This window comes from Ornithodoros turicata, chromosome 4 (genome assembly GCF_037126465.1).
Source record: "Ornithodoros turicata isolate Travis chromosome 4, ASM3712646v1, whole genome shotgun sequence".
In the NCBI taxonomy this organism is placed as follows: Eukaryota; Metazoa; Arthropoda; class Arachnida; order Ixodida; family Argasidae; genus Ornithodoros; species Ornithodoros turicata.
Genome location: NC_088204.1, coordinates 4,412,671 through 4,471,482, shown reverse-complemented (window position 1 = coordinate 4,471,482; position 58,812 = coordinate 4,412,671). Strand labels below are relative to the sequence as shown.

Genomic DNA, 58,812 nt, shown 5'->3' with positions numbered 1-58,812 from the left:
AAAGCAGTAAACGATTTAGGCCAACAATTTAACGGGTCCTGTTCTAAGAGAAACAAAATCCTGGTAAGCGTCCTATCACTGTAATGCGAGCAGAAGCAGGGCAGAACCGAGCCTTTCGATGGCAGATAGGATGCTTTGCGGTCGTTATCTCGACTTTCGTCAGCTTAAAAAAGTCACGTTGATGCAGAATCCGTGACGGCATTGCGGGAATGCTGGGAAAAGATACACACGCTACGCTGTGTGGTCCAGTGACACTGTTGGGGGCCAGGCGTAAAAGAGTGCTTATGAAACTGCCGGGGATCTGCTTTGTTCAGCTGCTGTATAGTAGGGCGCACTATAGAGAGAAAGTGGCGCTTTGTTTGATTGAACGATAAGGCGGGTTCACTTGTTTCTGCTTGTGAATACAGGGAAGCTACGTTTTTTTGACTTTCGGGAATTTATAAATAGCAGAAGAACGAAAGAACAAAGCAGACGACAGCGCACACGACATGCTAACGTTTGCAGACGACACGAGCACGAGCTGGTATCTCAGAAACGACGTTAGCTTGGATAATTCCGGTGGACATCACATTGCGAAGTTTGTTTACACGATTAAACATTGACACAGTGTGACACAAAAAGGCAGGCGAGGATTCGCGTGCCGATTAAGTGGAAAGACGGGCAACGACGTCACGGTGTGTATTCCATTTCCGTTTCCGCTCCGTCCTTGCAGACGACGGACGACGACCGAGTGAACTTTGTGTTCTTTTTTTTTTTTTTTTAATGTCGGCCTGTTCTTCTGACCCACAAACGAATGATAACAGCCCCACACAACAATTTGCAGCACAAAAACATCCGTGTGTGCAACCGAAATTTGCAAAGCGAGTAGCATTAAATGTAACGAAAACGAAATCAATTTTTCTTTAGTCTTGCCTGTCATTTTTTCGACGCTGGACAGTCGCTGGGAATAGCTGTGACGACATGACATGGCTTTTAATAGAGAGTAGTGGGTTTTAGTATATCGTACGCTATCGCTCCTGCATACGTTGGTTGTTCTACGCATGCGCAAAACATAAAAAGAGCTTCGCGCATTGAGCGTTATTCGAAAACTTGCTACTAATTGCAAGGTTTCAGCGTCATGTGTCACGTACTAAATTCTACGCACAACCGAACCTCGCAGGAATATATGCACATTTGATGCCTATCCTCAACGCTCGGCCGTTATCGCTGATTTTGCCTGTCTTCTGCTACTGTGAGTGACAAGCAGACGACAGTGAAGAAAGCAGAAAACCCGTACCGAGCACGTCCACGTCATCCAGCTTTGCATTCAGGACGAATGCGTGACGTGTAAGCAATTGTTTTTCACCAAGAGGAGTTTGGCAGACGACAAAAACATTGCGGGACAACGTCGTCTGCTATTCAGAGAAGCGCGTGCTTCATTCAAGTGGGTGGTGATGACCCGATTTAGAAACAGGTTCCCCGCATGGAAACATCCGCCGGGGTTTCCCACACGACTCACGGGAGGTATTCAATTTATCTCGCCGGTGATTGGTATCGATTTTGTCTGCTGTTTCAAGGGTAGTTGAAGTCCGAAGAAGATAAGTGGAGTATTCTCGGACAACAAGGAAAAGCCACGGAGCACGTACATGAAGGGGGAGGGGGGAGGTATTGGCTTATCAGTGACCTAGTTTTATTTTGGATTAGCACAGCTTCAGTTGGTGCTTATCAGCTGAGATATCTTATGAAGCCATTATTATGTATTTGACACATATTAAACTTAATTTTTCAGTTAATTCGCGGCAGTCAATTCGGCAACGCACATTCTCACACAAGGCAACGCAGTCAGTCCGCGAATTAATTCTTGTCTAATATCACCTAGTAAGTTGCTAGCGTCCTCGATGGGGTTTCAACCCGCAACCTGTGTGCCAGCAAGAAGATAAATCTAATAAAACTTGTCATTTTCATACTGCAATGAGAAACTGACTATACCTTTTTTTTACTCTTCTGTCTTACGTTGTCACGTACACAGTGATTCATAATAATGACGTCAACAATCAACCCGAAAGGCGAGCAGAGCAAAATATGAACATGGACACGCATGTAAAGGCTATACCTGGGCCCGTTACCAGTTCGAGGCAATGAGCACGAAAGCTGCATTCCTGTCCCCTCACGACAAGTCACTGCCTTCGGAGATAAAATGTTGAAATACATGGAGCGATGCTGATTTACAACCAGCGTCTCCACGGAACGAGAATGGCTTCCTGTCCGAGCAGCTATTCCGGTTTTTGGACGCAAGAGACGGGGAAGTATAGAAGACCCGTGGGCTCCATGGCTGCCTCAGGAATGTATTCCTATTGACGTCTTGTTCGAGAAATCTACAGAGGACAAGGTCACGTATGCGGACCATGTTGATGCACGAACTTTCGTTATGGTTTCTATTTTTTTTATGCGTGTTGCAGCTTCGAAGCTAGAGTCAGCTGCTTTGGTGCCAGCAACTTACAGCAATACTTGGGAACCTTTATTTTAAAACCTCGCAGGTTTTTTTTAATTTGTATTCACGTTGTAACACATTCGTCGTAAACTTACCTAAGGAGCTGACACTCTCGTTAACGCTCAGCCATAAGCCAATGAGGATTAGAATTGTCGGTCTTGTGGGGGTTCCCCTCACGTTTCGACGGCTGTTTCAGCTGTAGGATCGCACTGAGAAAAGACAAATCCACCAGCTGTACACTTTTACTCTCGAGATTCTCAAAGCGCAAAATCCTACACGTCTATTTGCCGTTAAAGCTATACGCGAGCGCAATTCACTACAACCATGCAGCACGTCCCCCATCAACGTCCCTTCTTCAGTCTCTATGTACAGAACACCCCTGGTGTGCGTCAGATCTTATCGAGTTCGTCGTACTCGTCGTCCTTTGTCATGGCAGCCGCTGAATTATTCCTTGCAGCCTTTGGCACCTTGACGCCCAACGCAGAGTTCGCTCGTGCACCAGCTGTGATGTTGCCAGAAACAGGATCGGTGAAGTTGCCGGTGAACGTTATGTTGGCCATGGCGAGCCTCGCCATCGCTGGATGAAGGTCGAGCTCGACCTGTTTAGAAGACCTGGGTCTGAAAGCGACCGCCAGCGCGACTGCGATGATGACCCCTACTAAGACGGCAGCCGCCAGCATCATGGTGATCTTCGACTTGCGGAGGTTGTGAACTGGAGACGATGTCTGTTGGCTCCTCAGCAGGAGCTCCGTGCCTGACGACGCACTGCGAAGCATGGTGAACATTGTGGGCGTCGAGCGGCCTTCTGCGGACGTCCAGGTGACGTTCGGAGGACTTAGGCGGGCGCCTAGCCGCAGCGGGCAGACACAGGACGGGGCTAGAACGACAGACTCGTCTGCGCGAGCAGTGAATCTCGTCGCGTGCAGCGATCATGGGCCTCACCCATCTCTTCGTCTTTGGATGTGATGGTTTGCGTTGGAAATGATAATCATAATAAATGACGATGATGATATTCATAATAAATGATAATGACAATCGTTCATAATTGCTCCTCCCTCCAACGTTCCACACGAGAAATCCCACGACTTCCTTCACCAAATCACCTCACTAATGTGACTTCCGTCAGCGAACGGACACGACTAGTAGATTTTTCTCTTATTAGGAAAATTTCATGCGCGAAAAAAACAAAAAAAAAACAGAAAAACAAAACAAAAACGTGCAATCGCTGTCGGAGGAGGGCATGATGCATGCTCCAGATTGGAGACTGATGGCGGTGCTTTTTCGGGGGAATGCTTCTCCAATAAATAATAAAAAGTACGTCGCCTCCTGGGCACTCGTTGACCTTGCCGCAGTCATGCACCGTTGCCCCCTAGTGGTGTTCGGCGAAATGAAAAGCAACAATAACGCGCCGTAAATATAGGTTTCCTGCTGCGGGCGCCGCCGATCTCAGAGACCTCCGCGGCAACAAGTTGGTAAAACTGTAAAACGCGGATGAGTTCTTGACGACTCCTTTTTTTTTTCTTTTTTCTTTTTGGCTAATGCTCACCTGAGCATGTGGGTCATCGTGGAGCGGTTTGCAACGTAAGGTGTTCCGTAAATGATTGCGCCTATTATGGTAGGTGTAGATGTAGGAAATAGCACAGTTTCCCTCCTGAACGCGTGCTTGGCTTGGAATTCCGTGGGCTTCTTGTTAAGTGTGGGGACTTGTCACCGACGTAAATTGTTGTGCACGGAGCATTTTTTTGTTTTGTTTAGCATTTGGGTATGTTGTACGTTTTGTCTTTCTCGTTCAGCACCGCTACACATGTGAGAAAGCCTATATATAGCATATACCAAGTGTAAAACTAAAACCAAGAGAAAGAAGTATGTCTACTCAATGTACGACTTGTACTTTCGTACTTGGGCTTACTTACCTAGACTTAATTACTTCAACTTACTTCGGCTCAGTTACTTGGAAATAACTTGCTCACCTTCTTAGGCCTATAATTGGGCTTACTTACGCCCATTTACTTGAACTTAGTTTGACTTAATTACGCGAATTTTCTAATTTACTTCAGCTACTTCAAGCTCACTTATTTGAACTTACTTACGTTAACTCGGACTTAAAGCTCACCCTGTTACTGCTTACCTCGACTTTTGATGACTGCTTTCTTTTCATAGCACATACCTATATCACACCTCTAAACACATCCTCTCTCCTCCCCGCACGAAAAAAAACAAAAACAAAACAAGTGTATTAAAAACAGAAAATAAGCCGCTGGGTAAAAAGAAAATGTTTGTATATTTATTTATTCAATCCCTCAGGGCCAGAGGCTGTATACAGTGTGCAATGCCTAAACTTTCTACCCTCGACCGGCAAACTGTTTTCGGCGATGTCGATGCGGCTGCCCCAGTGACTGCGTGGTGACTTCCTTGCACTGGACGGAAAACAGCCTGTGTCTTCCTGTACCAAGAGCAACGAGATGCGGTCTAAAGGGAAGTCATGTTGACGGAAACACCCCTGCAGGAGATGACCCGCGTTGCTCCGATCACCCAACTATTTCCATAACGACCCCTCGGGCGCTTCCAAGGAGGCATTAGCAGAACAGAAACACGCATCCTCGGCTGCGCTTCACCGGTTGGTTCCAGTTGATCTCTGCTCACGGGGTACGTGCGGAAATTATGTAATCGCGGAAGGGGTAAGCTTAAAGGGAGGAAAATAGGGCACCTATAGGGTTATAGCGACGTTATTAATTAGATGAGTTGCATTTAAAAATAAATACTGAAACTAACCAGTCGCTATACCAAACTATGCGAGAAGGGGCGCAGACTAAAGCTCAGCGGACATAAGCTCACCGGACAAAAGCTCACCGCTTTACTTGCCTCTTCTTTGTAACTGCTTTATTTATTACATTCTTGGGAACAAGTCAATCAAAGTCTCATTCTTTGAGTTGGCTGAGGAGGAAAATTTACTTTTCGCACCTGTCGAGACTGACCAAGGAGAGGCTTTAGGTATTTCACACGTTGGGAAGTAGATTCAGTTCATGTAGAATATGCACCCGCTGAGACTGACGAAGGTTAGGTCAGGAGAGCCTCTTACGTATTTCACACGATTTTGAGGATTTTTATGATCATGAAAATAAATGTTCCACTTTAAAAAGAGGCGGGCTATTGCGGGTGAGCCTTTTGTCCGGGAGCCATGCGAGAACACTGTGGAATGATGGAAGTCAGTCCAGGATCTCGGGAAGAATTGCTCACAACCAGAGATACAATGCGGACATTTTTATTTCTCCAGCGTTCCATACCTATACTACGCTAACTTTCATAATAACTAGAGTAAAGGTACATGAGTGTCGAACTAGATATGTCCGGATCTCAATTTTTTTTTGTCCTTTCTATTGTCTACTTCGTTACGGGTCAGCAGCTCGAGCTGCGTGGTGAGATTACTGAAAAAAAAAAAAAAAAAAAAAAAAAAAAAGCTGCTGCTGCTTCATAAAACTTTCAAATATAGCTTGAATATTGTTGCTAAATAAGGCTGGAGTTATGTACGACTCTGGATATCAGCGTGGATTACAACATCTTCACTCGCCCGTAAAACACGAAAAAAGAAAAAAAAAGAGAGAAGGGGAAATGCCTTCCATTCTTGCAATGACGTCATAAATATTGCACATGTCAATATGTGCACACCAAAGCCCTGGTCACGATCCCGGAAAAGCAGCCACAGAGCGGTAGCAGACGACAGGCAGGCGCGCAGGCGCCATCTACCATCCACGGTTTCGTTGCAGACGACACTTGGCAGAGCGAGTTTTGACGTACTACTGCAAATTATACAACATCAGTTAAGTTCTATGTTATGACAACATCCCGTGACCGCTGAACATAAGACCGGCAGCGTGGATCCCGTTACTTTGACATTGCATTCCAGGGTGTGTTGGGAGGGGAGTGACCCAGTTTCCAAAGAGGGATGCTTTGACGCGATCGTAATTGCCTTCTGTTGCCGGTGCAGCTCCGCGACTGGCACTAGAAAAATATCCCAGCAGGATGAAAGAGGGAGGGAGAAAGAAATTTCTCTTACTCGTACCCTCTCTCCGCATGCCAGCTACTGACCAGAATCCAAATTGCTTCAGAAAATACCGAAAACACTGAATAAGATCACCCACCCGACAGGTGTCTAAAGAAGGTAATAAAAAAGAAAAGAAGGTGTAGCATTCTTGATACCTTTCGTAAACGTAAACTGAAGACTTGAGACGTCCAGCGTTGGCAGATGAACATCTTCAGTTTTCCCTTGAATGTACACGTTGTCGAATGTGTTTTTAACCCCCACCTCCACCCACATTTTTTTCTCCTTTTTTTTTATCTCTGTGCTTGTAGTACTGGATAAATCAGTCAACAGACAACAGCAGATTGTCTTATACACTCAGCCGGTCGCAAACATGATTTGAAGTACGCGCGCTGTCAGTGGCTTTCGAAAACTGCCTCGCCATCTGTTAGCAGGTTGTGGAACTGACGTCACGAGCGAATAATGCGGTATCCTCCCGTTCCTCCGAATTTCTGCAATAGTAAACTGAAATTCTTAATTGAGTTGAGTAAGAAACCTGGATTCGGAGATACAATAAATCAATTCGAGGCATTTAAGTTTCGCAGATGTGTTTGGTTAGTTAGAATCCGCGTGAAAATGGTATAAAACACCGTACTTTCTTGCAGTCGTCATCTGAAAGGGAGGGCGGTTCACTAGCGTGTCTTGTTAGTCATCTTGTGGGGTTATAATTGACCTACAATGACAAGTGATGATGTACGGATAATGATTCGTCATGAATTATAATCCATGCGGTTGTGTTCTTTCGCAAGGCACTCCTCGCAACGTCTGAAAATCTCTGTAGGTCAAACCCAACTGGATGCCTTTTTAATTTGGTGTAATAAAAAGCGCATACGAAACGAGAAGTAGTGTGGAATTTTACTTACGTTAGATTCGAACAAAATATATTCGAACGGAATTAATTGAGAATATGGCAATAGGTACACAGAAGGAAGCCCGAGCTTCGGACAAACACAAAAAGGAATAGACACTCCAGGTATGGAATTCATCAGTATGGATGCCCTTCATTGAAAAATTTTTGCATATGTAAAAATACTGTCTGTTAACTATGATTACACTGCACGAACGCCTTGTTCATTTTACTTGTAAGAAAGTGTTCCACCCGTTTTACCTTGCCTCGCCTAAAATATTCTCCGGGTTGCCGTCTCTTTTAAATTTTATTTTTATTTTTGTGTTTCTGCCTCTTTTCTTGAGACATGACTATTGCTGAGAGCAAGGGATACGCCAGAGCACCGTTTGCATCATTCATGCTAGAACCACGTGGAAGCTACCGTGTCGCCATCTATTAAGCTTTGTACGTACTGCGCTTTTCTATTTTGACGCGCGCGCGCCTGAACTATGGTGGACTACTTGAACTCAAAAGGGAAGGAAAGGAATGAGGCCAACGGGTTGAGCGATGACTATACATCCCTTGGATGTAGTTCCACATCAGGACCACTCGTTTTTTTTTAAAAAAAGGTTCTATATGCCACAGGTTGGTATATGCCAGGTATATGGTATATACCTGGTATATATGCAGGTTGCCTGGTATATGCCAGGTTCTATATTTTTAGATTCAGAAGTAACCCTATTTCACTTGTACGCAATATTTCCCTTTCAAACAATTTTACTGATTTTTAAAACCCGGTGGCCCCATGCCTTCTCATAGGTATAGATACGTTATTGATTATACTTCTCATATCGTAGTTAATATAGAGAAAAGTTAATACTCGTTCTACCTGTTCATTCTCCCTGTTTGCAACACAAAATGCAAGACGAGTTACGTAAGATTACTCAAATGACACACAGCACGTTTATTCATATAGCGATCGAAGTCTCAGCTTTGGGCATTTTTTTCTATTGAAAAATTTGCGCACAACTAAAATATTATTCAGGTTTTCGTCTATTTTTTTTTCCCGATTTTTGTGTCTCTGCCTCTTCTCGGGACATTAGGAACTAAATGAGTCACGTGCGCTCAACACGTACAAGTGATATAAAGATCAACCAGCTGCGTTTATTATGATACAAGCTTTCATGCTTTTGCAAGCTTTTCTCAGGCAGACGCAGCGGATTGCATGCAGTTCACTGCATAAAAGCTTGCATGATAATAAACACAGTAATTTCAGTGTTTTATGTTCTTGACATTAGTCTTGCTGAGGGTATACTGAGAGCAAAGAAAGCACATTTGAGTCTTTCATGCAAGAGCTTGCAAGAGCCACGTGGATGGATGGATGCAGTGGCTTTTCCGTTTGGAGCGGGCGGTAGCTAGCGCCACCTAGCCTAGAATTGACACATTACTGAGATGAAAGTGGAAGCTACCTTGTCGCCATCTATGAAGCTTTGTACGCACTACGCCTTTCCTTCTATTTTTGACGCGCCTGAATTTGAAAGGGGAAAGAAAGGAATAAGGTCAACGGGTTCAGCCATGGCTGTACCAGCCTTCCCATAGGCTCATACTTTAGGGATAATATTTACAATATTGCTAGGCAAAATTGAATATTGGTATTACTTGAAGTAATAAACGGACGACGTGGGAGTAGTAAATTCATGTGCATGGTCGCGCATGACAGAATCGAGCAAACTTCGCGAGCTATCACGTAAGAAGTTCCATTAGTTACCGGCATAGTTTTCTACCGTCGTGTCAAAGGGGAGTTCGAGGGAGTGTCTTGTTTTTTTAGTCACAGTTGGGTTATAATTGACCTATATTGACCCCATGATGATGTATGGATAATGATTCTCCCATGAATTATAAATCCATGCGGTTGTGTTCTTTCGCAAGGCACTTCTCGCAACATCTGAATGTCTGTGTCGGTCAAAGCTCAATTGTGCGCAGTGGGATGCACTTTTATGTGTACAGCTTTTGGCATTCGCGAAATTGATTATTTCGATAAATAAGTGCATTTTATAAAGTTACCCGTTCAAACACCTTGGTATCACTCGTTGAAGTATTCTGCACTAGCACCTTGACGAAGATCAACTCAAGTCACGCGTGTAAAACTTTTCGGGGAGACACGCTACACCATCAATATGCTAATATCAATATGTTATTAACTAAATAATTATCAATATCAAATGTTAATATCGCATTCTAGACTCCAATACTGGACTTGCATTTGTTAACCTCGCTAATTCGACTTTTGTTGAATGTCAATTCTCATGCCTCTCAAGTTTCAGTGAGCGTCGTGTTTCCTGCAGAGCTAGACTGATCTGTAGGACAAGTCTGTGCGTGAAAATACTCACTGGAGCTCTGACCCATTGTTGAGACCTTTCCCGCTTGGATTCACCCCGTGCCTTCGGCTGATGTGATCGACTAAATTACACAGTAAACCCTCTCAATGCTTTCTATATGACAGTGGCATAAATGTAAGTGTCTCTCTTCCGAGTTTCGTTCGGAAGGCTTGCACCACCAGATGCTTCTCTTATTACCAAGGGCAGAACTCCTCATTTTTCTATCGTGCCTTCCCATTCTCTGCTGCTTCGTACCTTCTCACTGTCAACGTTTCCGAGTTATTCATTCCATCCAAAGTCTCCTTGACGCCCACCGCAACATCCTCTTGCGCACCAACTGTGACGTTGCCAGAAACAGGATCGGTGGAGTTTCCGGTGAACGTAATATTAGGCACGGCAATCTTCGCCACTGCCCGATGAAGGTCAAGATCTGTACCTGTTTAGAAGGCCTGGGCCCGAAAGCGACCGCCAATGCGACTGCGATGGCGACAGTGACTAAGACGGTGGTGATCTTCGATTTGCGTAGGTTGTGAACTGGGGATGACGTTTCTTGGCTCCGCAGCTGTTTGCTGTCGCACTGCCTAGCACAGAGAGCATTATGGGCGTCCAAAGAATACAGGAGTCCACAGATATATAGTGAATATAAGAGAGAGTCCTTGGGCCTGTGATGGGCGTCAAGTGGGCTCAGGCGAGGAGACACAGGAAAGTGTTGCTAGACAGGCTTGGGAATGAATCCAGCCGGGACTTCAGCTTTGTCCTCGTCTTTGGACATAACACATGCTTGTTCGCTAACGATAGGGAGCGCCCTTTGCTGAAATCTTTTTTTTCTCTCGCGTATCAGACACAGTGCGATTAGAAGTAAAAAGCTAGTGTCGCGCGCACTCGAATAATTTCTCATTGAAATATTGAAGTACCAATTATTGCTGCGTGACTATAAGAAGATACGCCAAAGAAATAGCGACCCTCTCTACGTGATTTTAAACGCCGGCTATACCTATATAACATTCACTGCCGGTATACAGTGAACCCTCGTTAATATGACCCCCGGTAATCTGACATACGCGCTTTACGACCATACTCCTGGGGAACAATGTAGTGAAACCTGCGCAGATCCCCCCGTTAATATGACAATTCCGCATTATGACCAAAATTTTCGGGAACGACCATGGTCATAATAACGAGGGTTCACTGTACCGGAAGGCATGACTACAAACGGAATTATGTTTTTCGTGACACGATGGCAACTACTTGCTATCTAGCACCCATGGGACTCTGGTAGAACAATCGCTCTACAAATGACTGTGCAAAGGTGCGCCCCCTGTCGTCAACAACGAGACGCTCCGCTAGGTTAGCAAAGACGAAGAGGAGGGAGATATAACGACTCACCCCACACTATCAAGTCTGTCGTGGAAGTGCCGTCCTGTACCTGCCTGACTAGGTTCCTCTGACACTCGCCCGAGTCCCCTTGGACACCCGTCTCACCAGCACCACGACTCGGAAAGGGTACTCGTAAGGGTACTCGAGGTATAACGTTCACTATGTTTCGCAGTGGTTCCTGTGCCAATGAGCTCGTGCCGAGGAGCCAACAAGCACCGACCCCAGTTCACAACCTACGCAAATCGAAGATCACCATGATGTTTGCGGCTGTCGTCCTGGTAGGTGTCGTCAGCGCAGCCGCGCTGGCGGTCGCCTTCAGGCCCTGGTCTTCTAAACAGGTCGATTTTGACCTCTATCCAGCAATGGCAAGACTCGCCATGGCGGTCATCGCGTTCAGCGGCAACTCCACCGGTCCTGCGGTGGGCCCGAAACTCATAAAGGCAGCAGCGAATGGAGCAGCAAAAAATGGCGCGAAGTAAGATAATCAAACCTTCATCACCAGCGCATAACCTGCGGAAATTCAAGGTCATCGCGATGGTTGCCGCGTTCGTCCTAGTGAGCGCCATCTTCGTAATATTGGACGTCGTCTTGAGACCACAATATCTCCCAAACAAGTCGACTTCAACCTCCATTCTCTTCCTCTGCGAATAAAAATGTTGAAAACCTCGGCGTATACATTTCGGGTGGACCAGTACGGATCTTCATACGTTACGGAGAAGTGCCCCGGGGAAGAACACCGCGTCACACCGCACGAAATTCTTGTCACTGGGATCATTCGTAAAACTACGACTAGAACTGGCAACATTTCAGGGGAGCAAAAGATACTCCCTGGTGGGAGAAAATAGGTTTGACTGACGTCACGTTTTTTTTTTTTTGTTCTGGTGTTCAGGCCTGCGCGATGTATCCCTGGGCTTGCCACTATACACACTTGATTGAGCAGCCGTGAGGTAGGAAGCCGATGTGCCTGAGGAAGAAACACCGGCAGCCAACGGACAGCTATAAGTCAAGAAATTTACACACACAATTTGTTCTGCTCTAGAAAGATATCCCGTGTAAGCAAAACTCTGACCTACTCCGGGTGTCGCTTAGGATTTTATGAGAGAGCTTATAGTTAAAGGGAGACCTCGCAAGGATTCGAAAAAAAAATTAGGTGAGCGTCATACCGAACACGGACCGTTCCCTTGATACCGAATACAACGTTCGCATTCATTTTTGTGGAAGTTATTAATTCGTAAATGATGACAATACTAAACCGAAACTAAAATGCAAAGCGCACAGCGGTACGCCCGGAGGAAGATACTGTGACGTCTCCCGGCATTGTCGTCTGCTACGAAGCTTGCATTCTTCCATGCCGGATGACGTCAGCAGTGTTGCTTTCAGCGCCATCTTGCTTCACACAGGTGAAGCGCTCGCTTCGTAATATAATTCGTTCGAATAAAATCTGCTCATTTTGGGAACGCGATATTTCGTATGTATGTTCCTGACACACCAAGGAATGCTGTGTCACAATCTTTGTGGCGATTTTGCTGCGGAGTCCCACTTTAAAGGGACTATGAAATTTCCCGAACCCCCATACTTTTTTTCGATGGAAACTGTTCTTCCCGCAGAAAAACTAATATGCCACAAATTTTTCCGGACGAAATCGCTCTACTCTGCGAGGAGCGCGCGCTGGAAATGTCTCTTCCGTGTTCCTCCTCTCCCGCGCATATTTCCCTGCCGATGGTGTAACTGTACGGACCGCTCTTCGGTTCCCCGTTACGTCACCGGTGTTGCACAATGGCAAGTAATGCCGCGAGCTCGCGCTGTGGCTGCCGCCACTGCCGAAATCTGCCGATCGCGCGAAAGCTGCTGTCATGGAGATTTCCACTCCCGATAAACGCATACGCGGGATCCTACGGCGTATGCTCCTGGCGGGATTCCTCGGCTCGGCAACACGTCACGATGACGTGTTGCTGAGCCGGCCGTCGTCGCGTCAAGTTACCCGTTGTGTCTCCGCTCGGCAGCTCGTCACGGCGCGGCGCCAGCTGTCCTCCCTTCGCCGCTCCGTTTAAATTCGCTCCCGAGAAATCCGCTCGCGCGACGAAAGTAAAATTTCGGTTCTAGACTCAGAAAAATGTCTTCTTTCGAACGAAACCAAGAAAAAAATCGTTTCATAGTCCCTTTAACGCCCCTCCAACTCCTCCACTGCACCCTCAGCAAGGATATGTTAATGAGAGAGCCCCACTGTTGTGTACGCGCGGAACCTTGTTTGTTGCCGTGTTCAGTAAGCATCAGGACATGGCGACGTCAGGTCGTTATGATTCGCAAAGAGAGAGAGAGAGAGAAAAAACTTCACGTGTTGTGCGCATGTCTAGATGCACGCGCATGGCAGAGGCCTCAAGGTTTTCAGAGACCCCCATGCGTGTACAACCACAGAGCTCTCACAGACACTCAGTGGTTGGTTGGTCGGCGGCCTACTATACCAAGCCGTCTACCTGCCATGGCGGCAACGTATTGTTCGTGCGTCCTGGGTCGACTTCACAGTGAACTGTGCCTGAGAACGTCTGAGGAAAACGCAGGGTGAGACACCCAGACACATGCACAGAAGGTGCCGGGACTCGAACCCAGTTCACCCAGTGATCGTGCTCCTTGCGAGCACCTCCGGAGATGATGTTGTATGCTTCCATTTCACATTTCAAGCGCAACCCCCGCTCCGATCACCTTGATGACCGGACCCCCTTCGAACCGCAACCGAACTATAACTTAAATAAATCGTGACATACTATAATGACAAATGAGAACACAGTTTTATAACGAAGGACTGCACCGCGAAAACCACAATCACCCCAATGAACAAACAAATGAATCTCCAGCTCAAGTCTACAACCGAGTCTTGAATGCAGGTCGCCCCAAGGAACACTCAGCTAGATGCAACCAGACTATACCAGCAGATCTATGACACTCTACACCACCTTCTCGGTACCTATATGAGCATCTCTGTAAATCTTTCAGTATGTTACACAGCATTCGAGAACAAACATATTCGGAGCTGTATTAAATAGTGTCTCACGATATCCCTATACAACCCGTCTACTGCGATATCACTGAAAGTTGGAGTAGGCGTCGAATCTGTCCAGGAAAGCCAAGGCCACGTCATACAGAAACTCGTATTGGGCCTACGTAAAAAAAAAAAAAAAAAAAAAAAAGTAATTAACGCATTACCCACGATGACCGCAACAAAGGCTCCCGTACCTGGTCATGAATGAACTGCGGCCGACTGTTCCGTATCGTCTGAACGCTTCGGAACGCGTCCAGCTCCTGTTCCATTTTCAGCTGGTCACAGACGATGCTCGAAGCGCAGTACAGGCCACTGTTTGTGCAGCCGTTCCTGCAAGGAATGATGCTTTGTAGGTAATATTTTTTTTGATTCCGTTCTAGCGCCTCGAAGCAACTATGGCTATGAGCGGCATACAGTCGTGGAGAGATGGAGAGAGGACAGCCGGAAAGAGTGGGGGACGGGTGTGGTTAGTATGCGTTCTAGGCCGACTTCAGGGGAAAGCTGTGCCGACATATTCGTCTGGAAAGTCTTCGGGAAACCCAGGGAAAACCTCAGACAGCACAGGGTGTAGTGGTGGGCAAAGGAAGCTGATTGGCTGCTGCAAATCCTTCCTTTCACTCGGCTTAGACGGGTGGGTACCCTTCTCTGATGACCTTCTGCGACCTTCAGGACGTCACTAGTCTAACAATATCGTGGATGCTTACTGCAGGTCCCCCAAGGTCGCCATTTTCCCATGTATTTGTTCCTATCCCGATGCGTGCAATGCCGGAGGCCGCCCTTAGATACCCCATTGTTACCAGACGTTGGCTTGCGTGGATTGTAGCGCGCTAAAGATCCAGTTGAAGCACTATCCAAGCCAGGCCAAGTCACCGAAGGAGAAATGGACGACTGCGGCGCCTGGTACGACAGGTACGCTATGTGATGCACGCAGCCGTGCACTAGATCCTTCCGATCGCTCAACACGTTTAGAAACGGACCAAAAAGTGAAACACGACAGAGAAAGTTGTTATACGCGTTTTATTTGGACATATAAAGACTAGATTCATTCGCAGAAACAACAAAAACATTTTGCCGCTAAACTTAGCGCGCTGAAGTGATCCGGAACGGCAACAGTGGGGTATCTAGTGGCGGCCTTCTTCGTTGCACGCTTTTCCGAGGTGAGTTTGGGGGACCTGGCTTACTGAACGAGGGCTGTTTCGAACGAGTCTATTGCTCGTTCCCGTGCTACCCCTCATACGGACCCATTAAACTCTAATTAACCACCTCGCTGAAAGCAACGCTATGCCTAACTTAGCCAAGCGCAGACATTCTGACCTCATACGTGCTTTCAACCTGACCCGACTGTACCGTGTATATACTCACATGCATTGTACAATGAGAATCTTGTTCTCCGTCTGCCTCTGCCATTGTTCCACCTGCTGTATTAAATCCAGGATGACGTCACAAGATAGCCGAGTAACTGTGGATAGCGGCCATTCTTGCAAGTGGAACTGTCGTACTATCCTCGGCGTCTTCTGGAACGACAAATATGTCGTTTACCCGAATTTCTTAAAACTCTGCGGTTACGCTGCTGCGCTCGTTTAAAGGAGTACAGAGGGCCATCAAAAAAAAAAAAAAAAAAAAATTCAGATTAAGACATCTGATGAAAGTATGTGTGTGTGTCATTATACCGAATAGCGCGAAAGGTTTGGATGTGTGCAATTTGTTTCCCAGCAAAAAACGCACATAAACATAGCTCCGCGCGTTCACCCTTAACTCGCCACTCCAGCTATAACCAGGATGAAGAGGTATGATGCCACGTCACCAATGACAGTATAAGGAGAACTCGTTCTGGTTCGCCGATCAGTGGGGGTCAGCGCCTTGTCCCTTTGCCGCTGTAAACCTGTTTTGCCAGTTCTCCAGTTGGGGATAGAATGAGCGGGCGAAGCATTACCGAGCAAGGAGAAAGGCCTTATCAGAACCCCGAACAGCCGAGTAGCAGACGACAGTGGAGTAGCAGACAACATTTCTCTAGGCCAATCAGCGAGCGTTCTCCTTACAGCGTCAGTGCAAGGTTCCGGGCAGATCACAGGCTGGTACTGCTCTTCACCACCGTTGCGCACGGTCGCTTTTTGCGGCGTATTTTAAATTCAATTTCCGCGATAATTATGACTCTGTGGTGTAAATTACTTCGCATGGTGCATCTTACTGGCCTACCTAACAGTTTTATAGGAAGAAAACTGGGTGTTAAAAATGACTTCTGTGCTACTTTAATGTTAGAACGTCGTACCCTTGGCTGTTCAATCCTGAACGTCCGAACCACAGTTCCGGAGGTGTCCCTCATTCCTTCGTTGTGAACGCTGGAACCGTAGTACTCGGCTGTTGTGTTCAAATCTGGCCAGAACTGCGGGCAGCTCTGAAGGAGAAGTTCAAAACGCAAGAGTGTTATCCTCCATTTCTGACAGTGTTTCATGGCACACAGTGTTGCCTACAACAACCTTATCTGTTGGATCTAGCTTGTCCAAGCTGACAATTGTCCTCGCGTTGCTAGTCGCCACCATCTGCCAGAAGTCTGCGACGGTATCGGGCAGCGGGAATTGGGTCACAAGGAACGCGTTGCGCCGTTTGAAGCCCTGTGGAGGAAAGTCCACCAGTCGTATATTGGAGCTCACACTTACATATAGGAGGCTTGAATAAACATTCGAGTATTGCTTACGTCAACGTAGACGGCGTTTATGTAGTCTGTGCGCCCACTGTCTGGAGGAACACTCAGGTAGGCCCTCCTTGCGTCAACTGCAACGAAACCGCATAAAAATAGCAACCCGTTTACAACGACAAGTACGTGCTACGAAGCAACGATGAAGTTTGTACAACGGTATAAACGCTTATACCTGCAAGGATGTCCTGCGTTCGATTTTTTGCTGTATTTTGGGGAGCCATGGCGGCCTTGTAAGTTGGATTAGCAGGCGCGTTAGATGAACTTAGTTCCTGCGTGAGGCAAAGAAGTCGCGTTTTGCACATGTTAGAAAAAAATGATGAAGAAAGATTACGATTCCGGTTAGAACGATGCAATTCAAACCTGGAATTCTTCTTCTACTATACTTTTCCCAGATTCTGGGCTTCGAACCCTGAGCATGTGGAAGCGTTCCGTGAACTCCTTGACGGTCATCTTGTGGGATTTGGAGCACAAGATCTCCACTAGGGCTTGATGAGCGAACAGGTACTGGTCCTGTTATAACGCACAATATGTTGACTTTTGTTCGATAGAGGGATTCAAACTGTTAACATTACCAATGACTCAACCAGGTTGATACGATTCTGCCTCACTGCACGTAACTGCGCCATGAGGTTGACTTGTCCCTCTGCTTCTGATTGGTCCATCATGCTGTCCACTAGTATGAAGGTCCCCGTTCGACCAATCCCTCCACTGCGTTGCAAGACATGAAACAGTAACAGTGTGGTCAGTTTGATTTCCGATCGACCAATAAGGATGCCACGAGAGACATCAAGCGCTTCTATTGGTACTTGAGATTAATCTTTGACTCACCTACAATGAACGATGATTGGATTAGAGTCCGTATGGCGGAATTCCCTAACACGTTTCATGAAAGGTTGCATCGCATCGGGGTAAACTGGAACCCCGTGATCGGGCCATGTCGTGAAGTGAAACTGCACAACCTGACGGGTGCTGCCCTCTTTCTCCTAAGCAGAAGTACGTCATTACAGCAGTCGCACTTGCTATACATCCGTATAGCATGTTCTCATTCCCACTACATCAAAGCGTGCACCACCATATCATCACTGTTCTATAGCATAATGACGTCGTCCTACTTACATTAGTTACACTAAATTCTCGAACAACAAAGTCGACGTAAGTCTCTATCTTTTCCGTGCGGACGGTTATTTCTCCGTGTTTCTGTATAGATTCAGGCCAGTACTGCTCGCATTTCACCTACGTATAATTTGAAATTATTTATCGTTACTTTGTATTCAAGAGTGTAGGAAACGATGAGATGTACCTTCTCCTGTTCCTTTAGGTTGGTCAACATAACGATCTTGCAGCTGTTCTCTTCCCAAACCATTCGCCAGAAATCGGCGATCGTTACTGGTTTTGGGCCTTTCGTACGGAGAACAAGGTATAATTTTCTTCTTTCTTATTACTCTTGGCAATACATCTGCGTTTCTACTGCCCGGGGTACTATACGTTCAGGCTTTCTTGTATCTAGTTCCACATAATACGATACCTACCCTGTGTAGCGATGTACCTTCTGGGATTCTTGTGTCCCTACAAGGGTGCAAACCCTGTTAATGCGATCTCTTTCTAAAATGTAGAAAATAGCGAGCTTACGGGGACGTAATTGGCGTTGATGTAATCTGAATCCGGGTCACAGATTCGTGACAGAACAACACGGGAGTGGTCGTCTGCGAGGAGACAAAACCATCGTTATATCCGGACGCACAATGCATCCTGGTTTCTGCGTTAGACAGCGGTACGAGTAATGTTTCTTCTTGTTAGCTTTATAGGTCCAACCACCGCGTAGGTCTGTCCGTGGCATTTACCAGACCATGTGACCTGTCACGTGGCACTGTCACGAGGTGACACCATCTTGTGACTGCCACGACTGTGTTTGCGGTAAGCTGACATTGCGTAACCATCAGTAAAAACGAAAAAAAGTTGTACGTACACATGTCGTACGTACAAGACTGACTCCTTCCGACTCCCTTAATTCCGTACCAGAAACAGCAAGATCAATACATCAATACCTGAAAATATCTCAATGCAGCACTTACAGGGCAGGATATTCCCGTAACGGTTCTTAGACTTATTTTCTGGCCTCTTGGCGATTTCCCACGGGTGCAGTTGACCACGGCCGACGCTCTGGCGACAACAAAATTTCGGTCAGATGTCAATGTATACAGTCGTGTATACCTTGTGCCGCAAAACGTACCATATATTCCTCTTTAAGTTTGCCGTTTTCTTGACCTCGCTGAACGTGAAACGGAAAGTCTTTCACCGGAACCGGTACGGACACAATACCGTTGCTCTGTGTCGGGCTGATGACGATGCAGTCTCCGTTGTCCATGTTCAGTGTCATGCGAGATTCGGACACGTCCCCATCGTCCACTGTGAAGTCACGTGACAGCTATCACAAAGCGGCTACAGGACTGAGTGGGGCACGTACATTTCGAGAGCCTGGACAGTGTTTCCTTGAAGCCACGGACTGTGGTCTTCTTGCTTCTGTAAGGAACTGCCCGTCTTCGTCTAAATCGATGAAATTGAACAAGGGGAGTTAAATAAATGGTGACAAAATTACAACGTATGATAAGTTAGGATAATGAAAAAAAAAACAAAAAAAAGATGTCATTATTTATTTGCACTTGGTGCTTTTACCCTTTACTTGGGCCGTTACAGGAAAGGGAGGATATATTTATCAGACGAAAGGGAAAAAACAACAACAACAACGGGGGAAAGGACAGCCAAACAGGACGTCGGCTTGCTATCCCGCAACAAAAAGATGAAAAATTAATGAAGAAGAAGAAAGAAGAAGAAAAGAAGCAAAAATAAAAAAGAAGATAGGAAAGAAGAAGAATGAAGATGAAGAAAGAAGAATAAAATAAATAAGAAATAAAAGAAAAGAATGAAGAAGAAAGAAAAGAAGAATGAAGATGAAGAAAGAAGAATAAATTAAGCTATAAGAATAGGGAATAGGAAAGGGGCTATAAGTACCACAACAAGCACATTCGCATGTATAACGGAAGCTGGAAAATCTGCACTAAGAGTACCTCTAGTCGCGATAAATAACCTTAATTAACGATGTCAAAATTAAGAAAGCAACGTTACAACTATATTAAATGGGAAAAGTTACGTAGCAATCGGCCTGTCTAGTCAAGGGAGGACATGATATGCAATGACTTGCGACTATCTATCACTGTACAACCATTCCTGTACTCACTTCTGGTAGTAGAACACCACTGTCGCGAACATGATGACAAGAAGTAGCACCGCCATGACAGCGACGACCGTGCCAACGCTTGCAGCCCCAGCGTGTGGTCCAACTGTCTCAGAACATGTCAGACTGCGGTTCAAGGGTAGAAGACAACAGACATGTCCAACTTACCTACAACAGGCTGAGATAAGCGATAAGCGTATGCAACTTCCTGAGACGAGACAATGAGACAATTAATTTTTTGACATCCGCTCACTCTCGTACATCGAGAGGTACTGTACTTACTCCAGAGAAGTTGCTCTCAACCAATAACGCGAACCGGTACGGAGTCGTAGGTTCCAGAGGAACGTTATGGTACCCTCCCACCATGGAGTCGTCGCCGACGACAAACTCTTTGTCCTCTTTCAACTCTTTGGGGTCGACACGAGCAGCCACGTAGTAGGGCAGGTCAAGTTCTCGAGACTCCTGGTAGGTCAAAGGGTTCACGTCGCCCTGGTAGTCGTCGTAGCCTCGTACGACGAGAACGTAGTAGTTACTGCTCCGGAGTTCAGACACGTACGTAAGATTTCGAAGCGGACGAGCTAACGAGGGAGGTACCTGATGGGCCCATTTTTGAAGGTGATTGGAGAGAGTTTGAGGTGAACCGTGTTATTGACGATTCTTTCCAAGCTGGGTTCAGCTTCTACAACTGGAACTGTGTTGTCAAAAAGAGACAACGTATTACTGCCGGGTTTGTACAATGAAAAAGAACAACTCTGGACACATTCTGAGAAGGCAACTTCACCGCACAGCATGCTGTGTGCCACCCACACTCTTAAGAATGAATATCACCACATAGCACGCTCCTACACACGTAGCAATGAACTTCACCGCATAGCACGCTCCTAGCCGACCATGGTCTCAAATGATAGCGCTATCTGCCCTGATTTGTTGAAAGCGGGAGGCGTACACCTTTTTTGTGTCAATTATGAACAGCATAAGTGTCAACAAAAAGGCGTACGCCTCCCGTTTTCATCAAATCAGGGCAGATAACGATAACGATGTTGATTGGCGAGGAGCGCGCTATGCACTCTAAAAACAGAACTTCACCGCAATGCACGCTGTGCGCCAACCATTGTCGCGAATGATAGGGTGATCGCTTTTGATTCGAGGAGAGAGAGAGAGACGCACGCCCCTCTCTCTCCTCAAATCAGAAGCGATCACCCTATCATTCGTGGCAATGGTTGGCACACAGTGTGCATTGCGGTGAAGCTCTGTTTTTAGAGTGCACAGTGAAGTTCATTTTCTAGCTTGCACCACGTGGTGTGCACAGTTCCCTTAGAAGTCGGCCCAGGACGCACATTTCTTAATGAACATATATCCCCCCTTGAACTTTCTCCTTTCCCCCCTTTTTTTCTTCGGCTATAGTCGTGCCGATGCCCACTCGTGTACGGCAAGCTATTTCTGTACCCGCTATGTTTTTAGGTGGCATACGAAGGTCAGGCAAGAGTAAATGCGATGAAACCAAAATCACAACAGTAGCTATACGTATACTGCCTTTTATGATACAATCTTTCGGTTTTAAATTTGGGTTCATCTTGTGGTGAAAGCAAACGAACCTGATGCTTTGGTGGTAACTTCCCTACACTCGGGTAGCCCAAAACCGGCACTTGTGCTTGCTTCTACGCACACCCCATAAGTGCAACCGGGGAACAGGGGCTTCAGGTCGTACCACAGGACGGAGGTATTCCACAAGACAGCAGAGTTTGGACGACTTGCATTCAACAACTCCACGTCGTACGAGTGCACCAACGATGTGTTCAGCTGCAGGCAAGTTTTCAAAATAGATGCAACATGATTGCCGCCCTCAAACTCATCTGGAATACGGTAGGCTTATAGGTACGCCTAGGCGCATTTAGTAGCGCGATGTCCAATTTAAACGATACCGCTTATTACGGTGTACAAAAGGTGTGCGCATCATCGCACTATTATATCTCCGCTCTTCGGAATCGGCTGGTACAATGGTCGCGTTATTGTTACATGAAAGGAAACTAAGACGAAGGTTGAACTAGAGTCACTAGATAGGGAGCAGAGTAGCGACACTGAGCCACGCCAGCGAGCTAGACCGCCATCTTCTGTCCGGCGTGGCTGCGTCGCCTAGCAACGGGACGCCTATCTCCTCCTTCTCCGCCGGAAAAACAGCGCGCAGTCGAGCCTGCTGGCAATCCAGGAAACCGATTTTGGATGCTGGGGAATCAAACCAGGGATCGGAACCGGTCTTTTTTGCGGTCCGGTTCGAACTTAAAACTTCGTCCGGTTCGAGTTCAGGTTCAGGCATATTGGCTTTGTTCGGGTTTAGATCTGCTGAACTGAGATTATCCGCTTGAACCCGTTCAGCACACACACAGAGAAAAAAAAAAAAAAATCGGTCAGCGGTCAGGACATTTAGAGGGATTGGAACCGTTACTTTTTTCGGTCCCGGTTTAACCGGTTCATAAGCAGTAATTTCACGACATGAAAGAGCGCTTACGCTCACCGTACACGGCTGTAACAGAAAGGTGTGAGACTACAGCCGGTTCAGATGAGTCAAAAAAAGGTCGGTCAGTAGTACAATGATTTCACGTCTGAACCGATTCCCGAACCGGTAACCGTATGATTTTTTTTCGGTTCAGTTCCTGTTCGGTTCAAGACAAGCAAAAATGATTCTTCGAGTTCGGTTCGGTTCGGGTTCGTCAGCAAATAACGTTTTTTTTTCTGTTTTTCGGTTCAGGTTCAGTTCCGGTCCCGATCCCTGGACTGAACACGGACGGCGCGTTCATGGAAGGAGAAACCACGTGACACGATCGGCCCAATCGCGGACGCCGAACGGCGGCTCCGGCGCTGAAAAGGAATGCCATACTCTGTACCCCTATTTAGTGACTCTAGATTGAACCGGCTTTCGTCAATGCGACAACAGAACGGATTGAACTCATGAAAACGACAATCCTGGAGGTGTGGTGTGGCGCTCCTTTCGCCTCGTTAGTTTTTATCCGTAGACAGTGGCATGTACTACCCTCCCTACTATACTACTATCGTTACCTATAATATAGTCCTACCTGACAATTAGTACTATTCGGAGCGTAGTGCTGTTCACTGAAGTCTCAGTGGGGTATGGATATTCTTGCTTCGGATTTTTTGTAAAGATCAATCGAAGGACACGATACTTACCCTGTACTGCTTGATAACTCCATTCTTGCGTAGCGGCTCCTTCCATTCTACCCTGATACTATGCTCTGTTCTGTCCGTGGCAGACAATTCTCTCGGTGGATCAGGAGCTGTAAAGCACGTTCACTCGGTGCATAAGTCGGTCATCCTTTCCCTTTTAATTGACCTTGCTTCGACTTACGTAATTCTTTCGTTTCCGCTTCTATTTCCTCCGATGGGGGTCCCCTCATTGTTCCTACGTTAGTCGCAGACACCTGCAAACAGCGTTCGACAAGTGACTCAGCAAAATGAAGCGTTATGATAAACAAATGTAGAACGAGAAAAGAGCAAATTCTGCAACATTTAACGTTGTTGTCTCCTTTATCTATGGTTATTGATGGGAAGCGAAATGGTCAAGTCAACGAAGAAAAGCAAAAAAAGGAGCAAATTGGGCAGTAATAAAAAAGGGGGAGCGGGCATACGCCTTTCTGTGTGAATGAATCATATATCCAAAATGGCACAAAAATGCGTACGCCACCACTCTCTGAATTTCTGCTTTTTAGAGCGTAGTCACCCGACAGGAATTACTCCATATTCTAGTCCCCTGGTCGACCCCGCAATTTTCTCCCCAACACTCGAAATAGTCCCCATAACATTTCGCACTAAGTTCCGTGCATTCGGTTCCGAAAGGGAGGACTATCCGTGTATTCTATAGTCCGTTATATAGGACTAAAATTTTTAGTTTTTCACATAGATGGCAATGTTACATTTCGAGCAATATTGTTCTTACAGACGAACGAGGAGGTTGGCACGTGTTCTTCAAACGCCACCTAGTGCTTACTGACTCCTCTCGCTCCGTCCGTGGCAATGTCGACGTGTATATTATGCAGACAGGATGTCGTCTGCTTCGGCCAAACGCCGCAGACGATTTCAAAAGCAGACGGTTTCTGCTACTTCTTTAGAGTGGCTGCCCATGCAGCCGATGGTGGCAGCCGATAAGCACGACTGTGGTTGTGTTGGTTTACTGGATTCCAGCAACTCGAGAGTACAAAGAGTCGACTCTTGTTGGGCGAAAATGCCTCAGCGCGGCTCTCGTGACGTCATTCCCATGACTGGGACGCCCGTATTAATATTCGAGGATCCAGCACTAGAGGAGCTCGAGAGTCGACTCCCTGCGACTCTCCTCTCGTTGCGGGGAGTCGATGACGCACGGTGACTCGCACGACTAGTCGCGTCAGACTACTCGCGCATTGGGTGTGTTCGCGTGAACTTCGAGCCGTGACGTAGGAGGGTCATTGTATACGTCATTCGACTCTAGCGACCCACCTTGAAAGGATCGGTGCGAGTCAGCTCTCAAGCACCTCTAGTGTTGAATCCTCAATGGCAGTGACAGGAGTCGGGAATGACGACATGAGAGCCGCGCCGCGACATTTTCGCCGACCATGAGTCGACTCTCGAGTTGCTCGAATCCAATAAACGAACGCAACTGAGCGATCATACTTGGCTTACTCTAGGTGGCACTGGCTCTTCTCAGTCTTAAACAGCAGGAATGGCATCAAAACGCTGCTTTTTTACATAGCAAGCTCCGAGTTTACATAAAGGGATACGAATGGTGTTGCAGAAGTGGGTACCGTAATGAAGTACTTGGTGTCCGGCTGAAGATCCTCGATGGTAAAACACTGTTTCTTCCGGTCTTTCATTCCACGACAGATGGCTTCTTTGGCGCCGATTTCCTTCTTCGTCTCAAAGTAACTTTGATGTTGTGGTCGAAACACAATCGTATAACTCGCGAGGACACCGTAAGGTGGGTTGGGAGCGTCCCATGTTAAGGAAATGCTCGTTCTTGACTGCTGTTCTGCTACGAGTGAGGTGGGGGCAAGAGGCTCTGGAGAACAGGAACAACAACACCATTAGCAACCGCAGGTTTCCCGTAATGCTGTTAGAACAAATAGACTTACACTGTGTTATTTTTCAGTTATAGCCTATCTCTTATGACTACCAATGACTATACGTCACTGTATTTGCACTTTCTTCCATCGCCGTCATGAGTACTCACCTATTGGCAGTGTGGTGAAGTTCATGTAATCGTGTAGTCTCGATAGTCCAGCACCATTTTCGGCGATCACTCGCACATCGTAGCGGTTGTATGGCACTAAGGTATTGAAGGTTATCCTGTTCTTTGTGGTCGTTTGATTGTATACTTCCGTGTCCCATGGGTCCAGGCTGCGGGCAGTCACGTGATATGTAGAGATGATCCCATTGGCTTGGTCGCACGGAACGTCAGACCATCTTATCTCCACGTACTCTCGCTTTATGGTAGGCGTCGTGAATGATGCCATTCCATCAGGAACTGATAAAAACAACGTGATTACCATTCTAAGAACAACAACAACTACTACTACTAGTACATGAATGACGATGAGATGAGGTGTTTCACCGCAACAATTGTGGTAGTACCATACATCTGTGTATATAGGATATAGGATGAGTGGGATGACGATGAGAAAGATGAGGCATACACACTCGCACATAAACATGACCCACGCAAATGAGATATCACACAGCCGCGGGTGCGTCGTAACTGATGGCGATAGTACTTCATCCGGCAAAGTCAGAGCTCTTCGCCATACTGACCGCGTTGAATCACATGGCTGGATCAGCGCACCTGGCGCGTGTGGACTGTGTTCACGCTTCACGGACAGTAAGGCGGAGCTAGACGTTCTGGGAAATTATTGCATCAGAACTATAGGCGGCCTAGGCACCCTGATAGTCGCAACATACAACCGACTCCTATTCTCGGATCATAGCCTATGTTTTCAATGGGTACCCAGTCACGCCGACCTCGACGGAAACACTCGCGCAGTGGCCTCAGCACGTCGAAACCTGTGGACATCACCCTCAATAACTCTTATAGTATACGGCGTGAATGATGCTATTCCATCGGGAACTGATAAAAACAATGTGATTACTATTCCAAGAAGTTGTATCAGAAACAACACAACAATAACCCCTACTACTAAAATGACGATGAGATGAGGTGTTTCACCGCAACAGTTGTGGTACCATACATCTGTGCATGTAGGATAATATATGAGTGGGATTACGATGAAAAATATGAGGCATACAGACACACACACACACACACACACACACATAACCCAAGCAAATGAGATATATCACGCACTTAGGACAGTCGTAACTGATGGGGACATAAGCTCCTCATCCGGCCGAGTCAGAGCTCTTCTTCGTGGTGATCGCGTTGAACCACATATCAGCATCAGCGCCTATCGAGTGGCGCTAGAGGTTCTGGCAAATTATTGCACCAGAACTACCGGCGTCCTCGGATCATAGCCTATGTTTTCGGTGGGAACCCATAGTCACAGCAACTGCCACGGAAACACCCGCGCGGACGCCTTAGCGCATCGGGCACATGGGGACGCCGTCCATGTGCCACCTTCCATAACTTCCATAACTCCCCTTCATAACTGTTCACCTTCCATAACTGTTCACTACCACTTTCAGCCTCAGCATGTCGATTACAGATACGCCGAATCCGCCACAGCGGCACTCGGCAGTTTCAAGAGGGCGCTGTCCGACCTCAGGTCCATCAACCCGTCGATGGATTTAGTTGCCAAACACCACAGCTCGCGTCGAGAAGCGTCCGTTCTAACGTTCCGTTGCTACTAACGGGTGACGGCGGTGATGAGGTATGAGGCGAAAGTATAGTGACGTACAGTCTTCCTCGTCCTGAGGACTTCAGTTGGTGTTTCGTGAGCTTCGGCTATGACCATCCGCGTTTCTGCGGCTCTGGGGTCGCCAAGAGAGATCCTCAGTTCGCGTACAATCGGAAGCATCGAAATCTTCACGAGCGCATTTTAATTTATATCCACACATTCGTGTACGAGGTTGATCAACCAAAAGAGGTTGTTCTTTCCTTATAGGATCATATAAAACGTTTCATGTTCTTGCATTAGAAATCAAATAATTGGAATGCATATAATTTGGTTTTCGGTTATATAGGCTGTTTAGAGAAAAATCGTACAGCGATAACCTACAGCATGTTTATTAAAAAAGGAAAAAGTCTGGTTGGTGAGTACCGCCGTGAATGACCATAATTAATTTAGCCTAACATAGAACTCATATGATCTGACCTACAGGTTGGACAATAAGTCGAATGCCTATACCTTTCTATTTCCGCTTTGTTTGGAAGCAGGTGTAGCACTCTCTCCGCTTGTAGGCATATTTACGCCCCCCCCCCCCATGATCACATAATCTGAAACCACCAGTTATAGCTCTCTTGTCTCAAGAGAGAGCACTATACGTGTGTGACAACACTATCCTTTTGATAAGATAGTCGATGACGCGCTTAACTTCCGTTTTTAAAACCCAGCATGAGCATTCACTGGTCCCGGGTCATTCACTGAGCTGTTCACCCTACTGAATATTCTTCTTGTTGTTCTTTTCTTCTATACACTGAAATGCATCTTAAGAGGAACACACTGAAAAAAAGAAAAAAAAAGAAAAAGAGGCAAAAGAGGCCCAGCCATATCGCAAAGGGAGCTCTACTGTACATTCTTGTCCCATCTGCTCTCTAAAAACTGAACTTCACCGCATAGCACGCTCTGCACCAACCATTACCACGAATGATCGGAATATCACTTCTGATATGAAAGAGAGAGTGGTGCGTACGCCTTTTTGTGCAATTTGGATGTATAATAATTGACACAAAAAAGGTGTACGCCTCCGTCTCTTCGAATCAGAAGCGACAACCCTATCATTCGTAGCACTGGTTGGCTCAGAGCGTGCTATGCGGTGAAGTTCAGTTTTTAGAGTGCGGAACTCAAACGCCTGATGCAGCCAGCAGCGGCGCACGCGTGAAGTACCAATTTATTCTCTCTGCTCGCGAAAGGCCGACGGTGCCCCATGATCGTGACGTAAGTAGCAGTAGCCAATCGCCTACTCGGAGTGTATAATATTGCCTATATCTCACGAAGTACGCGCTCGTGGGTCATAGCCCAAATTCTTCCCTCTTGCTCTCTTTGCATTGTTGGGAAATACGAGGGGTATCAACGATGAAAGATGAAAGTCACTGAAAAGGTTAGCCAGCTGTAGGGATCGAACCCACATCTACTGGATTGCCGGTCCAGGGCTCTACCAATTGAGCTAAGCTAACACGCCTCTCCAGCGACTTTCGGGGTGCGTCATCTGAAGGGACGACAACCAGCCACTCACTCTCACTCACCCTCCTTTCACTCTTACATTTTTGCTCACTCATACACACATTCATACGACGGAAATCGACGCAAGCGGCACCTGTTGAACAAGAGATAAACTGATGTTCTGAGGCTGGAACAACACACAAGGGACAGATACAAACAACGATGAAAGATGAAAGTCACTGAAAAGGTTAGCCAGCTGTAGGGATCGAACCCACATCTACTGGATTGCCGGTCCAGGGCTCTACCAATTGAGCTAAGCTAACACGCCTCTCCAGCGACTTTCGGGGTGCGTCATCTGAAGGGACGACAACCAGCCACTCACTCTCACTCACCCTCCTTTCACTCTTACATTTTTGCTCACTCATACACACATTCATACGACGGAAATCGACGCAAGCGGCACCTGTTGAACAATAGATAAACTGATGTTCTGAGGCTGGAACAACACACAAGGGACAGATACAAACATGGTTGATCATCGTTGATTTCTTAGGCAATTTGAGGCTTTGTTTCTATCTGTCCCTTGTGTGTTGTTCCAGCCTCAGAACATCAGTTTATCTCTTGTTCACGAGGGGTATTTTTTTTTTCAAGGTCCGATCAGCCACAAAACGGAACCTGGAGCAAATTAATCAATGCGGTAATTCGCAAAACATTTCAATGCCTTTATGCTACTTTTCAACATAATCGCCATTCCCGTTGAGGCATTTGTCGTACACTCTTAAAAATGAACTTCACCGCATAGCACGCTCCTAGCCAGCCATTGTCTCGAATGATATCGTTATCTGCCTTGATTTGTTGAAAACGGGGGGCGTACACCATTTCTGTGACACTTATGCTGTTCATAATTGTCACAGAAAAGGCGTACGCCCCCTGTTTTCAACTAATCAGGGCAGATAACGATATCATTCGAGATAATGGATGGCTAGGAGCGTGCTATGCGGCGAAGTTCATTTTTAAGAGTGTAGCCTGGCACCAAATTTCATATTCCCTGGTCATAGAAGGCCGCCTCCAGTCCACTGAGCCATCTTGTCACGGCGGTCTGCAGGTCCTGGTTGGTGCTGAACCGCTCACCTCCCAGCCACTGCTTCATTTGAGTGAAGAGGTGGAAATCACTCGGCGCAAGGTCCGTGCTGTACGGTGGGTGGTTGAACACCTCCCAGTTGAACTGCTGGAGGAGTTTCTGAGTAGAGGTCGCATTGCGAGGACGGGCGTTATCGCGGAGAAGGACAACTCCTGATGACAGCACGCCCTTCTCTGAACTGTCGATACGATTTCCGCACTTTACTCTCACTCATGAGATCCCGGCCATACACCTTGCTCATTCTTCTGTGGATTTCGGCTGCACGAGCCTTCAGCGTGCAGTAAACGAATCACAGCGCGGATCTCGCATTTGGCGGGCGCGACGACAATAGCCACGGACATGTTTCCTACCTCGTTGCTGGACGAAAACTGGGAAGATCACATGACCGACGCGCGCGCGACCTGCCGAGAGGCTACCGAGCGTGCCTGAGCGAGGATACCGTTATTTTTGCTGGTCATTCGGACCTTGAAAAAAAAAAAAATACCCCTCGTAGTCACGAAGTGATCATGTTACTTATGTCATGAGACATCACTAAGAGAACCAACAAGAGGAAAAAATGCGAGACCACATTCGCTGCTTTTTCTCGTTCAAAGTCCTGCCTGTCCGAAAACCTCGTACGCCCTCGCTGTTAGAATTGTATCAAAGCATGAAACCAATTACCTGCTTCTGAAGTGTTGAATCTCAATGTCGTCTCTGTTCCAGCTTTGATGGTGAAAGCTCTGATCACAAAGACGTATTGAGCATATGGCTTCAGCCCTCTAAGCGTTATCTGTTGAGCGCCGTAGGTCACGTTGATGCTGTTCATATCTCCCTTTTCACTTTTGTAGCATTGTGGCGCTAAGAGCCTTTCCGCCTGGTACGTAATCCCATAGTTCCGGAGGATCCCGTTGGGCTCGCTGGGTGGAAGCCATCCAATGATTGCACTCCGAGGATGTATCTGTACTGCAGTCACACCAAGAACCGGAGAAGGAGCTGTAAGACGAAGAAACGGGTGCCAATGAACTTATTAGTCACGTATAGGTACGCTGCTGCATGTTACCATCTTGAGCGGAGAAAACTCTGTTCATAGCAGTCCATTCTCCTGGTTCTCCATCTGGAGTCTCCATACGAAGTTTGATGTTCCATAAAGTATACGGCTTTGTGGGGAACGAGTGATTAGTTTTTGGATGGGATTCTGGATGTGTTAGATTGAATGTAGCCCTGCTGTCGTTGTACATGAGGGTGACATTGATGGTCCAACAGTTCCAAGACCGCCGAGGAGGATTCTGTAAGCAGAGTTCATAGAACTTACAATTCTCGTACAGCATTGTTATGCTTGGTATTGGTATATGCGAAGACACAGTTTGGAGGAGGATGGCCCTGGACAGTTCAACGAGACCTACTTTAAAAAGCATTTTGTAGGTACAAAGTAAAAAAGTAAAGTAACAGTAGAGTTAAGAAAAAACTGAGAGTATGGCATAGATGCAGCCCCAGCTGGTGAACAAAATGTATAATTTGAAAAGCCCGAGTCTGAGCATAAGTGCAGGAAGTGAAAGGTCTTTCAGTAATTTAGCCCTTTGGCCTTTAGTATTCTAATCGGCAACGTTTAGTGATATTTCACCCACTCATGTCATGAACAGCAAGGGACGGTTGTCACAGTACGAAACAGCGCTGTCATTGGTGGGCGGCAACACTGGGCGGCATTTGAGAAAGGCAATGCACCGGTATTGACCAAGTCGAAAGATCATGCGAAGGGCGAAAAGCAAGCATCGGTGTCACAAACCTCCCACTTGACAATGATCATTCTGCTGCGAGAATTATCGATCCGTATGGAAGAAGGCGATTCCGAAGGACCTTGAAAGAAGATAAGAAAGGAGATTAAGTATTCAAATGGCGACATAGGCGCATATAACGGCACTGTCGAGCGTTTAAAACAATTTCGATGAAATATACCACCCAAGACCATATTTCACGCAAACTTAACACGTCCTCCCGGCGGTTTAAGAAGTGCATGGAAAATCCCATAGTGGCTGAATGGTGTCGCATAAAGCTATATGTTCTCCAATTAGAATGACCTTGAAACAAGCTAGCTCTCTCAAGACACCATGACGATTTAATTGATGAACACATCTAGGTGGCGGCACGTTGCCCTTGACGAAAGTGTCGCCCCGTTGTTCCGTCATTCATTCTCCTATTCGAAATGTCTTTGGGGAAGACAGATACAAGTCTGCGATAACAGCGAGATGCTGACTTTTGTATTTGTACACAGCACTCGAGCACTCACGTCCACAATGCGTGCGAAAGTGTTCTTCTTGGGCTCCTCTTGTCCGGTACTTGTTGTCGCTGTCTCTCACTACGACTCGGACATCGTAGAATGTGTAGGGTTTCAATCCTGTGAGCTCGTGGCTGTATCTTCCTGCAGAGGAACTGGGCTGTCCGCGAGAAACTGGAACCACAGCTGTAGTCCAATCCTCCGCCGCAGCTTCCTGCATCGCAGTAGCATAGCGCTTATAATAATAATAATTACGAGTGGATTTACAGAGTGCTCATGCATTTTGTTCGTCTCGGCATCATTCAGCAGTTTTACCTTGTACTGTAGCCAGTACGCGCTAGGGACTCCTTCTCCTGTTTCTGTCCCAGACTTCCAAGCGTTCCACGACACTTTAGCGCTGGTGTCCCTGATCTCTTCGAGCTCGGGTTTGTCCTTAAGAAGGGGGTAGCCTGTACGAATAGTCGCGGAAAAGCTTTGTATTTTAGTTTTGTGACAGATAAATCTCCCTCTTACTGATATCGCAGAAAGGTGAGTTTTTCCATCCCTCGAGACATTGTCCATTGTCTTGTAAGCAGGTTCCAGTGAAGCCATTGCAAGTGCTGCCATTTTTGCAGAAACAGATGCGGTTCTGCTTGCAGTCGGCGCCGTATTCATGTGGAGAACACTCTATACAAGATGACAAAGGGTCAGCGAGGACAATGTGATTCAAATGAACATTTGAGTAGCGATCTTCATACTTTCGTTGCAAAAGGGGCCTTTGAACCCAGTTCCGCAAGAACAGCCATAAGGATCGGGAAGACAGATCATGATGCCGGAACAGGTCTTGGACTGAGGGTCGGGGTTTGTGTCTGAACAACGCTTCTGGCAGTGCCTGCCGAAGTTGTCATCGCCACAAGCTACAAGAGTAAACAATTCAATATACAAAAGGAAAAAGTCTTCGTGAGAGAGAGAGAGAGAGAGAGAGAGAGAGAGAGAGAAATACATGATGACGATGATATGAGGATGACTTCCGCTCACTGAGCAGAATGCTACCCCGTCTTCGTGACACATGAGTGGTACTTGAGCAAATACAGGGCTATGAAGAGCAGCAAAAATTTGGCAAAGCCCGCGTATACATGCGTCTGGGGAAGTTAAAAAAACAAAACAATAACAGTGTAATAGAATGTACCGAAGAAGCTTCCTCATGCAAGCAAAATCATAAAGGAGCTCACGTTCTTCGCAGAGTTTTCCTTTAAACCCTGGTGGACAAATACAACGACCCGTGATGTCGTGGCAAACTCCACCGTTTTTGCAGCCAGGGCACGTGGATTCGCACAAAGGTCCGTACGTTCTTGCTTTGCACACTACAGGGCATAGACAAGATTTGCTTTTAACGTTAGTTAAACTACAATAAAGGCTGTTGTAAATAAGTTCGCTCACTCCGCACGATGACTCGCAACAGAGCACGGTTCTTTCCGGGAGATCTTGTGTGTGGCCCGTTGACGACATATACTCCGCCGTGATGCAGCGATGCTGTGTTGCGGTGTAGCTTATACGTTCCCTTAGGAATGTGGCTCAGAATAGGCCGACTCCCACTGCCATGCCCATCCACCTTGACCCACGATGTCACCTCGCCTTGTCTCAATGAAACCACTTCTATGTCCAGTGGTTCATCCAGGCTTACGGTGGTCGTGTAGTGTTTTGGAAGAAATGGAACGGCTGGAAGAAATGGAAGGAAAGACGACATTTGATAATAATGAAATAATTTCACCGTAAGGATAATTGCAGCAAGTTAAAGTTTCCTTCGGGGCATTTACGCTCTGAGAACGCGTTGTCCGCCAGCCACTGCCAGGAATGATAGGGTTACCGCTTCGGATTCGAAGAATGAGGGGGCATACGCCGTTTTGTATCAATTTTGATACACGACAATGCCTACAAAGAAGGTGTACATCGTTTTTGCTTTGGCGCTAAGCAGTGAACGACGCCTCAGCTCGTACATCCGTGTTTTTAGTCCAAGCCTGTCGCGCACGCGCGTGCCACGCCATGAAGTAGACCCGGTGAAACACTCTTAAAAATGAACTTCACCGCATAGCACGCTCCAAACCAACCATCATCTCAAATGATATCGTTATCTGCCCTGATTTGTTGAAAACGGGAGGCGTACTCCTTTTCTGTGACAATTATGAACAGCATAAGTGTCACAAAAAAGGCGTACGCCTCCCGTTTTCAACAAATCAGGGCAGATAACGATATCATTCGAGATTATGGTTGGCTAGGAGCGTGCTATGCGGTGAAGTTCATTTTTAAGAGTGAAGACATATGCACTTTGCGAAGCGGACTGGCATAAATGGTGCCAGTGGAACATTGGCGAGAACTGTTGTGGGCTACATTTCAGTGATTCGGTATTAAAAAATGCAGGAGTGCGCATCATGCCGCGCATATACAGGACACCACGACGGGGCCAGTTCCAAATCCACACGGCCACGGTACACTCTTAAAAATGAACTTCACCGCATAGCACGCTCCTAGCCAACCATTATCTCGAATGATATCGTTATCTGCCCTGATTTGTTGAAAACCGGAGGCGTACGCCTTTTCTGTGACAATTATGAACAGCATAAGTGTCACAAAAAAGGCGTACGCCTCCCGTTTTCAACAAATCAGGGCAGATAACGATATCATTCGAGATTATGGTTGGCTAGGAGCGTGCTATGCGGTGAAGTTCATTTTTAAGAGTGAAGACATATGCACTTTGCGAAGCGGACTGGCATAAATGGTGCCAGTGGAACATTGGCGAGAACTGTTGTGGGCTACATTTCAGTGATTCGGTATTAAAAAATGCAGGAGTGCGCATCATGCCGCGCATATACAGGACACCACGACGGGGCCAGTTCCAAATCCACACGGCCACGGTACACTCTTAAAAATGAACTTCACCGCATAGCACGCTCCTAGCCAACCATTATCTCGAATGATATCGTTATCTGCCCTGATTTGTTGAAAACCGGAGGCGTACGCCTTTTCTGTGACAATTATGAACAGCATAAGTGTCACAGAAAAGGCGTACGCCTCCCGTTTTCAACAAATCAGGGCAGATAACGATATCATTCGAGATAATGGTTGGCTAGGAGCGTGCTATGTGGTGAAGTTCATTTTTAAGAGTGTAGGTATATGTGCGCACGCTAGTCGTTCTGTTTCATTGTTTACAGGGAAGTTTTGCCCCCTGGGGATCGTGTTTGCTGCTGTCAAAGACGCCTCCTTTTTCATTGCGTTATTCTTCTAAACGGCAGCACTGTTTGCACTAATTTTGATTGCATGACATAAATTGAAACATGGACCTTCATTTGAGAGCAAGTCGTTTTTGCGTTTCAGCGCCACTTTAAAAACGGCCTTCACTGTGTAGCACGCTCCTAGCCAACCATCATCTCGTATAATATCGTTATCTGCCCTGACTTGTTGAAAACGGGAGGCGTACGACTTTTAGTTGTGCCTCCCACACTGTTAAAACAGAACTTCACCACATAGCACGCTCATAGCGAAAATGGGAGGAGGCGCCTATCTGGGACAGATTATCTTGTCCCAGATAGGCGCCTCCCCCCTATTTTGAACAAGTCAGGACACAGAATGATATTATTCGGAATGATGGTTGGCTAGGAGCGTGCTATGCGGTGAAGTTCTGTTTTAACAGTGCATTTCCAACAAATCAGTGCAGATAACGAGACGACGGTTGGCTAGGAGAGTGATATGCGGTGAAGTTCATTTTTATGAGTGTTGGTTGATAGAAGGGACCGAAATCGACTGCAGTCATGCCCATGAATAACGAAGACTTAACGACTTTCCCTCAACGGCTCACCAGTTTCGATGTCGCCGAAGAACATAGCGGGAGATGCAATGTCCGATGTCATTCTACCCTGGATTCTGCACCAGAACATGTTAGTACGAAGATGAGGGTAAATTGTCTTCGGCCACACGATGTTGTAGTATCCTTTGTAGGCATGCAAATAAGATCACAAAAATTGCTGTTTTAAAGGTAATCATTAGCGTTACCCGCACAATGATCATAACATAAAGTTCAAATGAAAGGCGTAAAACTTCAGCCACCACCTACAAAGAAATCATGAACGGGGCTTGAAGTGCCTCGTTAATATTTTGGAGCTTTCTATTTGTCATTCGAATATAGTGCAAAGATTCCCCTAGCATATAATCATCCTCGAGGTGCCGTCCAGGGCTTTTCAACAGCCGATAGAGTTTGAGGCTTACCTCGTGCTGTCGACCTACACTCTTAAAAATGAACTTTACCGCATAGCACGCTCCTAGCCAACCATCATCTCGAATGATATCGTTATCTGGCCTGATTTGTTGAAAACGGGAGGCGTACGCCTTTTTGTGACACTTATGCTGTTCATAATTGTCACAAAAAAGGCGGACGTCTTCCGTTTTCAACAAATCAGTGCAGGCAAGGATATCGTTTGACATGGCGGTTGGCTAGGAGCATGCTATGAGGTGAAGTTCATTTTTAAGAGTGTACAATATACCCTTAACACGTCATCCCAAACCATTTAAATTCCGTGTCAATGATGAGGACGGAAGTAGAACAGTCTCTGCTCGAAATATCGTCCTGAGCAACTGCCCTTAGCATTTCATTACCAGTTGGCTGAGCCCTCTGTCCTTCTACGTTGTTAAAACAGAACTTCACCACATAGCACGCTCCTAGTCAACCATCATTCCGAATACAGTCAAACTCCTTTATAGCGAACACCTTTTTAACGAAAATACCACTACAGCAAATTTTTTTTTGCGGTCCCGCTGGAGCCTATAGGTCCAATAACAGACATCCTTTTTAACGAAAATACCTTTACTGCGAATTTTTTTTGCTGTCCCCTGAGTTTCGTTGTAAAGGAGTTTGACTGTATATCACTCTGTGTCATGATTTGTTCAAAACAGGGGGAAGGCGGCAATCTGCGACAAGATAATGCGTCCCAGATAGGCCCCTCCTCCCATTTTCAACATACACGGAATAGTGGTTGGCTGGGAGCGTGCTATGTGGTGAAGTTATGTTTTAGCAGTGTACACTCTTAAATATGAACTTCACCACATAGCACGCTCCTAGCCAACCATCATCCCGAATGATCGACAACGTTCTCGTCCCTGATTTGTTGAAAACGGGAGGCGTACGCCTTTTTGTGACACTCATGCTGGTCATAATTGTCACAAAAAGGCGTACACCTCCCTCTCCCCTCGAATCAAAAGCGATAACCCCTATCATAAAAAAAGAGGGCAGATAACGATATCATTGGAGATGATGGTTGGCTAGGAGCGTGCCTTGCGGTGAAGTTCATTTCTAAAAGTGTAGGGTTTGCGGGGCTCGTTTCGATCAATGTGGACTACACACTCTTAAAAATGAACTTCACCGCATAGCACACTCCTAGCAAACAATCGTCTTGAATGATATCGCTATCTGCCCTGATTTGTTGAAAACGGGAGGCGTACGCCATTTTTGTGACACTTATGCTGTTCATAATTGTCACAGAAAAGGCGTACGCCCCCGTTTTCAACAAATCAGGGCAGATAACGATATCATTCGAGATAATGGTTGGCTAGGAGCGTGCTATGCGGTGAAGTCATTTTTAAGAGTGTACACTTAAAACAGAGCTTCACCGCATAGCACGCTGTGCGCCAACCATTGCCACGAATGATAGGGTTATCGCTTCCGATACGAGGAGAGAAGGGGGCTTACGCCTTTTTGTGGGAATTTGGGTATATGGTAATTGCCACAAATAGGCGTACGCCTCCCTCTCTCCTCGAATCAAAAGCGATAACCCTATCATTCGCGACAATGGTTGGCGCACGTGTGTGGCGTACGTGCTATGCGGTGAAGTTCCGTTTTTAGAGTGTATATGACCAGTTACTGTCCTCCCCACATGGAGAATGGGCTCTATTATTTTATGGCGATACAAGAGACAAGACAAGAGATGACAAGAGTGAGACGAAAGGAAAATGTGACGTACCGTTGATGGGCCTAGGTGAGAGGTCGACAGCACCCTTGAGGTCTAATTCTTTAAGGGTGTAATCAAAGTGTGCCGTATATTCAGGAGGCACGTGGCATTCTTGCGAAGGAGTCTCTTTCGGGTAGTCTTTACCGTTGAGTGAGGAATAGATAAAGTTACGATGGAGCATGGTGATATCCAGCACTTCCTCTGAAAGATAATATAACATCAATGCGAGTACATGCCAATCTGCTCAATCCACGTATCTTTTGACTCACCGGTGATCCTAGGCGAGGTGAAATAGAAATATCTAGAGAGTCGAAAACCGCTGTGGAAAGATACATAAGTTAAGCGAGATCTTTATGGCCTCGCTCTTCTTTGACAATGTAATCAAAATCTTAAGGAACTCACTCTCTTGAAGGGATGTTGAAACGGACAGACCCCGTGAAGTCACTGCGTTTGTCATCCTCTGGAGAGGCCACGAAGGTGACTGTCCTGGCACTCGCATTCCAGGATGAAATACGCAAGTCATGCAGGGCACTCTTACAGATGGACGAGGCCTATGGAAGCGCACACACACACAGATGCTCTATACTTTGCAGGTACAATTCTGAACACGGCAATCTTTCACCTTTCTTAGTGGATCCATAGGGAATATAGGTGGCTGAAACTCCCGCTTTATTCAAGGACATTTATCCTAAGTTTCGAATAGAATTTTACATGCTCCTGCGCCTTTATTCGTTCACTACCACGTTCTCATATACGCCTTCAAATGAACTGTTTTTCTTTCATGGGAGCTTTTTGGTAAGTCCTTCAACGTGGAGATAGTTGCGACTATAGTTGCGACATCAGCGACTATATGGTGATCGGCACCAAAACGTGCTCTCCTTTCGACACAACTTGAGGCAACACAAACAAGGCAACAACAAAACAACAACAATTATATTCTGACGACGAAGTGGGGAGGGAGGTTTTCCACCCTAGGAGTGGAACGCTATAGGGGCCCTAATATGAGTGGTGATGACGACAGATGAAGATGATGATCGCAGTGGCCATGGTGATCCTGATCGTGATGGTGCGAATGGCGCAAGGCGCCCTTGGGGTCATAGTAAGTTCTTTAGTCCAGTCGCCTCAAACAACCCAACTCCATGACGTAAGGTCGCCCTGGTGTGGGCCGCGGTGCCCCAAGGGCACACACACACGAGCACAAGCATATGTACTGCACTCTCAGAGCAGAAATTCACCGCATAGCTTCACCGGAGGCTGTCACGGGCTCAGGGATATGGTTCGGTTGTTCGGTTAGGTTTTGTCATATTGTGGACTTTTCGTAGACAAGTGAAATAAATAAATAAACATTCAGCACGTTGTTCCCCAACCACTGCCATGAATGATGGGGTTATCGCGTCTGATTTAAAAATAAATAAAATAATAAATAAATAAATAAAGAGCGCATCCGCCTTTTTGTAGCAATTATCATATGCCCATATTGCTGTGCTATGCGGTACTCTGTGCTATACGGTGAAGTTCTGTTCGAAGAGCGTGCTAACACCTATTGAACTATTATATACCACAATAATCCACCTTACCAGAGCGTAGAACTCAGTGCCTAAGACATCCGCTTCAGTGTCATTATGACAACTATGCTTGCAGTGCACTCTGACGAAAAAAGACATCCCAGTCGTATAACCACAATTTTTTTTTTTGTCTAAAAAAAATACAAAGAACCACTCACGTGCAGGGCCCGCAGCTGGTGGACTGCAAAAATGTCTCAGCTGTCTCTGTGCAGTCAATACTTCGTGCGTCTGCACCTAAATCGCGCGTCAAGACATTAACTAGTGAGTGATGATATTAAAGTATCAGCACAAGTGTCACAAAGGCGTACGCCTCCCGCTTTCAAGAAATCAGTAGAGAATGATGAGAGATAATGATGCCATTTCATCTGAACTTCATCAAATCAATCAATCAATCAATCAATCAATCAATCAATCAATCAATCAATCAATCAATCAATCAATCAATCAATCAATGACGTCATTCGGGATGGTGGTTGGCTACGAACTCTTCATATATGTCTGGGTGTTGTCCCTGGGTTTCCCTCAAGTGGTGGCTTTAAGACAGATATCGGCGCAGTTCCGTGTGAAGTCGGCCCAGGACGCTCGATCCCTCCTTTTCCACAGTCGTGACGTTGCCCGCCTAAGCGTGGCCGACCACAGCAAAGCAGCTCCACCACAACTTTATTTTATCGCCAGAGATTAGAAGCAGATCCAAAAGGTCACCCTACGTGACTCGACGAGGTATCTGCTCCTTATATCTTATGCAGTAGTGTATCACTTTTTCCTCTCACCGCTGGATGACACTTATAGAATATTCTTAGAGGAGCGAAGAGAGCCATCTTCATACCCAGGCTGCCCTCCGCCGACATTCAACCGAAGAACAGGAACATACTCCTCAGCTAAAAGCAATGGAACAGCAGACCCCAAACTCGGGCGTCACCAAGTTCCAAAACGCAGCTGCGCGTCCACTATCTCTCTCTCTACTAGAAATCCATCTCTCGCAGAGCAGTTTTCGTTACACAACAAAAATAATTTATGTTTCTGGCGAACTACGAAAGGACGTAACTCCACGTGACAACTAACATACGCAAAAAAAAAAGAAAAAAAATACTCTGTACGCAGTATTTTTCTTGGAATAAAACGCCCCCGAACATCGACGCGCAAGTTCTCGCTCGACTCGCTCTGCAGGCCGAAACGAGGAGGAGGAGGATTGTGATGTCATCGCCGTCACAAGAGAGACCGCGCTCCAATCGGGGTTGGCGCCTTTTCGCACTTTTGTTTCTTTTTCGGTTCTGTTCTACTCCGAGTTCTCTCTCTGTGTAGCAGACGAAGCTTCTCCAAACTAGCAATCACAGGGGTGACACAAACCCGCCATTGTTGTAACTACCCTCAAGCGGGTGCTTTTGGCAAAACTGCCATCTTGTCCTGGTCGCACGTCATAGAAAACGTCATTTTGAGGTCATGTGACTTTGTTTACATGTCGTTTTGCCGCTTACCGACATATTTTCGCCGTCATAACACCAAGAGATGACAGTATTTTGCCAGCGTAAACTATGTGGTGCTTCTTCCGCAACATGGTAGCCCATTTCACCTTAGTTTAAGTACATCGCATCGGCTCGGTAAGTCTTAACGCGCGGTCGTCATCACATATTTGGAAGTTAACAACAATACGAGGCTTTATGTGTAAAACTGCGCATTTTATTGCGAGATTATCGGATAAAAATAATTACCGTGATCGAAAAACATCCAAAACGTCGTCCAGAAACAACAACCGCATTGTTTACAAACGGTTTGGCCGCCGATCGCGGGCGCCGCCATCTTTAAGGTCACGTGTGCCTTGACGTTTGCTGTGACGTGCGACCAGGACCTGTCCAGGATGCATTGCGTTCGCCCGCCCAGCACGCTTTCGTCTACGGAGCAATGCATTGGATGCCACCCCTGTGCTAGCAATAGTCGCGCCTCAGTTTACACTTCACTGGCTATACGACACCGCCGCTGCGCACAACAACGGCACTGCCCTCAAGGCTCTCTTCGCCTTTCTGGACACCGCAGGACTTCTATCCTTATTGGACTCATTATTTCATTCCCCGCCTCACCTCCAGCAATGGGGGTAGAGTGTCGCCGCCCTGGCGATGAAACTCCCCATCGATTATCCCGAAATAAAGTTTTTTTGTTGCTTCTCCAAACAAGCAATAAAGTTAGCGTGTTGTACCGCGATGACGTCAAGGCGACTGTGGCGGCTATTTGCGGGCATTGCCACCGTTCAGACATGTACAAGATACTCAAAAATGTATTTAAGATAAGATAATAAATAATAACGTTAGAATGCAATTAAGATAGAATATAAATACATGGAAATTAAAGTAATTAAGATAGAGTACAAAATACTTCAAAAAGTATTTGAAGTACAGTTAAGATACTATTTATCCTTGAACGCAAAAAGTCACTGGTCAATGCGGCAAGTCGTCGCTATGTGGCATGAATCATCAAAACCCGGTGCACTAGCGCAAGCCGCCTCTGTGTGACAGGAGTCATCTAAACAGAAGTCCCAAAAAGATGACAAAGCGATACCACATAACTGCACTAAGTATATGTGACCCAGAACAAAGCAAAATTCTAGCAGGTCCCCGCTCAGCGAGGTCAGAATTCGGCGTCACCGCGTCAGGGCACACATAATAGAACCCTCACTGGTCAAGGATTAGGACACACGGGGCAGAATCTCTAAATGGAGACTTCCAAGAAGGGCCAATGTCCGGGTCAAGTGCGAGGGACTCAGGAAATTTCCACTGAACAAGCAAGATAATGGAAAGACGAGACACAGAAAGTTTGAGACGGAGATCCAAAATATGTAATTAGAGTATTGAGTAGAAAATACCATAAAATGTATTTTAAATAGAGTATAAATACACAAAACAAAAAGTATTGAGTAGAGTACCAAAATACCGCAAATTGTATTTAAAATACGGTATTTTAAATACAATACTCCAAATACGTACAAGTCTGCTGGCACCGTTGCGCTCGATCGCGATTTTCAAAATCGAATTCCGCGATATGTATGCATCTTTCGAGTGGATCACTTCGCATGGTGGGTTTTAGCTTTAGGTGGGTCAACGGCTTGGCTAGAAAAAATGGTCGTTACTGAAGCGCTTTCTGTCCTCCTCTAACAGTGTAGAATAACGTGGGCCCACCTGACATGAATGTATTTTGTCTTTTGAATGAATGTCTTCTTCTTTCTCTTTTTCTTCCTCCCTGTATCGGGACAAAGTGTTAAGGGTAACAAAACGACCCCATGCAAAATGCCCGACTGTATCATCAATCGAAGCAGAAGTCTTTGCTATCTTATCTGCTCTGCGATACATCTCTTCGTCGACACCAAGAGCGTGGACTACACTCTAAAAACAGAGCTTCACCGCATAGCACGCTGTGCGCCAACCGTTGCCACGAATGATAGGGTTATCGCTTCTGATTCGAAGAGAGAGAGAGGGGCGTACGCCTTCTTGTGGCAATTATCATATATCCAAATTGACACAAAAAGCCGTACGTCCCCCCCCCCCCCCCCCTCTGTCTTCGAATCAGAAGCGATAACCCTATCATTCGTGGCAATAGTTGGTGCAGAGCTTGTTATGCGGTGAAGTTCAGTTTCTAGAGCGTACCCCACACTCTTAAAAATGAGTTTCTCCACATAGCACGCTCCGAGCCAACCAACATTCCGAATGACAACGTTCTCGTCCCTGATTTGTTGAAAACGTGGGGAGGAGCCCATTTTGTGACACTTATGCTGTTCATAATTGTCACAAAAAAGGCGTACGCCTCCCGTTTTCAGCAAATCATGGAAGATAACGCTATCATTCGAGATGGTGGTTGGGTAGGAGCGTGCTATGCGGTGAAGTTCATTCTTAAGAGTGCAGGGAGGACGATTCCTCACTTCACAGGCTTCGAGTGACTGTCGCGCGGGCTCCACTGCTCCTCTTTAAGATGGGCCACCTTTCGTCACCGAAGCGCCCCACCCGTGATGTTGAAGGAGACATCCCGCACTTGCTGCTCCACTGCACCCGTTACCACCAACGTCCCTTTCCCTTTTTCCCTTTCTTTCCTGGGAATAGCAAGCCGCCGTAGCGGTGGCTAACCTTTCCCTCCTACACTCTTAAAAATGAACTTCACCACATAGCACGCTCCTGGCCAATTACCATCATCCCGAATGACAACGTTCTCGCCCCTGATTTGTTGAAAACGGGAGGAGGAGCCTATTTTGTGGCCATTATGCACGGCACAAAATAGGCTCCTCCTCCCGTTTTCAACAAATCTACAGCGAGAACGTTGTCATTCGGGAGGATGGTTGGCTAGGAGCGTGCTATGTGGTGAAGTTCATTTTTAAGAGTGTAGTTTTTAATATAATAAACCCATCTCCCCCCCCTCCCTGACTCTATGTAGTTTTCTTGAACATTACTCATCTCTTCAACAAAAAATCACACCCTATGCGGTTATTTTCGGTCCTGTGTTCATAACGTCGACGTTGAAAGGAAGGTGAGACATAGCGCGCGTTATTCCGGAAGTGTCGCCGGTAGTTCCTGGTCGCGTCTCCGTGTGTTTCAAAAGCTATATGTATGAAGGGTTTCGCCTGCGTTTGAAATACTTTATGAGACAACATTTTTCTTTCTCAGTTATTACTCCTTGTTTTTTTTAAAACAAGATTTATGTGTAACGCTTACCTACGTAGCCTTGTCAAAGTCAACAACAACAACAACAACAACAACAACAACAATAATAATATTATTATTAAATTATTATTCGCAATTTTTCTTTGGTGTTTAACCTCAAGTCTTCTATAGGAACTTGTTTGAAACAGACTTGTTTGCTAAACACGTATGGAGCTAGAGACATTCCCAGGAAACCGAATGTTTATAACTTCAACTTCACCACATAGCACACTCCTAGCCCACCATCATCTCGAATGATATCGTTATCTGCCCTGATTTGTTCAAAACGGAAGGCGTACGCCTTTTTTGTGACAATTGTGAACAGCATAATTGTCACAAAAAAAGGCGTACGCCTCCCGTTTTCATCAAATCAGGGCAGATAACGATATCGTTCGAAATGATGGTTGGCTAGGAGCGCGGTATGCGGTGAAGTCCATTTTTAAGAGTTTAGCCAACGATAATCCCGAATGTATCGTTATCTGCGTGATTTGTTGGAAACGGGTGGCGCTCGTCTTTTTTTTGTGACACTTCTACTGTTCATAAATGTAACAAAAAGGCAGACGCGTCCCCTTTTCAACAAATCAGTGTAGGTAACGATATCATTCGAGATGAGGGTTGGCTAGGAGCGTGCTATGCGGTGAGGTTCATTTCTAAGAGTGGCCCAAGCCCAAGCCCAATCACCACCACCACCACCGTCATTTCTAAGAGTGCAGCCCCGCCTTGGTGAAATAAATCGCACTGACAATGAAAGAAACGATTGATTGATTGATTAACTGAGAAATAGAAAATACTGAGATGTGAGAACCGACAAAGAAAGGAGCAGAGAATATTTTCCGGCTTTCGTGTGGAACAGTAAAATCCAGTAAAAATAAATGCAGCCCCGTTGGTTCTCGGGGCGCCCACACTCTTAAAAATGAACTTCACCGCATAGCACTCTCCTACCCAACCGTAATCTCGAATGATATCGTTATCTACCCTGATTTGTTGAAAACGGGAGGCGTACGCCTTTTTTGTGACACTTATGCTGTTCATAATTGTCACAGAAAAGGCGTACGCCTCCCGTCTTCAACAAATCAGGGCAGATAACGACATCATTCGAGATGTTGGTTGGCTAGGCGCGTGCTATCCGGTGAAGTTCATTTTTAAGAGTGCATGGAAGCCAAGGTAACAGTTAGACATTGCCGATAGTCACACTGTGTTACATAGAATGGGAAAGGGAAAGAAAACGTCCGTTATTACGCCGAAAAATATCTAACTATACATCGCATCACTGACGGTGTTCCTGCACACAAAAAAGGTAACATGTACTGTAATGTGTACACTACCTTTCGTTGAAGTGTAATACAAGAGCCGACACGAGACAAAGGAAAACACGAGACAAACCGTCCGGAACGAACACTCACCGTCACCACAGAAGCCACCAATCCAACCAGACACGACAAAACAGCAGAGCGCGAGACAGCGACGCATCACGAAGACATCACCATATCACTCCACTTTGAAAACACACACTCGGCGACCTTGCTACCAACACATCTTCGTCCAACGAACAATATGATGTTATCCAAACAACGAGGCCTCTGTCACTTCTCTTATGTGTTCGCCAGCAACGAGCATCCGTCAATCCAGCGAAAACATAGGAAAACGTCGGCTGCGAAGATAGACACAAGTGTGGACCCGTTAAGTGTCCCAGAAGTGGCGGAATGAAGTGTAATTGGTCAGGGAGGGGTCTTGGAGTGATGATGCCCCCCCTTTTACGATGGGCAAAAGACAAAGAGAAGGTGCGGGAAGCTGTGACCTCATACTTCCCGTCTTGGGTTTGCCTTGCCGTTTCCTGGTTGCAAGGCTCCGGATATAACGCGGTATATGCGCGTCTGTGTCCGCTACATTTTTGTACAGCGACGTGTGTCACTCTTTAGTTTCTTTTTTATTCGTTGGATGCGAAAGGTGTTCACGTGATCTTACCGTATATACGTGCGAGTGTTTGTAAAAGAGAGACAAGACAAGCAGTTCGAGCCAGAGTTCAGGGAGGGTATCGTCTGTCATCAGCACGATTTACTAGTTGGAATTAGGGTGAAGGAGCGGCGTCACTAGGGGGGGGGGGGGTGAGAGGGGTGAGAGGGGCGTGGTCCGCACTGGATGACGGGACGGAACGCCAAAGAAGCCCACTGCGAGTACGTGATTCCCCCCCCCCCCCCGGGCGGCTGTATGTAGTATAATATCGTTATTTGTCGTTTATCGCCTGGTGTGGGAAAGGGTACTGTTACTGGGAGGGAGGAGGGTGTGACGCAAAGAGCTCGGCTCACCGAGTGACGCGCATCCTTGTGACGCCACTGGGTAAAGTATATCGTGCGTGCCTTCAAACAAAACTTAACGTTAAACGAACAACCGAGAGCCATACTTATGTTTATCTTGTCATCAAGAGATGTTCGAGTAAGCCATACTTCGGGAGACCAATACTAAACAACAACAACAACTACATGAACAACGATGAGATGAGGTGTTTCACCGCAACGATTGCGATACCACACTTCAGTGCACGTGGGCTAATATATGAGTGACGTGGCGACAAAAAAAAAAAAGAGACATATAACACACGCACACACACATGTGACAGAACACATATCTAGTGAGTGATTATACGTATAAGTTTTTACTAGTCCCAAACGTCGACGACTGAACACACGTTCAACGTGCAGCCAAAGAGCGTCGGCTACTTTTCCCCCCGTATATATGTATAAGGGTGCGTCCTATAACTATCGGTGTTAGCAGTTCATGCAGTTCATCACGTGTGATGTAGTGCGGTGAGGTTAAAGAAGACGAAGCAGGCCCGTAGACGTCAAAATAATAATGGTGCCGTGATGTTACACGTAAGGTGTAAGGGCCTAGTTAGGCGACATGCTGCCCGTGCCGTAGCGTAGGACTGCGGATAATTTCGACCACCTGGAGTTATTTCGACATGCGCCGGAAATCTCCGACACACGGTGCTGGAAGCAATGTGCTGGAAGCAATGTAGACGCCAAGAAGTTATGAAATAAGAGCAGGCATTGACGGTGCCGCGCAGGGTTGGAGTAAGGGGCCAAGACTGCGGAAAGGTTGAACTTCCTTCTGCGAGATAGTTGGTACGGGAACTTTATGCAGGTAACAGCCGATGAGGACATGCTGAAGGTTTGCCACCACGCCGCAGTTGGAAAGGCAGTTCAGCCGTACCCTAATCGGTGAAGGCTGTGTTCAGACACTTGAAAATTCGGCCATGCTGAGAGAGCTCCTGTATACTCTTAAACGCAAACTTCCCCTCATAGCACGCTCTTAGCCAACCATCATCCTGAATGACATAGTTCTCGCCCTTGATTTGTAGAAAACGGGAGGTGTACACCTTCTTGGAACCGCTTATCCCCGGGATCTCATCATCGTCTCTTTCTGTGTGTGTGTGTGTGTGTGTACCGTTTATGTACGCATAATTGGCACAAAAAAAGAAGTAGGCGTCCCATTGTCAACAAGAACGATGTCTTTGGATTGGATTGGATTGGAAAAGAAAGAAAAATATGGAGAGGTTAGTCCCGACCCAGTCAGAACTGGCTACTCCAAAACGCGTTTGTTGGTAAACAAAAAGAAAAAAAAAAGGTCAGTTCTTTGGAGATGATGGTTGTCTATAGGAGCGTGCTATGAGGTGAAGTTCATTTTCAAGAGTGTACGTTTGGAGAGCCCTGCAGTCGAAGCTATACGTATTAGCATGAAGGAAGTCACCTCTATGCATCTTCAACACATATACATCGTAAAGGGAAGCCAGTTCGTGCGGCTTCCCATTCGCCAGATATTCGTTTCCGTCATTCGACACTCTTTTCCGTCCTGGATAAAATGCGTCCTCGTTCAGGACAAGTATAGCTGAGAGGCAAGGATTTCAGCCTTGTCAGGAACCCTCTCATACATATGTCGGTACAGTTCCCTTAGAAGTCCGCAAAGGACGTACATTCCTCAGGGCGTTAGTGGTGACGTTTCACCACCACCATCACCACCACCACCACCATCATTTTTAAGAGTGAGTGTCTTTGCCAATCATTCAATATAGGCTTGCCGGTACCGATGGCGTAATAAGACGAATGAAGTGCAATGCAGTATACTACCCTCTTAGAAACGATGGTGGTGGTGGTAGTGAAAGGGCTCTTAGAAACGAACTTCACCGCATAGCACGCTCATAGCCAACCATCATCTCGAATGATATCGTTATCTGCCTTGATTTGCTGAAAACGGGAGGCGTACGTCTTTTTTGTGACAATTATGAACAGCATAAGTGTCACAAAAAAGGCGTACGCCTCCCGTTTTCAACAAATCATGGGCAGCTAACGATATCATTCGAGATGATGGTTGGCTGGGAACGTGCTATGCGGTGAAGTTCATTTTTAAGAGTGTAGTAGTAGTATTAACTGCCTAAAAAGAATAAAAAGAAAAACACTATACTAGGCAACACAAGAGCTGCAGTCAAAGAGACATATCTCCGCCAAGTGATGGCGTAGAGTCGTTCACATTGAGAATGGGGCGCGTAAGAGAAGATGGCGGATGCCAGGCAGACGGAGCCGATTTACATGCTTTGTTGGCGCCATTATCTTACTTGTGCGCTTTTGAAAGCTCTTTCGTGTTCTCGACTCCGACGAGTGTATACGACACATCCGCTCTCGAAAGTATCGCGCGCCTGCGTAAGGCAATCATAAACGTCGTTAGATTTGTGGGCGCAGTTCAACCCTATAGGGCTTGTCGCGAAATATGCGGTGAACACTTACGAGAACACAGCGCTGTAACAAAACGTGCAAATGCAGAACCATTTCATCTCACGTCAAGTCTACAGCCAAGCATTTAATAGCACAGCGTCTCACAGTACTCTATCGCGCAAAGGGACAGAAGCTGCTTTCAGCTGACTCCTTCGCATCATGCGTCGTCGCGATGGCCGATGAAATGTTCTGATACATGCAGACATAGCGAATCCAAAATTACCCTCTTGTGGACGCTTTAAAGGAGTACAGAGGGCCATCCAAAAAAATTTCAGTTTAAGACATCTGATGGAAGTGTGTGTGTCATTATACCGAATAGCGCGAAAGGTTTTGATGTGTGCAATTTGTTTCCCAGAAAAAAACTCACATAAACATAGCTCCGCGCCTTCACCCTTAACTCGCCACTCCAGCTATAACGAGGATGAGGAGGTATGATGGCACGTCACCGATGACGGCATAAGGAGACTCGTTCTGGTTTGCCGGTCAGTGGGGGTCAGCGCCTTGTCCCTTTGCCGCCATAAACCTGTTTTGCCAGTTTTCCCGGAGAATTGGGGATAGGAGGAGCGGCCGAAGCATTACCGAGCAAGGAGAAAGGCTTTATCAGAACCCCGAACAGCCGAGTAGCAGACGACAGCGGAGTACCAGACAACATTTCTCTAGGCCAATCAGCGAGCCTTCTCCTTATAGCGTCAGCGCGAGGTTCCAGGCAGATCACAGGCTGGTACTGCTCTTCACCACCGTTGCGCACGGTCGCTTTTTGCGGCGTATTTTAAATTCAATTTCTGCGATAACTATCGTCGTGATACATGACTCCGTCGTGTAAATTACTTCGCATGGTGCATCTTACTGGCCTACTTAACAGTTTTATAGGAAGAAAACTGGGTGTTAAAAATGACTTCTGTGCTACTTTAAATATTACGCTACATATGTATTGTCTATTGCAATACTACGTATATTGTCTCACGAGTGGTGAGCTCGTCACGTGCGGAAGTATCACTGGAAGTTGGAGTACGCGTCGAATCCGTCCAGGAAAGCCAGGGCCACGTCATAGAGGAACTCGTACTGGGACTACAAAATGTACGTCACGTATGAGTCATCATAACCACTTTGAAGGATCCCGTACCTGGTCACGGACGAACTGCTGTCGGCTGCTCCGGATCGTCTGAACGCTTCGGAACGCATCCAGTTCCTGCTCCGTCTTCAGCTGTTCGCAGACGATGCTCGAAGCGCAGTACAACCCGCTGTTTGTGCAACCGTTTCTGCAAGATATGATGTGTTGTAAAGGGAAAAAAAAAAAAAAAAGGAGTACCGGTTCGTACACTCTTAAAAATGAACTTCACCACATAGCACGCTCGCAGCCAACCATCACCCCGAATGACAACGTTCTCGCCCCAGATTTGTTGAAAACGGGAGGAGGAGCCTATTTTGTGCCGTGCATAATGAGCACAAAATAGGCTCCTCCTCCCGTTTTCAACAAATCAGGGGCGAGAACGTTGTCATTCGCGGTGATGGTTGGCTAGGAGTGTGCTATGTGGTGAAGTTCATTTCTAAGAGTGTACACTCTTAAAAATGAACTTCACCGCATAGCACGCTCCTAGCCAACCATTATCTCGAATGATATCGTTATCTGCCCTGATTTGTTGAAAACACGGGGCGTACGCCTTTTCTGTGACAATTATGAACAGCATAAGTGTCACAGAAATGGCGTACGCCCCCCGTTTTCAACAAATCAGGGCAGATAACGATATCATTCGAGATAATGGTTGGCTAGGAGCGTGCTATGAGGTGAAGTTCATTTTTAAGAGTGTATGTTACAAACATCCATGACGTTATGGCGGGAGGAGGTTCGTCCCCAATAATACTCCCATTAATCTATCAACAAGATCAATAAGAGTTGCAGACTACAGTGTTACTCACATGCATTGCACAATAAGTGTCGTATTCTTCGACTGCCTCTGCCATCGTTCCACCTTCTGAATAAGGTCCAGCATGATGTCACAAGATGGCGGAGTAACGTTGGACAGCGGCCATTCTTGCAAGTGGAACTGGCGTACTATTCTCTGCGTTTTCTTCAACTGCAACACCGTAATATTTTCTCTTGCAATTTCGAAAAAATATACATTTTATAACCCTTCGTACCCCGGTCTGTTCGACCCTGAACGTCCGAACGACGATCCCGGACTCGATATTCGTTCCTTCGTTTTGAACCTTGGAACCGTAATACTTGGCAGTTGTGTTCAGGTCTGGCCAGAACTGTGGGCACCTCTGAAAACACAGCGTAAACAATAACTCAGGAGATTCAGGATCTGCATTCTGGTTGCAGTTTGTAGAATGCTGTCACACAAGTACAGTTCATGGAACACAGTGTCGCTAACCTCATCTGCCAAATCTAGCTTATCTAAGGTGACAATCGCTCTAGCGTTGCTTGTAGCCACCATCTGCCAGAAGTCTCCAATGGTGTCGGGCAACGGGAACTGCGTTACCAGAAAGGCGTTGCGTCTTTTAAAGCCCTGCATCAGAACGAAGGCTCAACGTGGTAACGATATTCAGAATAAAGCTTCTATTGACGAAAGAGATAAACTTTCATGTAGCTCTTACATCAACGTAGACGGCGTTTATGTAATCTGTGCGACCACTATCTGGAGGGACACTCAGGTAGGGCCTCCTTGCGTCAACTGCAGCGAAAAGAAGTGACGGCATACACAAAACTGCAGGACATAAAGTTCGTATAGTATAGTTACAGTTTTAAGTAAACATTAGAAAGCAACGATTAAGGCCGTACTTTAGTGTTAACGTTCAAACCTGCAAGGATGTTTTGAGCGCGGTTCTTTGTCGTATTCTGTGGACTCGTGGCAGCCTTGTAGGTTACATTGGATGGTAGATTAGTCGAATTGAGCTCCTGCACAAAATACGTTGCGTTTTGTACAAGTCTGGTAATTCTGTACAGTCTGTATGGTCAAGGGAATACTACTGTTCCGGTTATAACGATACAATACATACCTCAATCTCCTCCTCTACTGTACTTTTTCCAGAATCTGGGCTCCGCACTCTGAGCATGTGAAACCGTTCCGTGAACTCTTGGACAGTCATCTTGTGGGACTTGGAGCACAAGATCTCCACAAGGGCATGATGAGCGAACATGTATTGGTCCTGTTATAACGCACAACACTTATTAGTTGAAACGTACAACGCGGTATTCCTGTTATGCGTATGGACAGGCGTTACCAATGATTCGACCAAGTTAATGCGGTTCTGCCTCATTGCACGTAATTGCTCCACGAGGTTGACTTGTCCCTCTTTCTCTGATTGGTCCATCATGCTGTCCAATAGAATGAACGTCCCTGTTCGGCCAATTCCTCCACTGCGTTTCACGTCATGAAATAATGGCAATGGTCAATGTTATAGATACACCAGGACGCGATGCTACCAGAGTCATCAAGCAGAGATGTACTTGCATACATGGGCGTGCCGAGAGGGTGGCAAGGGGCCGTGCCCCCTCCCTGGAACTCTTAAGGTCGCTTGAGATAATAGTGCGCTGTTTGTCACAGGTTGTAATGATTATTCTCAGATGTCATGGTAAACTCTTAGAAATGAACTTCACTGCATAGCACGCTACAAGCCAACAATCACCTCGAATGATATCGTTATCTGCCCTGATTTGTTGAAAACGGGAGGCGTACGCATTTTTTGTGACAATTATGAACAGCATAAGTGTCACAAAAAGGCGTACGCCTCCCGTTTTCAACAAATCAAGGCAGATAACGATATCATTCGAGATGATTGTTGGCTAGGAGCGTGCTATGCGGTGAAGTTCATTTTTAAGAGTGTAGGAACCTCTGAACACCCACAGAGTTCGCAACGTCCAGCTCCACACTCTTAAAAATGAACTTCGCCACATAGCACGCTCCTAGCCAACCAGCACCCCGAATGACAACGTTCTCACCCCCGATTTGTTGAAAACGGGAGGAGGAGCCTATTTTGTGCCGTGCATAATGACACAAAATAGGCTCCACCTCTCGTTTTCAACAAATCAAGGGCGAGAAAGTTGCCATTCGGGATGATGGTTGGCTAGGAGCGTGCTATGTGGTGAAGTTCATTTCTAAGAGTGCAGAAAAAGATGTGGTAGGGTGGTGGGGCTTTGCACTCTTGCACCCCTTGGAAAGAAATCCCGGGAACGCCCATGCGTGCATAATCTTAATATTTGCCTCACCTACAATGAACGATGATTGGATGAGTGTCCGTCTGACGTATCTCTCTCACCCGTTTCATAAAAGGCTGCATCGCATCAGGGTAAACTGGAACCCCGTGATCGGGCCACGTCGTAAAGTGAAACTGCACGACCTGACGAGTGTTCTTTTCTTTCTCCTAAGCACGAATCCTTACTGTCGTTACATAATCTGTCCATAATACCTATGCGAAAAGCTTACATTAGTTACGGTAAACTCCCGGACTACAAAGTCGACGGAAGTCTCCGTTTTGTCCGTGCGGACAGTGACGAGTCCGTACTTTTGTGTTGACTCTGGCCAGTACTGCTCGCATTTCACCTGCGCAATTGAGTCAACGAATAAATTATGATTAATAAGTGTTTCTTTTTAACAATGAAGCCACCTATACCTTCTCCTTTTCTTTTAGGTTCGTGAGCATGACGATCTTGCAGCTCTTTTCTTCCCATACCATTCGCCAGAAGTCGATGGTGGTCATTGACTTTGGACCTTCCGTGTGACAATTAAGGCATAAGCTTGTGTTTCCTTATTAGCACACTCTAAAAACAGAACTTCACAGCATAGCACGTCATGAGCCAATCATTGCCTCGAATGATAGGTTACCGCTTTTGATTCGAGGAGAGACAAAGGTTTCGCATTTTTGTGGCAATTACCATGTATCCAAATTGCCACAAAAAGGCGTACGCCCCACTCCCTCCTCGAATCACAAGCGGTAACTCTATCATTCGTGGCAATGGTTGGCGCAGGGCGTGCTATGCGGTGAAGCTCTGGTTTTAGAGTGCACTCGACGAGGTATCCGCGCATTGACGAAACACATATCAACGAAAAACAGCGCTGTTTTCACACTCTGAAAACGGAGCTTCACCGCATAGCACGCTCTGCGCCAACCATTGGCAAGATTGATAGGGTTATCGCTTCTGATTCGATGAGCGCGGGGGGGGGGGGGGTGTACGCCTTTCTTCACCAATTATCATATATTCAAATAGACACAAAAGGGCGCACGCCTCCTCTTCCTCCCCTCGAAAGAGAAGCGGTAACACCATTATTCGTGGGAACATCTGGTGCGGTGAAGCTCTGTTCCGAGAAAGAACTGTAAAGGAATAGTTACGACACGCCTTGTCCTAAAATTAAATGTGGACAGAACTCTGGACGAATAGAAGACTGGATAGAGGACTGGACAGTATAGATTCCATCGAGCACTACCTCGTGGCTTTTAAAATAAACGACAAAAAAAAAAAAAAAGAAAGAAAAAAGAAGCGAATACGCGAGTCGTTTCTGCTTTCGAGTGACGTAAGCCTTAATTAATGGGTGGAGCTTTGTCGGCTTCATGGTGCTGCGATCTGGACATGGGGGACCGAAATACAGGAATTACAGGAAGTAACATCTCTCTGCCACGTGGGGTTCTATGAGCTGACTTCCTTCTACCCCACATAAGACGATGCTCACCTTGTGTGGCGATGTATCTTCTGGGATTATTGTAACCCTACAACGACACAAAAACGGTTAACGTGACCGCAACCAATGACGCAACTTAACTGTATAGACGTAAAGAGTACTTATAGTTCGCATACGGGAACGTAATTGGCGTTGATGTAGTCCGAGTCAGGGCCAGAGATCCGTGATAGAACAACCCGGGAGTGGTCGTCTGAGAAGAGATGAAATCATCGTTATATCCGGGAAGCACATTGTCCCTTTATAGACCTGCACAACAGGTCTCAAAACGAGAAGGTGGGAACAAAATCATTACACTCGTGCAATCATGCTGTAGTCTTTTTTTGTTCGTCCTTGTTCTTAGGTAGTAGTTAGTTAGTAAATTAGGTAAATTAGTAAATTAGGTAATAGGAACAGATTTACGCGCAAGGCGTGTCAGCCTGTTTGCCACGCAGGGCAGGACTGCGGAAAATTTCGCCCATCTACGGTTCTTTTCACGTGCGCCGGAAGTCTGAGACATGTACAATGCTGCAAAGCAATGTTGTTGTTGTTGTTGTTTTGTGCTCGGTTTGTTGGATTGCGTTCACGTTCATTCGACTGACAACAATATTGTTGTCAACAGAGGCCAATGACTATTGTTACCACAGTGTAAAGTATATTTATCTTTCGTCGTGAGCTTGAAGCGTTTCGTTCCAATACCCTTTGCAACATTGTTTTACCTTTCGGATTTTTGTCAATACGTCGTCGTGTAAGGGCTTCGTAATGAACAACGCATGTTCGGGTTCAACGTAATACGATGTTCAGCACATCTTTCCTGTTCAATAAGAGTACCCTGGCTCTGACTGTACAACACACGAGATAAGTTGTGCTTCAGGTTGAGCCAAACGCGCTGGTGTAAGTAATTATCGCAGTAATATCATTATATCAGTATATCACTATAGACTTACAGGGTAGGATATTCCCGTAACGGTTCTTGGATATATTCCCAGGCTTCTTGGCAATTTCCCAAGGATACAGTTGACCACGACCAACGCTCTGCATGGCAACAGCACGATGAAGCTGTATTTCAGTTAATCTTATTGGACCGCAAGAACCCAAAAACGTACCATATACTCTTCCTCAAGTTTACCATTCTCTCGACATCGTTGTACGTGTAACTTGAAGTCTTTCACAGCTACTGGCACGGATGTGCCACCGTTGTTCTGGATTGGCTCCACGGCGTTCAGGTCGACGTCTTCCACGTTCAGAGCCATTCGGGATCCAGACACGTTGCCATCGCCCACTGAGAAGCCACGTGATAACACGGTGGTAAGTAAAGAACACTGACTGTCGATAGAAACCCTTTATCGTCCAAGTCCTTATCCTGCTAGTGTATACAGAAGACCTACATTTCGATGGTCCGGACAATGTTTGCTTGAGCTCGTGAACCATTAATTTATTGCTCCTGGAAGGAGTAGCTCGCCTGCGCCTAAAACGAATGCGACACGAACGTAGCGATAAGAAGTTTGCAAGGCCGCAACAAAATGTGCATTGTACTAAAACCATGGGATTAGGGTCCAGCCGTTCCTGGTATCAGCGACATGGTGAGGCAAGTGTCACCGACGGCTACATAGCTCCTAGTTAGTAGATGGGTAGAAATCCAGCGAACCGGTAGAGATGGAGGAAGGGAGTTGCCTCAGGACAGAAGCCGCCGATATTTCGAACAGAGGCTGTTCTTCTTCTGGGCACCGTCCTCATCATTGGCAGGGTATTTAAAGGGCTAGGTGTGACGTGTTTGAAGGTTCATGCGAACCTAACATGACCCTTTAAATACCCTGCCAATGATGAGGACGGTGCCCCGAAGAAGAACAGTCTCCGTTCGAAATATCAGCGGCTTCTGTCCTGAGGCAACTCCCTTCCTAGCTCCTAGTTACGTATTTACAACAGGATCACTTATGTACTCACTTCCGGTAGTATAATATCGCTGCCACGAATATGAGTATGAGCAGAAACATTGCCAGGGCAGAGAGCACAATTCCAGGAATAGCAAGATGTCCCACTGTCACAGAACACGTAAAACTACGGTTTGGCTACGTAGACACAAGACGAAGGGCAGGTGGAACTTACCCACAACAGGCTGAGTTAAGCGATAAGCATACGCAACATCCTGAAATTACGTTAAGGTAATTAACTGATGGACAGCAACTGTCCTGAGAGTGTTCTGAATATGACTTACTGCTGCAGCGCTACACTGAGAGCAAGGATTTAAATCAGGTAGTTTACTGAAGTACACTGCACTCTTGTAACTCAACTTCACCACATAGCACGCTCTTTGGCAACCATCACCCCGAATGACAACGTTCTCGCCCATGATTTGTTCAAAACGGGAGGAGGAGTCTATTTTGTGTCGTGCATAATGAGCACAGAATAGGCTCCTCCTCCCGTTTTCAACAAATCAGGGGCGAGAACATTGTCATTCGGGGTGATGGTTAGCTATCAGCGTGCTATGTTGTGAAGTTCATTTCTAAGCGTGTGTTGTAGGTTGTGGACAGCACGATGTACTTCGAAAGAACTACCCACTCCAGAAAAGTTGCTCTCAACCAGCACAGCGAACCGGTACGGAGTTGTAGGCTCCAGAGGAACATTGTGGTATCCTCCCACCACGGAATCATCGCCAGCGACAAAGACCCTGTCTTCTTTCAACTCCTCCGGGTTCATTCGAGCCGCCATGTAGTAGGGCAGGTCTTGGTCACGGGCCTCCTGGTATGAAACAGGTGTCACGTTGCCCTGGTAGTCGTCGTAGCCGCGTACAACGAGCACGTAGTAGTTGCTGCGTTATATCGAATAGGAATAAAGAGATTGTCGAGCTCAGCGGTTATGAGGACACCGATGATGTCAACGTGGATGAATGAAAATTTGGGAGAGGATGATTACCTGATGGGTCCATGTTTGAATGAGACTGGGGACAGTGTCAGGCGAACTGTGTTCTTCGTGATTCTTTCCAATCTAGGTTCAGCTTCTACCACTGGAACTGTGTTGCGAAAGAAGCAAAGCGCATTAGTGCACGTTCCCGCACTACACTCTTAAAAGTGAACTTTCCCGCATAGCACGCTCCTAGCCAACAATCATCACAAATGATATCGTTTTCTGCCCTGATTTGTTGAAAACGGGAGGCGTACGCCTTTTCTGTGAAAATTATGAACAGCATAAGTGACACAGAAAAGGCGTACGCCTCCCGTTTTCAACAAATCAGGGCAGATAACCATATCATTCGGAAGGGTGGTTGGCTAGGAGCGTGCTATGCGGGGAAGTCCATTTTTAAGGGTGTAGTATTAGTACAACGTAAAACCGTACTACTACATACTACTACGTACTGCCGTGAAATGACTGAATTACCAGTTCGATGTATAATGAAGGCTACGAATTTAACAACTATCGTATATCGAATTTTCCAAGTGTGCCACTTTGCTTCGAGTAGGTTAAGCTGTATCTTTTGTCACCTCTTAAGGAGGCCAGATCAGAAGAAAATTCAAGCTCACAGCATATGTTTAATAAATTCAGCGCACCGGTAAGCAACACAGTAGACAACATTATACTTAACGTTTCGGGTCCCATACGGGTCCCATCATCAGAAGTGAGCCGTCCTATCAGCTACTGCAGTGGGGTGTAACAGTATGGGAGAGGGCCAGGGTGCTTGTTGACAGTATGTTTTGTTTTCTTTATGTACCAGAATTCGAGATGCTTCCGTGCGCCCCACTTGGTTTCCCGCGCAAGAATGGATGGGTTATCAAGGTCTACCAAGTGTCAAGCTTACAGTAATGCTCTATCGCGATCTGCTGGTTCTAGATTTCACGTTAGTCACGTGATACATGCAAACGTACCTGATGCTCTAGTGGTGATCTGTTTGCAGTCAGGGGGGCCGAAGCCTGCTCTTGTGCTGGCTTCGACGCACACATTATAAGTGCAGCCTGGGAACAGAGGCTTTAGGTCATACCGTAGAACGGAGGTAGGCAACACAGCAGAGTTTGGACGACTTGCTTCCAGCAGCTCCGCGTCATACGAATGCACCAATGACGTGTTCAGCTGCAAGCAGGTTCGCGATGTGAGGCATTTATATTGGTAATAAAACAGAGACAAATAAGCACACCTGCTTTCAGCGACTCTCCTGCATTGCTATAAGGGGGCTTCGAAACGTGAGAGTAACTCCGTGTCGTGAAGGGTAGTGTTCCGACCACGTTAAAAGCACGATCTCACAACATGTCACTTACCCTGTAATTGCTGAGAACCCCGTTTTTTTCCACCGGTTCTTTCCAGACTACCCTGATACTGTCTTCATTTCGCCTCGTGGCAGATAACCCTCTCGGCGCACCAGGAGCTATAAAAAAGCAAGT

At 46.4% G+C, this 58,812-nt stretch overlaps 2 protein-coding genes and 1 long non-coding RNA gene across 3 annotated transcripts in view; 1 reads left to right on the top strand and 2 right to left on the bottom strand.

The window, feature by feature from the left end:
- The first annotated feature begins 11,053 nt into the window (after positions 1–11,053).
- Positions 11,054–11,798, top strand: LOC135392637 (uncharacterized). The gene is made up of 2 exons (XR_010422186.1): positions 11,054–11,407; positions 11,490–11,798. It is a non-coding gene; the product is annotated as an uncharacterized LOC135392637 (long non-coding RNA).
- Positions 11,799–13,896: 2,098 nt separating this feature from the next.
- On the bottom strand, positions 13,897–45,802 carry LOC135390760 (receptor-type tyrosine-protein phosphatase kappa-like). The gene is made up of 42 exons (XM_064620631.1): positions 45,426–45,802; positions 39,505–39,580; positions 39,359–39,428; positions 38,184–38,332; positions 38,051–38,100; positions 37,794–37,982; positions 35,639–35,770; positions 33,226–33,504; positions 33,018–33,149; positions 32,544–32,702; positions 32,320–32,472; positions 32,122–32,255; positions 31,819–32,020; positions 31,318–31,388; positions 30,595–30,820; positions 30,216–30,527; positions 25,312–25,605; positions 24,887–25,140; positions 23,458–23,530; positions 23,280–23,386; positions 21,692–21,896; positions 20,691–20,787; positions 20,379–20,628; positions 20,265–20,304; positions 20,100–20,202; positions 19,329–19,408; positions 19,095–19,270; positions 18,937–19,024; positions 18,494–18,567; positions 18,394–18,430; positions 18,165–18,262; positions 17,981–18,097; positions 17,693–17,847; positions 17,437–17,572; positions 17,225–17,374; positions 17,037–17,133; positions 16,862–16,938; positions 16,644–16,778; positions 16,436–16,561; positions 15,529–15,680; positions 14,361–14,496; positions 13,897–14,284 (listed from the first exon to the last, which is right to left on the bottom strand). Exons 1-42 carry the CDS (start codon positions 45,490–45,492, stop codon positions 14,210–14,212), a joined length of 5,733 nt encoding a protein of 1,910 aa, XP_064476701.1. The 5' UTR covers positions 45,493–45,802; the 3' UTR covers positions 13,897–14,209.
- Positions 45,803–49,018: 3,216 nt separating this feature from the next.
- LOC135390758 (receptor-type tyrosine-protein phosphatase S-like) overlaps positions 49,019–58,812 on the bottom strand; it is an 18,956-nt gene continuing 9,162 nt past the window's right edge. The window contains exons 11-33 of the mRNA XM_064620629.1: positions 58,690–58,796; positions 58,303–58,504; positions 57,356–57,452; positions 57,002–57,251; positions 56,549–56,588; positions 56,387–56,480; positions 55,831–55,910; positions 55,549–55,724; positions 55,390–55,477; positions 54,583–54,656; positions 54,458–54,494; positions 53,403–53,500; positions 53,216–53,332; positions 52,999–53,153; positions 52,014–52,149; positions 51,789–51,938; positions 51,591–51,687; positions 51,387–51,463; positions 51,164–51,298; positions 50,928–51,053; positions 50,706–50,863; positions 49,912–50,047; positions 49,019–49,856 (exon numbers count right to left, since the gene is read on the bottom strand). Coding sequence (XP_064476699.1) covers positions 49,782–49,856; positions 49,912–50,047; positions 50,706–50,863; positions 50,928–51,053; positions 51,164–51,298; positions 51,387–51,463; positions 51,591–51,687; positions 51,789–51,938; positions 52,014–52,149; positions 52,999–53,153; positions 53,216–53,332; positions 53,403–53,500; positions 54,458–54,494; positions 54,583–54,656; positions 55,390–55,477; positions 55,549–55,724; positions 55,831–55,910; positions 56,387–56,480; positions 56,549–56,588; positions 57,002–57,251; positions 57,356–57,452; positions 58,303–58,504; positions 58,690–58,796 — 2,705 coding nt within the window. The 3' untranslated portion in view covers positions 49,019–49,781. The remainder of the gene's footprint in view (positions 49,857–49,911; positions 50,048–50,705; positions 50,864–50,927; positions 51,054–51,163; positions 51,299–51,386; positions 51,464–51,590; positions 51,688–51,788; positions 51,939–52,013; positions 52,150–52,998; positions 53,154–53,215; positions 53,333–53,402; positions 53,501–54,457; positions 54,495–54,582; positions 54,657–55,389; positions 55,478–55,548; positions 55,725–55,830; positions 55,911–56,386; positions 56,481–56,548; positions 56,589–57,001; positions 57,252–57,355; positions 57,453–58,302; positions 58,505–58,689; positions 58,797–58,812) is intronic.

What these genes read in the sequence shown, in the direction of transcription:
- LOC135390760 (XM_064620631.1), bottom strand. Translation starts at nt 45,492, where the DNA reads ATGCGTCGCTGTCTCGCGCTCTGCTGTTTTGTCGTGTCTGGTTGGATT. An exon ending in CACCTCGCCTAGGATCACCG is followed by an intron (nt 37,983 to 38,050) that starts GTGAGTCAAAAG and finishes ATTATCTTTCAG; the next exon opens with AGGAAGTGCTGGATATCACC. An exon ending in TTACGGGAATATCCTGCCCT is followed by an intron (nt 18,568 to 18,936) that starts GTAAGTGCTGCA and finishes GTCTCCTCGCAG; the next exon opens with ACGACCACTCCCGTGTTGTT.